General features: G+C 52.2%; 1 protein-coding gene and 1 pseudogene across 2 annotated transcripts; one reads left to right on the top strand and one right to left on the bottom strand.

The window, feature by feature from the left end:
• Positions 1 to 9537: 9537 nt before the first annotated feature.
• On the bottom strand, positions 9538 to 29857 carry CBX7 (chromobox 7). 2 transcript variants are annotated; one of them, XM_046011905.1, is made up of 6 exons: positions 29555 to 29857; positions 27340 to 27383; positions 20365 to 20430; positions 15962 to 16028; positions 13041 to 13392; positions 9538 to 12691 (listed from the first exon to the last, which is right to left on the bottom strand). In XM_046011905.1, the coding sequence occupies exons 1-6, from the start codon at positions 29621 to 29623 to the stop codon at positions 12537 to 12539; spliced, it is 753 nt and encodes a 250-aa protein (XP_045867861.1). In that variant the 5' UTR covers positions 29624 to 29857; the 3' UTR covers positions 9538 to 12536. The 2 variants fall into 2 exon arrangements, with proteins under 2 accessions (XP_045867861.1, XP_045867862.1); XM_046011906.1 differs by having other exon boundaries at positions 13041 to 13113; positions 29555 to 29855.
• Positions 29858 to 49497: 19640 nt separating this feature from the next.
• LOC123946300 lies at positions 49498 to 64822 on the top strand (annotated as a pseudogene).
• The last annotated feature ends 5814 nt before the right edge of the window (positions 64823 to 70636 follow it).

Raw genomic sequence — 70636 nt, 5'->3', positions numbered from 1 at the left:
CTAAATTCCCCAAGTCAATATCACTTATGAATATAGATGCAAAATTATCAATCAGATATTTATAAATCTGGCATGGTTAGTGGAGCACACAACTCTTGATCTCGGGGTTGTGAGTTCAAGCCTCATGTTGGGTGGAGAGATTACTTAAAAAATAACAATATTTTTTAAAAGATTTTATTTAGGGGCCCCTGTGTGTCTCAGTCAGTTAAGCAGCTATCTCTTGATTTCAGCTCTGGTCATGATCTCAGGATCTGGATATCATGACCTGAGCCAAAAGCAGACACTTAACCGACTGAGCCACACAGGCATCCCCAAAATAATTTTTTTTAAAAAAACTACAAATAGAATCAACAACATATTAAGAGAATAATAATATATTACAACCAAATAAGGTGTACCCCAAAAATGCAAGTAGAGTTACACATCAGGAAAAAATCAACACAATCCATTACATAACCAATTAAAGAAGAAAAATTATGTGGTAGCTTAACAACAAACGCTGAACAGAACTTCATGGGATTTGGCCATCATTAAAATATTAATCAAAAATAAAAATAAAAAATAAAATAAATAAAAGATTTTTACAGAGAAGACAGCAAGAATATTATTATAAATGGTAAAACATTCAAACCATTTCAATTAAATTGGGACATGACAGCGAGGACGCCTATCACCATTTATTCCACATTGTCTTAGAGTTCTAATGAGTATGATAAGACAAAGAAATTCCATAATTAGTATGAATGTTGAAAAAAAACATAAATTTCCTCTTGTTGATGATTTACATCTTCCAAACCCAAAAGACTCCAGTTTGGAGGGTGGGAGAAGAGTAAATAAGACAGCTGAATACAACATAAATATATAAAACCTTTTCTCTAGATTAACGTCAATCATCTAAAAATGGAAAAGGGGAAAACATTACACTTAAAATAGCAATAAAAAGTATTAAGTCCAGGGGTGTCTGGGTGGCTCAGTGGGTTAAGCCTCTGCCTTTGGCTCAGGGGTCCTGGGATCGAGCCCCGCATCGGGCTCTCTGCTCATCAGGGAGCCTGCTTCCCCCTCTCTCTCTGCCTGCCTCTCTGCCTACTTGTGATTTCTCTGTCAAATAAATAAATAAAATCTTTTTTAAAAGTATTAACTCCAGTTCATACAAAAGTCAGTTGTACTACTATGCACTAACAATGAACAGTCTGAGAAGGAAATTAAGAAAGCAATCCCATCTGGGGCACGTGGGTAGCACCGTTGGTGAAGTGTCCAACTCTTGATTTCAGCTCAGGTCATGATTTCAGGGTCATGAGATCGAGCCCCGTGTCAGGCTCCACGTTCAGCAGGGAGTCTACTTCAAATTCTCCCTCTACCTCTGCTCCACTCTCCCCCTCGAATAAATAAATAACTAAATAAGAAACAATCTCATTTAATCAAAAAGAAGAAAATACTTAAGACTAAGCTTAACCAAGCAGGCATAGGCCTGTAAATGACCAATTACAAAACATTACTGAACGAAATCAAGGACACGAATACCAGGAAAGATGTCTCAGGTTCATAGCTTGGAAAATTTAATATTGTTAAAATGTCCACAGTACCCAAGGTGATCTACAAATTCAGGGCAATCCCCATCGAAATCTTAATAGCATTTTTTGCAGAAATGGGAAAAACCATCCTAAAATTCCTATGAAATATTAAGAGCCCCCCAATTGTCATGCAAACTTAGAAAATGCAGAAATTTGGAGAAAGATGCCAAGTTTCCAAAATTAAAATCTGTACGATAAAGGAAAACTTAACAGTTCCCAATGCCACAAATAAATACTGCCAAAAAAAAAAAGAGAGAGAGAGAGAGAGAGACCGAGCCTCATGATGGAAGGTTTCAGTTTAAATCTCCTTCAAGTGTGCCTCTCAGTAAGGAAATCAGTCTAGATGACTCAGAACCTGCCCTCTCGACGGGCCTAAAATTTTCTGTGTCTGTTTGGCCCGTTATTTAAGATGTCTGGAGGGGTCGAAAGAATCAATCACACTAGACTTGTAATTGCCATCTAGGTTTTGAGGAACTGTAATTAATCACATTAATAACAATGTTCAAATGTTCGAGGAAATTGATTTCCAGACTTCTATTACTTCCATACACTGTTCAATGCTACTAAGTACCAGTAAAATTGAGTGCTGCCCTCCAAGCACAGAAACCTCCTGGATATTAAAGAACTATCAAAACCGTATTAGTTAAATTGAGACTCCCTGAAAGTAACAGGAAGCCCCCAAACCAGGGGCTGAAACTAGCTAGGAGCAGGGGCCTCTGAGCATTGTCTGTTCACCACTAAGCTCCTAGGTCTCTGTTCACGTCCTCTGCCGTAGGAAGGCTCTCCCTGGGTTTGTGCAATGTGGAAGCCCCGGAGGGACGCTTATCCCAAACAGAAAAAGTCCAGATATGAGCTGCTGAATGAGGATGGCCCAGGCTGCTTCTAGCTTTCCATTCTCGTTCTCAGGATGTGTGCGGTCTTTGTCCTCGTGGCCCCAAAATGTAACACAGTCATAACATCTGCGTTCTGCCAGCTCGGACGGGGAAGTGGAGAAGAAAGGGGCAAAGGACCCAGCTGGCTGTCTCCTCAGAAGGGTCCCAGAAGCTGTCATTTGGCCTTTACTGTCACATCCCGTTGTCTAAGACTTAGTCATTCGGCCCTCAGTCATCCGGCAGCAAAGGGCTCTGGGAAATGTAGCCTTTCTTGGGGATGGTCATATACCTTGGGGAAAGTCAAGGGTTATACACTGACAAAAAAGAGAATAGAGCGGGACTATTAGTCTCTGTCACGTAAGTGAGAAAGTATCTAAAAATAAATGTGATATGTGTGTGTGCTGAGCGGGATCGCATCCCCTCCGAAACGCGTGTCCTTTTCCAGAACCTCAGAATGTGACCTTATTTGGAACTAAGGCCGTTGCAGATGTAATTATTTAAGATGAGGTCACACTGAAGTAGGGTGGGCTTTTAATCGACTACAACCCGCGTCCTTATGAGAGGAGGGGAGACCCAGACACAGGCTTGCAGGGAGAAGGGCCTGTGAAGACCTAAGGAGAGTTTGGACCCACAAGCCAGGGAACACCAAGGATCGCCTGCAACACCGGAAGAGGAAAGGCACCACCTGCAGAAGGCGCAAGAAAGATCCTCCCCCAGAACCTTCAGGGAAAGCATGTCCCGCGGACACGGTGATATCAAACTTCTAGCCTCCAGAACCAGAGAATACATTTTTGCTGCTTGGTACTTGGTCATGGCGCCCTGGAAATGAACACAGTATTCTTGTGAACTAATGATTCCCAATTTACGAGTATTTATGTGGAGTTAGTGGAGGGATACTATGCTCGACTCTCACGAAAATTATGAAATGCATAGGAAAAGCCCTAAGGAGAAAGATGTACACTTTATGAATATAATTTTATTTTATTTTTTAAAAGATTTTATTTATTTGACAGAGAGAGACACAGCGAGAGAGGGAACACAAGCAGGGGGAGTGGGAGAGAGAGAAGCAGCTTCCTGAGGAGCAAGGAGCCCAAGGCGAAGCTCGATCGGAGGACCCTGGGATCATGACCTGAGCTGAAGGCAGACACTTAACCCACTGAGCTACCCAGGCATCTCTATGAACATAATTTTATTATTTTTTAAAGATTTTATTTATTTATTTGACAGTCAGAAATCACAAGTAAGCAGAGAGGCAGGCGGGAGTGGGGGGAAGCAGGCTCCCTGCTGAACAGAGAGCCCAATGCGGGGCTCGATTCCAGGACCCCGGGATCATAACCTGAGCCAAAGGCAGAGCCTTTAACCCACTGAGCCACCCAGGCGCCCCTATGAACATAATTTTAAAATGTGAATAAAGGACATAAAAATCGAAGCTACATGAAGTGAGGAAAAATTTAATATCCTTACAGAAAGTATTTTTTTTCTTTTTCTTCTATAAATTCATAGCAATCCTAACCAAAATTTCCTTTGAATCTGTTTCCGTAATTTGGCCTGTCAGTTTTAGTCTCAATATGAAAATCTGTAGATTAGAGAAAATCTGTAAGAACAGCCAAGAGAATTCCGAAAAAGAGTAACAATGTTGGGAGGGAAGAGGGTTTGCCCTACGAAGTATTTTAAAACTTTAAGGATATTGAATATTAAACATACCCTAAAGCTAGACTAGCTTACAGGGGCTCCCACTAGCCAAATCTGAGAAATTCTGAGCGTTCAAGTAAGTAATGATATAATGAACGATAGCCCATTGAATGAAATAGGAGACCACGAATCCGTACTCATATAAATACATAATTACACTGAAAATGTGAAGAATGGGATAGTTACATAGTTTCAGAAGATCTTCGGAAAACAGTTCCTCATTTCAACAGAAAAAGGAGTAACTAATGGACACCCCGTTAATCAAACGATCCAGAGAACATGATGAACAATGGGGCAAACAGACACCGTGTGCTATGTCCCGAGGTGCCGTGAGAACACAGCATCACTGTGGTGATGTCCCCGCTGAAGATGCATGACCTGAATCTCATGGAGGAGAAACATTGCGTGAGCCCCAATTCAGGGGCGGGCTTGCCCCTTGCTCCCTCGCCTATCATTGGTCCTAGAGCACCCCTAGCGGTGGGGAGCGGCATTTCGCGGTCAGTTGTTGCTTCCTCTCCTCCCAAATGAATGAAGAGTTCTGTACGCAGGAAGTTGTACGCGGGAGTTGGGCATTGGTGGTTAAGTATTCTGGGCTCAACCGTGTCCCCTGAAAAATTCCTTTTTTTTTTTCTTTTTCTTTGGGGGGGGGGAGTAGGATCCACGCCCAATGTGGGGCTGGAACTCACGACCCTGAGAGCAAGTTCAAGAGCCACAGGCTCTATCCACTGAGCGAGCCAGGCCTTGAAAAGTTCCTATGCTAAGTCCCAATTGCCAGGACCTCAGAATGTGACTGCATTTGGAGACAAAGCCTTTACAGAGGGGTTGAAGTTAATGGTGTCAGAGGGGGAACCCTAATCCAATAGGATCTGTGTCCTTATAAGAAGAGGAGATTACCAGGGCACCAGGATGGCTCAGTGGGTTAAGCATCTACCTTCGGCTCCAGTCATGATCCCCGGGTCCTGGGATCGAGCCCTGCGTCAGTCTCCCTGCTCAGTGGGGAGCCTGCTTCTCCCTCACCCTCTGCCTGCTTGTGCTCTCTCTTTCACTCTCTCTCTCTCAAATAAATAAAATCTTGAAAAAAAAGAAGAAGAAGAAGAGGAGGAGGAGGAGATTAGGACACAGACACACATGGAAGGAAGACCAGGTGAGGATACAAGGAGAGTGGCCATCCGCAACCCCAGGAGCGAGGCCTCAGAAGAAACAACCCCGCCAGCACCTTGATCTCAGCCTTTCAGCCTCCAGGTCTGGGAGAGAATTTACGTGTTGTTGAAGCCCAGCACTCGGTTCTGGCGGCCCTGGCTCATGACTACCGTAAGCACCCGTGTCAGCTGCAGCAAGGTGCTGGCTGGGGGATGGCAGGACTTGGGAGAGTCCATGCACCCAGGCCCTTCAATGAGAAGTAGGTACAAAGCCGAAGACGGGGTGAAAGGGGTTTTCTCAGCTATCAGAACCACTGTCTTCCCTCCTCCCTGCTGTGTTCCCTGACCCTGATGTCCTCATCAGAAGCACACTGGGGATGCCCCCCCACCATAGGAGCTCCCCTGCCCAGTCATTTTTGGGGAGCTCCTGGCCCAGCTGACTTCTCTGTGTGTCATAAGGCCCTAGACAAACAGGTCACAACAGCCAGAGTGTGGAATGTTCTCGGGGTCTATTTGAGAAACTCGACTCAGTCGCTGGAAAGCCAGCCACCTCCTCCCTCTCTGTCCTTCTGGATGTGCCCTTTACCTTCTGCTGGTGTGCTCTGCTGTTCCCTCTGCTACTCTGCCCTCGGCCACCTTTACACCTTCTGGAAATTCTTCAGCCTTTGTCCTGTGTTGCACGGCCTTGCCTTTCCAGGTTTCTGGTTCTGCTAGCCATCATTTCTTGTTTTAGTTTTCATTTTGTTGACTGGTTGCTCGGTTGTCATCCTACTGGGATTTTAGGAGGAAGGAGAGGTAAAGGCTTGGCTCCGCTTTGCCATCTTGAGCCAGAAACGCGGGTGGTGTTGGCTGGACAGTTGGACCAATGGAAGAAGATGGGAAAGGGCATGAAGAACCGAGTGGATGAAGAACACTCACTCTTCCTCGTGGGCAAAGCAAAGCCCAGTAACTGAGGGCTGGCAGGTGGACGGCTCCAGGGTCAACCTGATCCCTGGCCTAGTCGTTCAACCAGACTTTTGCCTGCCCTTCTTGGCCGCCCTGAGACTCCCTGGGCCACGTGGCTTCCTCGGCAAGACGCCTTCCTGTATGGGGGTAGGCCGGGTCCACATCCCACTCACGCCCTCCCAAGGCCTGAATGCACCCAGTGCGGAGAGAGGCGGAAGAAACCACTGGAAGCCAATGGCTGAGGGCAGGAGAGATGAAACTTCCAGGAATGAGCACCAGAGCGCAGAGCCGGTAGGATCACACCAGGCTCAGACGGCATCTGATTCCATCCAAGAAGGGGGGACCAGGAGCCAGCCGAAGGCCCTGGTGTGAGGTACAGGACTGTGGCAGTCCTGGGACCCAGCTGTCTCTTCTCCTTTCCACTCAGATTTGCAAGGACCGTTGGGAGAACTTCGAAAGATGGGACAGCTGCGGGCTGCCCCAGCGGAGTCCCAGCAAGGGCGGCCTCCCTCTCTCTCCCCCACCGTCCGCGGACGTGGTCCTCCTCTCACTTCTCCCCCGTAGCTGGTTCCCCACGCAGCTTCTCCAGTGCTGGTCCCTCGGCGTCCAGCTTCCGCCCCCTCCAATGCCCCAGCTCCTCTGACCCGGGGTGGGACCTCTCTCGCCCTCTGCACAAAAGCTCGGAAGTACGAGCGACACGACGGCCCAAGCATCCTGGACGCTGAGGGACAGAAGCCCGTGGGTAAGCAGGTCTGCCTCGGTCCTTCTGGAGGAGGCTTTTGAATGCTTCTCAGAAAGTCCACGTGGAATCAAGCCCCCGTTGCCCACAGCATCGACCTCAACAGCCCACACCCCTCACTCCTGCTTCCTGGAAGGACCACCTCCCAAATAAAGCATCCGCACCCAACCTCGCCTCCGACTCTACTCCCCTGGACACGGTACCAGCTCACTGGGGCCGCCACAACGAGGAGGGGGAGGTTAGACGGCCCCGAACAACAGAAATCTATTTGCTCATGGCTCTGGAGGCTGGAAGCCCTCCATCAAGGTGTTGGCAAGGTTGGTTCCTTGAGGCTGTGAGGGAAGGACCTGTTCCAGGCTGGCTTGGAGACAGTCATCCCCTCCTCATGTCCTCATATCCTTCTCTGGGCCCCAACTTCCCCTTTTATTAGGACATCAGTCACTGGGATCGGGGCCCATCCTCTGGCCTTACTCTACCTTCATTATCTCTGTAAAGAACCTGCCTCCAAATAGAGCCGTCTTCTGAGGTACCGGAGGTTAGGGCTCTTGTATATGAATTTGGGGAGGCGGGGACGCCACAGAACCCCGGGGACGGTGTGGGCTCAGTGGGAAAGCCCGGAGGAAGAAAATCACAGCCCGCTCGGCCACTATGGTTTCGGGCTATGTTGCGAACGCCAGAGAGACTCTCGGAGGTTTTTTGTTTGGGAAAATAGAATTATTTCCATATTTTTTTCCCCACATGGGGCACATCTCGCAGACCACTGGGCCCAATACTTAGCCGTGAGAGGAGCAGAGGGCGCCGCATGTTGCCTGAAGGGGCCTCTTACGCCAAGTTGGGGACTCTGACAGGGAAGGAACAGGAGCCTAAGCCCTGGCATGAAAACATTTGGGATGAGGGGTTTGAGGAGTCTTTTGGCCGCTGGGGCTGGCAGGGGCAACCGGTCACCCTGACTGGGGAAGGCAGGCCTCTTGCCTGGTGACCATGGGAAGGCCCCGCCCGGGGCAGGAGTCCCTCCAGATTACACTTTTCCTTCTCAAGATCCACCTCCGCCTCCTTTCCTGACCCCAGCACGGACCCAGCAGGGAAGTCCTCCTGGCCCAGGAGGAAATCACTCACCTGCCCCCAGCGCTACGGAGCCGCTGACACCCCCGAGCAGGAACGAGGGGTACGCGCAAGGGGGGATTGAGGACTGAGTGGGGCGATAAACGGCCCAGGAGAGTACCCCCGCCCCTGACTTGGGGGTTACCCGCCTGACCAGGACCCCTGCCGCTGGCCCCTGCGCCCTGCCTCGACGGCCCTGTGAGGCCAGGGCCTGAGGACAGCCCACTCCGGGATGGAGACGCTGTGACGAGGGGTCTGAAGCCCCTTTTTGATGTTTAGCCACTGGTAGCTTTTAAGCCTCACTCCCCACTCCTCCCCTTGTACCGTCCCTGTGCCTTATCTGCCGTGGGTCCTGTTGTGACCCTGCCTCCCCCCACCTCCCACGGACTTCTTGCCTCCGCAACCATGGGCAGATCTATTTCTGGTTTTTGGGCCACCAAATGGACAACTCTGGGAGACGTGGCTGTACTTGTCGGGTCATCTCAAGTGGAATGACACAGCTGCCCATAATGGTGACCTCAGGAATGCACTTTCCCATGACTTTTCTTCCTTCCCCGACCCGTGCTACCCCCTCGCTCCTGCTCCTGGGATCACTCCCCAGAGAAAACCCCTGTCTTGGGCTCTGCTTCTGGGGGTGACCGAGGTACCTCCAAACCTGCTTCTCCTTTGGCCTCCGTCCACATGAACCACCACCATCCACTCAGAGGTCCAAACTGGAAACCCGGGCATAATCGTGACACCTCCCTCACCGTCCCGCCAAACCACTGCCCAGGTCTTGACAATTCTCCCACCTAAGTCGACCTTCAGCCTCTCTGTTCTCCCTCCTTCACGGACATGTCCCTGGCTGTGGCCACCACCATTCCCTGCCTGGGTGGCCGCAGGAAGGGCTGGGATGTGAGCTGATTCTTTACCTGCTGTCACCAACCCTGTGTGCGCCCCTGGTCCAGCCTCGGCCCTGAGCCCGGGGCAAACTTAAATGCAGAGAAGCTTAGAGGACTCTCCCAGCTGTCACTCATTCTGGCCCCGACCACCACCCTCTGGGCTCAGACAGCTGTGCTCAGCTTGGCTACACAGCAGAGGAGCTTTAGCTCGAGGCAAGCCTGGCTTCCAGAGCCCGCAATTACTGAGACCCGGGATACTGACCACCCCACTGGGTTCTAGAATAGAACACACTTGGCAGGAAGCAGAGAAAAGGTGAAGACATCAGAAGCACCGCTGGGCCTTGGAGGATACCCGGGGGGGACCCCCAAGGTGGGCACTGCCCATCTAAGTGCCAGCTTCCACTCCCCTACACCCCCCTGCCCCAATTCATCTCTCTGTACATCCGGAGGGCTCTGGAAATGGGCTGGCCTGTCTAAGATCATGGTGGGTAACTGGCGGACCTGGGACCTCCGTCCCAGGCTGCTACCCGGGGGGCTGGAGCTCCTCCCCAGGCCCAGCTGTGACCCTGCCAAAAGCGAAGGCGCGAATGCAAGAGCTTTTTTCAAAATCATCTTTAATGTATCTTTAATAATTTTTTTTGCCTCATTTACCAGATAAATCATCTAAATAAATAGATGCTATACAGTCTCTTACCAAGATCAGTACAAAAATAAACCGCGCTCTGCACCCGCTCTAGCCCTCCCAGCACACACACACTCGGAAAAGGCATGTGCTTGGAATCAGCCCGCACCCCCAACCCTCCCAAATACATTCACGTTGTCTGAACAAAGCTCGACGCTCATTCCGTGCAAAGGCAGCGTTCTTGTGCTGAGACGTGGAGGCCAGGCCGGCCGCTTCCGAAGCTAAGCTAAGCCACCCTCCACGGGCACAGCGCCTCCCCCTGCGGGTGGGGAGTCAGCAATGGGACCATCCCCCCTGGAGGGATGACAGGGCTCGGCTGGGCATGGCAAGTGGCCGTGCCGGGGGTGGGGGAATCCTCTCCTGGCCCCATCCCACAGCAAGAGGAAAGTACCGACCATGCTCTCTACATTCAAAATGGGCGGGGGCTGGGGAGGGAAGGACAGGCTGTCCAACTCATTCTAAGCGCCCCCACCGGGGCGAGTACTGGCCTTCTGGGGAGGGGTGGGGTGGGGCGGGAGCTCAGTGTCCCAGGCCCGGCTGGGATGCTCAGGGCTGGACAAAGGTCTGCAAGACCACACCCAGCCCCTCATAGAGGTCTCCGTCCTGGGGAGCCCAGGCTCACAGGGTTCTGTCCTCTGAGCCGAGGGATGCCCTGTGCGTCACAAAGGGCTGAGGAAGAGGCAAGAACTATCCTGCGGCAGCGGACAGAAAGTCAGCTGTCTCGCTCCACAAATGGCCCCCAGCCGCCCCCGCCCCCCGCCCAGCCCACAAATTGCACAAACAGCTCTTTCAAAGAGCCCGAGAGGCAGGAGGAGGCAGGACGAGGTCCCATGTCCCCTGGGGGATGGGCTGTAGGCCTTCTATTGCATGCTGCCAGCCCAGCCCCAAAGCCACAGCCAACAGCATTCCATCAGAGAGGACCCCCACCCCGCCCCTGGGCCACCTCCACTCCACCACCCTCATGTCTGTTGGGAGCCTGTGTCCTGGGAGAGACCCCCAACTCCAAGTTGCTCTTCCCGGACCCAGGGTCTCACAGCTGGACGGGGCGGGTGGGGGGGGAGGTAATTCTGCTGCCCTTCCTTCCCTGGTCTGCCCCCATATACTCCTCTAGCGTCAACTTCCTAGGCTGGGAGGAACCACCAGAGGGGACCACCCCCCAATGGAAGCACTGAATTGACCCTGGACAACGAAGGATTAAGGAGGAAGGGGAGATAGACTCAGGGATTTAGGAATCTTGCCAGCAGGGCACCCCAAACAAAAATGGGGTCCAGGCTGTCTTTGGTTTGGGAACTTGGGAAGAAGGGGTCTGGGGGAAGAATCGCCCTGTCCTCATCTCAGCAGGATTCTGCTGACTTCCTCAGGACAAAGCAGAGTGGGGACAGGGCCCTGGGAGAGGGCAGGCCCCACCTCCTAGTGCCCCAACTCAGGATGGGGGAAGTGGAGGGAGCCGGCCTTCTACTTTTGCTTCCCTGGTGCCCAGCCTCACCTGGCTTTTTCTCCCTTACAGGACTGGAGCAGGGGCAGGGGAGCAGCCCCTCCTCAAGGCCTGGGAAACTACTCTTGGCCACAGGGCACATCTGTGCAGATGAGAACCCCCTCCTCCGGCAGCCATAGCCCCTTGCCGGCTGGGCTTATACACAGCCTGACCGACCACCCAGGGCAGCCCCACTGCAGGAAGACATGGCAGAGGTCCCCTCCCCTGCAGGAACACTAGGTCACTCCGGGCTGTGGCATTTAGGTTGAAAGGGGAGGGGACGCGGAAGGGAAGGAGGAAGAGTTTCAGGAGTTGAAGGCTGCCCTGAGAAGGTGGTGGGACGCTCCCTCCCTCTCTGGGAGGACAGCAAAAGAGAAGAGTGGGTAGGGTTGAGAAGTCACCTGAGTCAGAGAAAACGAGAGCCCCTCAGGGGAGGAAGGACGGGGCCCAAGTGCCTCAGAGCCTGTGCTGACCCTCGGCACCCCTGCAGCTGGCGGGGTGAAGTCCCAGCCCCGCACCACATGCCCGGAGCCTCGGAGGCCACCTGGCCCTCTGTGGACAGCTGCGAGCAGACTGTGTCAGGAGAGACCCTGTCCGGTGACGTGCTGAGCAAGGCTAGTAAGTGTGGGCTGCCCGTGACAAGTTCTGAGGCGCTTGGAGTCACCCCATAATTCACCAGGTCGGGGTTCCTAAACAGGAGGTTTGCAAGACCCACTGTGTGTGTCTGCAGACACAGTGCCTGCGGTCCCGGGGTCCCAGGGCTGTGTGTGCACGCCCGTGTGGCTGGGTGTGCACGTGAGTGTTTCTCACAGGCCAGGTGATGTGGAGGGGGCTCCCGGGGAGAAGGGGCTCAGCTGGCAGCCACCCCCAGGGAAGGGCATGGGATGCACCCCACAACCTCAAAGGCCTCCTCCTGCCCCCTCTTCTTGACCGGGTCATGTTTGTTCAAAGCCAGCCTCCGTGTCCCACCACAAAGCTGGAGTGGAAAGTTAAAAATAAGGACCCCCTCACCCCCAAAAAGGAAAAGGGAAACCACCCAGAAAGGCAGGAGTAGGGGGGCTCCAGGGAGAGGGTTTGGGCCCTCCCATTCTCCTTTGGTTCCTGGGACCAGCTGCTGTGTCTCTAGAGAACGGTGAGGGACGCATCCAACAACAGGTGGCCGGGTCTCCAGCCTGGCCCGGAGAGGACCCCCTGACTGGCAGGGCAATGCCAGGCCGCCCCAGCCACGGCCTCCAAAGCAGACCACCGAGCCTTTCTGTAAACGTCAGGCGCAGAGAAAGGGGGCGTGAGGAGGCGGGAAAGTGTCGGGATCTTGCCCCCTGCTCCTGTTCCATATTTTTTTAAATAAAATAATTACCCCGCCCCCAACCCCTCCCCATCTCTGGAAGTCCCCACCCCAAGCCCAAAAGCAAACAGTTTAGGAAGAGTAAAAATGATGACTCAGAACTTCCCGCCGCGGTCCCGGAAGAAACCCTCAGCCGCCTGGGCCTCGCGGAAGGTGACCGTGACGGAGTTGGCGGTGATATCGGTCACTGTCACTTCACTTGGGGGGAGCACAGGAGTCCAAGGAGGGGGGCCCTCGGCCAGGTCTCCATCTGCGGCAGGCACGGGAGAAAGATGGAGAGATGAGGACGGCCTTGACCACTGCACTGGGAAGGCGGGAGCAGGAAGTAGGGGCAGCATGCAGACCCCTGCCCGCCCAGCTCTGGGCCTGGCTCAAGACTGGACACCCAGGAGGAGGTCACTGCATTTGTCTTCCCTGCCTGGACCACCCTGCCGCAGCAGGGTCACAGGAAGGGATGGGGCGGTGCCGGCGCCCCACGGGCTATGTGGCCTCGGGAGCGCCCTGGGCCCTCTCTGGGCATGGCAGCAGCTGGACCTGCCGACTCCAGGGACCACCCCAGCTCTCAGGGGCTCCGGGCCGGGGCCGAGGGGCCACCTTACCCTCCTCCTCGGGGGGCTGCTCAGCAGGCTCCCACTCGCTGGCCGCCTGCAGGACGTCCGGGGCTGCTGGCTCCTGCAGGAAGAGCTCCCGTGGATGGCTGTGACTCTCCAGGTCAGGCCCGCGGGGCGGGAACTTCTTGCGTGAGAGCCGCAGGTACTTGTGGGCCTTGCGCGGCTTGCGGAGCGGGAAGGGCAGGGCGGGCACCAAGGGGCCCTTGTCCACCAGCTCGGGCGCCCCTGCCTTGACCACCCCCTCAGGGCTCCCGCTGCCGAGTGGGCACGTCAGGGAGAAGCAGAGCTTCTCCTTGCCCTTGGCCTTGTGGGAGCTCCGCAGGTCCATGCTGTACAGCCGCTGCGGGGGCAAGCCAGGGCACGGCGGGTCAGCCCTGCCCTCCCCGCCGCTGCCGCGCCTTTGCTCATGCTGTTCCTCCCGCCTGGAGTGCCCTTCCCTGTGTTCCGTGGCCCGGAGCCAGCCATTACCCCAGCCCCTCCAACCCGGCCCAGAAAGCCACCCCTGACCAGCCCCAGCCTCAGGTCTGGCCTGGGGCCGCTGCATCTCCCTGGGGGGTAGCAGGGGGCTCAGGGACGGAAGCCGCACAGTAGGAGAGCATCCCAGAGAACAAACTGAAAACTGACCAAGAAAAAGCAAACCTGGATTTATGAAGCAGATAAACTACGGAGTTATTCATCACGGGAAAGGTATGTTTGCCTACTAAAGGACCCCCAGGGCTGAAACAGCCAGCTTGCCAAGGAGATGGTGTGACGTGGATGCCCTGAGATTCTTGGGCAAGTACCCAAGGGGGGCACATGGCACTGGGTGCCCTGTGTCACGCAGCCACGGGGACGGGGCTCTGGCCGCAGCCCACGAGCTACTCCTTGGCCCCAAGCCGCGGCGCAGCCCTCAGGCGATGCCACCTTGCACTCTTGTTAGGACGGGGCTGGAGGGCACGTGTTCCAGCACTGGGCGGCTGCAGTTCCAGGATTCGTCTCACTGACTCGGGCCGAGATGTGCACAAATCCAAGGAAGATCTTTGGTGCTAAGGCCCGGGTCCCTCCGGGACAATACCTTCTGCTGCCACCCGCCACCAGAGGCCAAGAGCCCCCAGGAAGAGAGTGAGACCGTGAGGTGGGGCCTGTAGGCCAAACGCTCCCCAGCTGGGAGCAGAGATCACACCCACAGGCTCCAGTCTCCCGTCCTGCCCTCTTAGGCCCGGCACTCGGCCCGGGGTGCAGGGTGTTACCGGCCAGGAGGAGGGCTGCGGGGCAGGGGTCAGGACCGTGCTGCAAGGCTGGGAGGGCCTGTCCCATGGCAGCGTTACCTAAACCTGCTTCTTCAGCCTGGCCCGTCTCGAGCCCAGTAAACTCCTGCAACCCTGCAAGACGATCCTTCTCTGCCCTTCTCCACCTCACCGAGAGAGGACTGCAGCTCCGAACAGGCAGCCTGGAAGCCGCACAGTAGGCGGAGCCCTACTGGAGCCCGTGGGTCAGACCAGGCTGTGACACCCCGGGGAAACTCCTGGCCCCCCGGAGCCTCAGTTTCTGCATCAGGGCGACGATGAAGAAACCGGAGTGGCCAGCCCCTGACGCGGCCCCAGCAAAGCCCGCCTCAAAGAAGTCAGACCCACGTCCCCTCGGGCCCCGGGTGCTGTGCCGTGAGGCTCCCGAGGCTGGCTCATTAAATACTCTATGCTTCTCCCTTGCTCTTGCTCTTGGATCGCCCTCTCTGGGGGAAGCCAGTGGCCACACTGTGAGGCCACCGGGGGGCCCTTGGAGAGGTCCACGTGGAAAGTACCAGGCCTCCTGTCAACAACCAGAGCTGACTTGTGGGGCATGTGACCAGCCGCCTCGGCAGCATAGCGCCCTGCTCTGGCCAAACCTCCAGCCGGTGTGCGCTGGTTGACATCACGACTGCGACCCGAACTGGAATCACTAAAGAAGCAGCTACAGGACTCCTGAACTCCGGACCACCCACACTGCGTGACACGCTGGGTGTTTACTGCTCTTAGTTGCTAAGTGCGGGGAAGACGCCGGACGCAGAGATGCTCCCTTCCGTCCTGGGACCCATTCACGCCAACCCCACGGAAAATGCCCACTGCATGAAGGGAAACCCATCTTTTCTGCCCAAAGCCTCAGGTGAGCCATACTCAAGAGTAGGCAGGAGACTGGCCGCGGCTCACACTGTGTGTAGACCAAGAAGCCTTATCATTCAGCTTCGAACCCCTGGGTGAACCTCATTCAATTAGGGAGAGCAGGTACGCTCGTCATCCCAATTCTACAGATGAGAAAGTTCAAGCTAGAGGGGCGGAGACTTGCCTCGAATCACATCACTTCAGACTCCATCCACTTTCCAGCAAAGCAGTGAAGTCAGCAAAGTGGTTCCAAGACCTAGGTAACTTGGGGTGCCCCAGAGACTAGATGCCCGCCTGTGGCAGAGGACTGGAAAAGGGGGCCCCGTAGGTTTCCCCGTCCTCAAAAATGCCCCATTTCTAGGGCATCCCATGACAACAGTTCCAGAATTCTGAGTCTCCCTTTCTCGGGTTCTAAAATACCAGGCTCCCATGTTTCCTCAATTCTAAAGTGTATGTTTCTGAGGTCCCCAAATATTACAATTTTGTCTTTTGGGGCTTTTGAGCCTCATAAAGGCTTATTTATAAGACTCTAAGCTTTCAAAACTTTAGGCTCCCATCAGCCATATATCCACTCTCCCCCAAACCCCACAGCACCTCCCACCCAGACTGTCTTCCTTCCCTCCCTCCCCCCACGGAGACTTACCCACTGAGCGCCCCCTCCCCACAGTGCCCTGAACAGAGCAAGGAGGGCAAGTGGTCCAGCTCAACTAGCTGGTGCAAATGCACGGGGCGGGGGAGAACGGCGGGGGGGCAGGGGGACCTGTGGGTGGGCACCAAGGCTGACGGGGTTACCTGCAGCAGAAGCCGCTTGGGTTTCGGGCCTCTCTTCCTGTACCCCGACGCTCGGTCTCGCTCCTCCCTGGCGTGCAAAGCAGGTGGCAGAAGAAAAGCAAACACATTTAAGGGAAAGTGAAGGGTGACATTTAAGGGAAAGTGAAGCGTCCGCTCCGCCTCGCGCTCTGCAGTCTACAGGGAAAGGGGCACCCGCCATACATCACCCCCTAATCCTAGGGCAGGCACTCCTCCCCACTGCTCTCTTTACACCGTAACAGTGGGGTCCCATGTTCAAATCCCAGGGCCTCAGTCCCCCCATCTGGCAAAAGGGCGGGGTCACAGCCACTGGTCCCAATTGCAGAGGGGGGCCTTGGGGGATGTCTCCAAAAGCACATGGGTGTTTACTGGGCTCCAGAGTCATGCCCGAGCTTGGCTCTCCAGGCCACTGGGTACAGCCCCCAAAACAACACAGATCCGGTTCCCGCTCTCGAGTGAGGGGTACAGAAACCTGTCAATCAAATTTGCCTCCAGCGTCCCGGGGGGAGCTGCTGGGACTTGGAATGGTCTTCGTGTAATGAATTCTGCCCAGGTCTTTCCCCCTTTGGGATGTGCGTGACCCACGTGGAGAGGACAGGCTCTCGCCTGTATCATCTGGCTCGGGAAAGGGAGAGAAACTCGCCTGTACTGAGTCCCTAGTGGATGCCAGGCTCTCTGCGGGGGGCCCTGCCCACATCCCAAATACACAGGCACAACCCGAGGATGCGTACAAAGCCACACACGACACACACGAGACAACACAACAGAGACTCCAACGACAGCAGTGCCGGAGGTGGTGAAAGCTTCAGAGCCATTCTGCTGATTTCACTTCATCCCACCCCACTTTCTGCGGCCCCCACTGCAGAGGCCATGTGGGCAGCAGAGAGAATGTGGAGGCCGGGAGCGCACCCCCACTTCCCCTCCTGGCTGCGTGACCCCAGGCGGTCTCTCTACCTGAGCTCGGGGAGTCCAGCCCGTCTGGGGCAGCTGTTTCCACCCCTTGCCCTCTCCCTCAGCCCTCCTCCCTCCTGGGGAGCTGCGCCTTGTGCACTGGGCCCTCCCGCCCTCCCCGTGGAGTCAGCCCGCCTTGGGGCCCAGGAGCCAGCCGTGATCACACTGTGACACCAGCCACTCAGCTTGCCAGGACGGACAGGCCGGCCTTTGAGGGTGAGACTCTTCTCTCAGAAGCCACTGCTGGGCCCCCCGGACCCCCTGTTCCAGGACCAGCTCTACCCTGACCCATGGGAGACCTTGGCCAGTCACCTCCCCTCTGGACCTCAGGGTCCTCGTCTGGAGCAAGAGGGTCCCTTCTCCCCTGGCCACCAGGGCTCTCGGGAGGAGCAAGAGAGGTCCCTGGGATCTATTAAAATGGAGGGCAAACAAGTGAAATAATCAAGTGAGTAACAGAGAGAGGGACGAGAAAGGAGAGAGGAAGAGGAGGAAGACGGGGGAGAGGGAAGGGCTGGAGGGGAAAGGAATAGTGATGGTGTCGCGTCTACAACTTCTCCGTGGGTGTTGTTTACGATCATCACACACGGGACACTCTGCACGAGGCATCGCTCTATCTCCCCCTCACGGCCGCCCTGTGAGGGAGCCGCAGTTACTCTCCTCAGCTTAGAGTCAGGGAAACTGAGGCACAGAGAGGTTAAGTCACTTGCCCAATGCCAAAATTCTGACAGCGTCTGCCACTGAGCTCCAGGCTCCAGGCCTAGTGAGGGTGAGGCCCAGGGTCCAGCCAGGGCCAGGAGGGCAGGCCCAGAGCCCAGGCCGCATGACCCTGGTTTCTAACCTGCAGCGTGCGTGCGTGCATGTGTGTGTGTGCGTGCGTGACGGGGAAGGGGTCCGTTCTATCCAGACTCCCACCCAGGGCCTGGTTTCTGACAGCCTTGGATCCTGCCCATCAATGTCCAGGGCTGCAGGGCAGTGGCACCCTACGAGGCGTGCCCTCTCAGCCTTTCCCTGCAGATGGGACCCCGCAGAGGAGCCCCCTGGCCAGACTCCTTCTGAGTCTCTAAAACCCTGCAAGGTGCAGACTGGGGTGCCTGGGTGGCTCAGTCGGTTAAGCGTCTGCCTTCGGCTAAGGTCATGATCCCAGGGTCCTGGGATCAAGCCCCGCATCAGGCTCCCTGCTCACCGGGGAGTCTGTTTCTCCCTCTCCCACTACCCCTACTAGTGTTCCCTCTCTCTCTCTCTATCTGACAAATAAACAAAAATCTTTTAAAAAAATTTAATTAAAAAATAAAACCCTGCAAGGCAAGGGTTAAAGGGACGTCATCCCTCGTTTACCCCTCTTCACCAAGACTGGGAGAGAAGTAAGCCAAAAGTCACACAGTGGATCCATAAGTCTCCAAGTTCTTCCTTTGTTCCTTAACTGTTACATTTTCTGACTCATTCAAAGTAAGATCCAAATCCTCCACCGGGACTTCTGAGGCACTCCTTGAGCTGTGCTCCCCCTTTCTTCATCTGCCCTACTCCTGCCTCAGCTCCCACACCTCGCTCAACTCACACCACTCCAGCCAGCCACACTCAGAGCCACACTTGCGTCCGTGCTGTTCCCTAAACACTGGCTCTCACCCCAGGGCCTTTGCACAGACTGTTCTCTTCACCTAGGATGCTCTTCTCTAAAATACTTGCGGGGCTCATTCCCTCAGGTCTCTGGTCAAACACCCCCACCTAACCATCCCACTGATCCCTGCACCCCTCCCCCACTCCCTCCCCCCAACCCTGTCTTTGCAGCAGTTATGACTATCTGATATCATATACACTTATTGGTTTTTGGTTTTTTTTTATTGTGTGTCTCTCCGTTGGAATTCGAGTCCCATGCAAATAGGGCTGTTTATTGGTTTTGATCCTTCGCTGTGTCCCCAGCACCAGGGACAGTGTCTGGCATATGGTAGAACCTCACTAAAGACTTGTTGAACAAGCCAAAGAATGATCCGTGGTTACCGTCAGGGAGATAATTCGCACACCTGTGCCCACACTCACTGATCTACAGAGTGCTTTCATACACCTTGCTCCCCACGAGAGCCCTGCAAGGTCAGCACAACTGTCCCCACTTCACAGATCGGGAGGATGAGTCCCCGAGAGGGAGGAGACCTTGCCCACCACCACACAGCTGGCGAGCGGCAGAGCGAGGACTCTAATTCAGGACTTGGACACCGGCCTGAAGCTCTCCTCCATGCAGTCCACGACATTCCACAGGATTCTCCCAAGCATCACAGTCCTTTTGGATCAAGGCCCCACCAAGCACTCAGGAGCCAGAAAACAGCTGTGGGATGGGGACACCCTGATTTTTAAAGTGAAGAACAGGGGTGACTTTCCTTGGAATGGGCAGCGAAACACTTCCGCAGAGAAGCAATGGGAAGAGGGGCAAGGAGGGGCAGGGGAAGGGCACCGGACTGGGATTCGGGAGGCCCGGGTGAAGCCCTGGGTAGGCGGCTTCCCAGCTATGAGGTGCCCCCCCAATAAGCTGGTTAGCTCCCAGAGCCTCAGTTTCCTCATCTGTCAGATGAGACTCTCATCCCTGTCTCAGGAGGTTCCTATAAAGAGCCAAATGGAAACGATTTTGTGCAGAGATCCCGCCCTGTAAGGGTGGGCAGTTGGGAAGAGGCACAAGGATTTGGGCTGCCCGCTGGCAGGGAGGTCAGTAAAGCTGGGGCTCCTGCAGCAGATGGGGGTGGCTAGACTCAAAAGACTCCCCCATCAGGAGCAACAACACTTTGTCAAAAGCTCCCCCCTGAGATGCTTTGTCACTGCCCTTGGGTGGGGCCGCCAATCACGGACCTTCCTTCGGAATCAGAGCAGAGCACGAGCAGATAAGGGAGACTGAGGCCCAGAGGAGCCTTGCCCAGGGCCACTAAGCTAGGAGGTGGCCAAGTGGGACAGACTAGAACTTAAGCATCCTTGCTCCAGAGCCACAGTCCCTCCCCTTTCTCAAGCTTCCACTGGACTTTCCTTCTCTTGGTGAGAGAGTCTCTATGGAGAATTTCTCTCGGATCTGTCACCAAGGTCATGACTGCCCATTAAGGACATTTCTGCCCCTCATACAGGGCCAGCTCTGTAAAGCATTTTTATACCCATCGCAGCAAACGAAAGTCCTACCTTGGGGGAACCAGAGCCGGTGTATGAGGGATGGCCCACTTTATAGCAGAGAGTGAGGTGTGGGGAGGTTAGAAAGGTGGCCAGCATCACTCAGCACCAGGAACGGGAGCCAGGGCCCTCAGCTGCTCTGGGACCCGATGTCCACCCTGTTCTCCCAGCAGCAGACTAGACCCAGCTGTCCCTGCCAAACCCCCGCCCCATCCCACGCCCATGCAGTAGGCTCCTTGTGAAACCTCAAAGCCTGTCTCATGCCCAGCCCCAGTGGCAGGCTGAGGCCCCCTTACTTCTCCTCATAGGCCATGACCAGGCGGGGGTCCAGGATGTGCTCTTCCGGCTCCCACGTGCTGTATCTGGGGAGAGAAGCAGGAGGTCAGAAGCTGCCCTGCTCCCCACCAGCATTCCCTGCAGGCTCTCGCCCCCTGCCTGGGCCCCCATAATTGCCACCTACTGCCAGAACCTGTACCTGGCTGCCCAGGCTAGGTCAGGGGGCTCCGACGACACCAGAACTCCCCTCATTCTGAGCACCAATTACACCATCCTACAAAGAACTGTGTCCAACTCCCAATCAGACCTCATGCTCCGAAGTACAGGGCAGGGCTCCGGGAGCTCCCTTTTGGTGAGAAGCCCGAGCATGGGGTCAAGGGCAGACGCACTGGCGCCAGACAACCTGGCTTCAAATCCCAGCTCTTGAAGGGTTTACTCAACGCCCCCGTGCCTCCAGTTCCCCATCTGAAAAGAACTCTTGTGCTGCTGAACGTGTTCATCTAACTGCCTAGCACAATGCCTGGTGCACAGGAAGCGCTCCGTGCTTCCGGCTGCTGTCCCCGCCCACCCTTCCAGCCCGGGTCCCAGTGCAGCCTCCTCTGACTGGGCTGAGCTGCTTCCTCCCTCCTTGGCACACAGCTGTACCTTCCCAGGCCAGCCTGAAGTAGGAACCAGGTAGATGGCTAGCGACTGAATGGTGCCGCCATCCCACCGCAGGTCCCTTTGGTATTTCGAAGGGGGACCCTCCACCACCCCAGACCACAGAGCGCCCCCTGTTGGGCCAGACTTGGAAGTGACAGCTCAGCACTTCACAGCTCAAGCCATCTTCCTTCCACCTGCGCTATTTACTTAACGTCTGCCTCTAAAGCAGCTCACTTGTTTTGCTTAATAATTTTATTCTAAAAACAAACTTTAGGGGTGTGTGGGTGGCTCAGTGGGTTAAAGCCCCTGCCTTCGGCTCAGGTCATGATCCCGGGTCCTGGGATGGAGCCCCACATCGGGCTCTCTGCTCAGCAGGGAGCCTGCTTCCTCCTCTCTCTCTCTGCCTGCCTCTCTGCCTACTTGTGATCTCTATCTGTCAAATAAATAAAGAAAATCTTTAAAAAAAAAATAAAAACAAACTTTAGGGGCACCTGCCTGGCTCAGTCAGAGGAGCACGTACCTCTTGGTCTTGGGCCATGAGTTTGAGCCCCATGTTGGGTGTAGAGATTACTAAAAAAAATAAATAAATAAACTTTCCAAAAAAAAAAAAACTTTATGATTTCCATAAATGGAAAAACTAGGGTCACTCACCATAAACAGATGCTGATAAATAGAAAATGAAAAGTTTTAAAACACCTGAATGTGTCCGTATATACACATATTCGAACATACAACATACGTACAAACACACAAACACGAGTATGTTCATGTGCATACATGTACATGTACAAACAACACCAAAGCAACGACTATGATTCTGGCCCAGGCTGCACCCAGCTCTGCTGGGCAAGAAGGGAAGTGAGCAGGTATCAGGGAGGTGTTAGGAGGCAGGAAGAGGCTGGGTAGAGACCCTGCTCCTGCTGTCTCCTAACCCGCTGAGCTAAAACCTTCATCTTAAGCTGACAGCTACCAGTAGTCCAATCCGGATTTGAAGAACAAGCTACCCAAGGACAGAATCCTTTCCTCCTTCCTTCCACCAGCACTTCCTCACACCCACTTTGTGTTGGGCCCCATGTCAGGCTCTGTGCACTCAGCAACAAAGGTCTGAGCCCTGAGGACCTCACAGTCCCTACCCAAGCGCCCCATGCCCAGCCTGATCAGGCACCGTCACGCCTCCCTTGTACAGGCTGTGCCCTCCGCCCGAGGGCCAGACCCTCCATGATCTCCTCCTCATCCTTCAGGAGCTTCCCCTGACAGCCTCCTCAAGCTCCCTGCAGAATTCACCCTCCCCTCTGCTGCTCTCCACAGCCTGGTGCACTTGGCCCCTGCCAAAATTTCTGATGAATCCAGCTGGCATTCTGGAGGGCAGACTGTAAGCCCTCTCCAGGGTGCTCAGCCCCACACCCTGGGTGCTCTGGGAATGATATAGAAGCCACTGCGGAGTTCTGTTCACCGTAAAGAAAGGCTAAGAGTGAAACTGGGGTTTTCCTGATACTCTGCATAAAGCCCAAAGTATAAGCAACCAGAGACTGGCAGAGACTCCAGAACTTCCTCTTGCAAAACAAAGGTTAGATTTCTTCAGCAGTAACTAGTTACAAGGAAGGAGGAATTGTGTGTTCCTCCTATGTCTTCTGCCTCACCCTCTCTCCTCTAGCGGTTAAGATGTCTCTACAGTGTTCCAGTCTTCTCTGTCCTGCCCACTTCCCCACTGCCCTACCCATTTTTTGTTGATGTGGGTGCTGTGTGGTTCCCGGCAAGTCCCTAACCTTCGCTGGACCTCAATTTCCTCATCTTAAGAATCACCACCATCACCATCATGGTAAGAGCACCACCACTCACTGCCAGGGACTCATCTATTCCTCATAAAACCCCCATAGGGTAGGTTACCCTATTTAAAGATGAAGAAACAGGCACAGAGGTAAGCATCTTGCCAAGGTCACTGAGACAGTAAGTGGCCCGTCTGTGGTTGGAACTGTTGAATCTTGGCCACTCTCTATCTTTGGGTCTCTCACTTGTCACTGCATCTGCCTCCCCACCTGTGATGTCCTTGGGAGAGGGAGAGCGCCTGACTACGTGCTGAGTCTGACCGGGACCTTGCACACAGTGGGTGCACAGAAAGGCTCAGTGGATTCAGGGGGAATTGTTACAGGGCCGGGGCAGCTGGAGGTGTGTCGACAGGCTCAGACTACGTAAGCAGCAGGAGGCCTGGTCCTGCTCCATGCTGTGGGAGAGGAATGGTTGGAGGTCCGCACTACGGTCTCAATTCTCCGGACATCTCCACCCCCTAAAGTGGAGGCCATTAACACCGCTCCACAATGCGGGGAGGCAGGGGCCACAGCCAGGGCAAACGCGCTTTGGGTGCGGGCAGGACCAGAGCGCGCAGCAGGCTTGCGGTAGGGCGGGGTGGAGCGAGCGAAGGGACTGCGCAGGCAGGGCGGGAAAGGGGCGGGAAAGGAGCGCTCTGTGGGGGGCGGAGAGCCCTACTTTGCCCCGCCCCGCCCCCTGCAGGGCAGCCGCCGTGCGCGCGCACGCACGGAGGAGGGCGCGCCCCGGATTACCAGGCCAGCCAATGGGGAGCGGGGGCCGGGACGGAGCGCGCCGGCTCCGAGGTAAACACGGCCACGTGACCGACCGCCCCGCCCCCGAGACCTGGTAAACAGGCTCCCCGCCGCCCCGCCTGAGCCGCGCAGCGCAGGCTCCCGCGGTGCAGGGGGCGGGGTCCTCCAAAGCCAGGCCCGCCCCAGTCCCCCAGTACAATTTAAAGCGCCCCAAAATGAGAAGCAGCGCGACGCGCTCAAGTCCGAGATTGAGGGGCGCGGTGGGGCGCAGGTTAGTCCGCTGCTGGGGCCTCCGTTTACTCATCCGTGAAGTGGGACTACCGAAGGTCTCTGTATTTGGGGCTTTAGTGACCATTAGATGTGCTCAGCCACGTGAAGCACTTAGCTCAGTGTGATACATAATAAAAGCAAATACGCGTTAATTAAATCAGTAACAATGGAGTGCGAAAACCTGCCAGGCCAGAGCCCTGGACTCTGCTGCTGCTGCTGCTGCCCAAACCCAGCGTTGGAAGAGGAAGGCGCCCTCCTCCATCCCTGGCACTGGGTTATGAAACTTTTGTCTCAGGCAGCCTTCCACAGGGTCCTGTGAGGCTATGGCCTCATTTTACAGGTGGAGAAATGGAGGTGCAGAGGTAGAGGGCTTTGTAAAGCTACAGAACCAGGGTTCAGAGGCAGCCTGGTCTGGCTCCAAAGCCTAAGCACTTCCTTCTGAATGGTCAAGAGAGGAACAGGCAAAAGATGCTCAGTTGCAGAGCTGATGGTGTATAACAGGCGCTAGACCCCGAGCTCTGGGATCAGGCAAACCATAGTGCAAATCATCCCAGCTGTATTTGACCCTGGGCACAGACTCCTCTGTTGGAGATTTCTGTGTGCCCATCTGTAAAATGGGTTGCCATGAGGGAACTGAAAATGGGCCAATGCCTGACTCATAGAAGTTGCTTATGGATTAGCAGCCTGCTATGCCCACTGACAATATCATTACCAAATCTCCACGGAGGCAGTCCTCCCTAAAAGATGGGGTCGTATTCACAAGTGAGAAAAGAAGCAAGGAATGCATTTCCAAAGCGGGAACAGTAGTCCTGGGCAGGCTGAAATCAGCACGGTATCTGAGGGTCTCTATGGGTCAGAGAGCTTGGAACTGACGATTTGACATCCTTTGCCCTGTGCCCCCAACCCCTCCCTGGGCAATTTGCTGTACCTTCCAGAACAAACAAGACAGCTCCTCTGCCCCATCTGCTGGGGAGGAAGGGCAGTCATTTGTCTGTAGCTGGGGACAGAAAATGCGCAAAGCATGTAATGGTCTAACAGGGGCCTGGCACAGAATGAAGAGATATCTAAATTATGCTTTCTGTTATGAATATAAGCCTCCCTGATCAGGGTGAGGAGGGTGTTGCTGAGCAGGAGAATCTGACTCTCCTCCCCACCAAGGGCACTACCTTAGACAAGGCTCCCAGGCCTGCAGGGAACAGCCTGCCCAATTACCCACTCCCCCCACTCTTTCGCAGCCTCTTCTCCAAGCAAGGGCCCCGGGTGGGGGGAGGTGAAGACTAAAGCCCAAATGGATTACAAAGGATCCCGGGGTTCTGCTCCTTCTTCCCCTAACTGAACCTGTTTTCCCCCCAGGGATGTAGGGTGATGCAGTGGGTGGCAGAAGTAGGTACCACACCGCATGGGGTTGAAAGTTATAATCTTGCCATGGTTTCCCCTCTTTGGGCCTCAGTTTCCCCATCTAGGACTGACCTAAGCCATCTCTAAGCCTCCTCTGAGCTCCTATGAGAAATGGAATCTCCCAGATCCCTTTCCTGGCTGCAGGGAGACCTAGAGGCTGAGCTGTCTAACTTCGCATTAACAGCAAACATTTCCTAAGTGCCTGGCCATCTGACAATGCACCGGGGACCTGTCTCCATCACCCAGTCCTCACAACAGCGCTGTGCCAGAGGCTTCATTATTCTGACTTGTAAATCAGGAAGCAGAGGCCCCACCAAGTTGGGGACCTGGACAGCTGTGAGCCAGCCAGGAACCCAGGACCAAAGTGCAGGGAAGCTAGCGGTGCCCTAGGTCATCTTGTTCTAGCTCCCAGAACCCCTCCGGGGAGTCACCAGAGGCTGTCACTAGGGCCCACCTGGTGGTCTCAGCATGTGACGAAACAAGGAGTATCAGGGCCAGGGGCTCAGGCCAGCAGAAACATGAGGGAGTGCTCTTGGAGTGCTAGGCCCTTCTCTCCTGGCTGAAGCTCTGCTAGGCAGACATACCATGTGGGATTGAAAAAGCAGAAGAAGGAACTTTTCCTTGACAATACCTCTGTTTAGAGAAGGAAATCTTTTAAAAGCTAGAGTCTTTTGAGGAGGAAAAATCGCCAACAGTGCCTGAAAGGCCAACAGGCTGGACATTACGCTCCAATGTATTGCCTTCCAGTGCAGAAACTAAGGGAGAGCGCACACCCAGGGAGAGCGCACACCCAGGGAGTCTGTGCTCCTGCTGCCCACCCCAGGCATCTTCCTTTCCTAGCCCTGCCTCAACTCCTACTGCTCCTTCACCCAGCCTAGAACGCCACCTCTCATCTGCCCCGAGGAGGAGGGGATCCTTCCTCCTCCAGGTCCAGGGTGTTGGCAGGGGGAGGCAGCAGTAGACCAGTGCATTCTCAGGTTGGCCAGTCTCCAAGCCCGACCTCAGGATGCCTGCAGGTCGCCCTGAACACCTGCACCCCGGCCTTGCACCCCACAAGGGGAAGGAGCGTGAGAGAGGAGAACTGGGCCTGCCCTCTAGAGTCTGTTTTGCAGAGCAGGAAGCTGAGGCAACACAGGCTGTATTTCCCCCTGCTGTGTCTCCCTACCAGGCCCCCAAGATGCTCCCAGAACCCAGGACCAGGTCAGCCCTCAACACAAGCAGGGCAGAAAGCCCCTGGCACACACAGCAGACGCTCTGGGCAACGGGGGTTTCCAGGAGTCAGTTCCTAGCCGGGAGGGCAGGGAGGCAGGGCGCCCACAAACCAATGAAGAGGCCCCACGACTGGCTCATTCCCTCCCACTGCCACCCCCTTGTTGGGAGGTGATTGGTTAGTAAGAAGGTTCCTGACTGGACCTCAGCAGGAGAGGTGGAGCCACTGGGAGAGGTCCTAGACCCAGCAACCTACCCCCCAACTCTGAGATGGAGGAGGCATAGAGGAGATACCCGAAACTGGGGAGGCCCAGTTCAAGTCCCACCTCTGCCTCCACTTGCTGTGTGACCTAAGGCAAGGTGCTTACCTTCTCTGAGCATGTGTTCTCATCTTTCGGGATCACCATCATACCTACTTTACAAGGCTGTATGGAAACCTGTTTGGTAGACTGCAGAGAGCCGTCCAAAGGCACAGTGGGCTCTGGCCCTAGCTCTGTGGTACTGCGGACTCATGCCCCACCAGCTAGACTTGTCTTTTCCAGCCCCCCACACCCCCACTCAGCTCTGTATTTGCTCTACCTCCGCCTGGCCAGCAGCCATCTCTGAAGCCAAAATGCTGGGCCTTCACCTCCTAGGTGCCAGGAAAAGCCAGAAGAGGAGAGGGGAGGTTCCAGCCAGAAGAGGGAGCTCAACCCAGAGGGCAGCAGGAGAGAAGAGAAGCCTGGGGCCCACTCTGACCCTCATGTCCCTCTAGCCCCTCAGCTGGCAGAGGGGAAACAGAGGCCCAGAGAAGAGGAAGATTTAATCAAGCTTCGAATGCCACTAAAGCAGCTGGAGCTAAAAGCTAGGTGGCAGAGAGGCAAAAGGCGAATGAAGGATGAACAGGTAGGCAGACACAGACACACAGAGGAGCCTTACTTTGGAGGCCATCCTTTCCACTTCACGAGATATTCGACTTTACCCTGGGAAGAGAGAGAAGCAGACACAGTGAGATACACAGCTGCCCCAACAACCACTCACAGGACAGTAAGGCCCAATACCTTCCGCAGACTGATGCTCCCCCGAGATATACACACACAATCCAGGGACACTCCACCTCCCGCTCACTCTGCACCAGATCCCTACCAACCCAGAGACACCCAAACTTGGGCTGCTGCATGACTACCCCAGACTGTCCTTCCTGCAAAAGCACAGGAGGGCATCTGGCCCCAAACATTTCTGGGGCTTCTGTGGCAGAAGCTCAGAGCCCATGTCACACAGACATGGGGAAACTAAGGCCACATGGGGCATGTATCACCAAAGATCCAGTGCCCAGAGTCCCAGGGCTAAGACCATAACTCCTCTAACTTTTTCGAACAGAAGACTCTCCAAATTCTAGAAAATTCCTCACTGGCGTGTTTCCGATGGCTCTAACCCCACCAGCCACCTCCCTGGGAGAGGCTGCCTCTGGCCCGGGGGTTGACAGGCAGATGACTTTAGGGCTTTTAACTCAAAAGACCTTGGCAGAAAAGGCTGACAAAGTCTCCACCTTCAGGAGTGATGGTCACCCCTCCAGTAGTTAGAGAAAATAGAGTCTGACCCTTGCCTTCCTCACTGACAGGGGCCTGGCTTTCCAGTCCCACCCCATGGGCACCAGAACTCTAAGACCAAAATATGTCACCTCCTCAAAGAGGCCCGCCCTGACTAACCCTTCTAACGCCATCCCTCCCACCTTCCAGTTCTCTTTCTGCATAGCACACAGCCCCCCTGGAAGGCATCTGTGTTTATTTCCTTGTTCGTTGCTTGTCTCCTCTGCCAGAATGCTGGCTCCATGAGGGAAGGGATGTTTGCTTCCCTGGGGCTTAGAATGGTGCCTGGTACGTAACAGAACCTCAATATATTTTGAGTGAATGGCTGAAGGAATGATGTCCTTCGCTTTCTGGCACTACCATGAAGAAGGAGGATAACCACTGTATCTGCTTAGGCTACTGTGAGTGGAAAGCACTGGGCTTTGTGGAATAAATTAAAATCGAGGAAATCCTGGAGGAAGGGAGAAGGAGGGGCAGCCCTAAGAGTTCAACCCCATCAGAGAAGAAGGAAGAAAAGCCCATGGCACACCTCGACCTTCACCCTTGGCTCAAGATGCCAGGACCGGGTTTTCTCTCTCCAAAGATGAGCTAGCCATTAGCCAACTTGAGCTCCTGCTCTACCCCCATCTCTGCCTTGCTGTGTGACCTTGACCAGGTCATTTCCTCTGCCTGGGTCTCAGTCTCTGCCTCTGCCAAACAGGAGCCGGTGACCTCTAAGACCCCTCCCAGCCCTGCCACTGGAGCCTCCCAAGAGGCTGCAGAGGGGCGATAAGGGGAAAGGATGGTGGTGAGCGCCGGAAGGACTTTCCCCAAGGGCTTCCATCCCCCCACCTCTCATCTGAGGAGACCACTCTGCAAACAGGTGCACAGGAAGTGTGAACCCCCGAGGCGCGGGTACCCGAACCCAATGGAACAGATGCCTCTTTCAATTGCAGGGCATGTTTTGGAGGCGAATGGAAGGGGGAGGAGCTTAGAGGATGCCCCAGCGCTGGAGGCGGCTTCACTGAGCTTGGCCGGGCGGGGCTGAGAGTTGGGGTGGGGAAGACAGAGAGGTGTGCGCTGCAAGACCGGGAGAAAGCCGGAGGTGGGGGTAGAAGGGATCCGAAGAGGTCGAAGTCCAGAGTTAGACCTCAGAGGCAGGAGGCTGAAGCTCCGCCTCCAACTTCAAAGGTCTCGGTACCGAGCCCGGAGTCCTGAGTTCGAGACCCAGCTCCGACGCTAACACACCAGCGAGCCTTTTCCTTAACTTGGGCCTCCATCTCCCCTTATTTACAATAAGGGGAGGTTGAGGAAGGATGGCGTTCAGGATCCCTACAGTCTGACCCCAACCTCCAGCTCTGGCGGGCTCAGCTGCCTCCAGGATGCCGGGGCGACAACTTTTATTCTACTCGTCCTACAAGGCGGCAGGGGAAACTGAGGCACAGACGGGCGAGATGAGCCCAGCAGCGCGGAGCTGCCTGGGCCCCCGCCCCACTTTCCCCCTCGCCGCCACCGTGGAAGGGATGGTGCTGGGGACAACAGGGGACCCCACAGGGGTCCTGGGAGCCGCCCCCAGGCAGCCTCACCTTCCGCACGCGCTTCTTCCGGATGCTCTCCACCGCGAACACCTGCTCGCCGATGGCTGACAGCTCCATGCGGGGCGGCGGGCGAGCGGGCCCGGGGCCGGGCCGGGCCGGGCCGGGGGCGGAGCTGCGGGGCCGCGGCTGAGGCGCGCGATGCTCGGGCCGGCGGGGACCCCGTCACCCTCGCCCGGGCGCGCACGCGCACGCGCACGCGCGCACACCCCCTCGCGCTCCCTCACGCCGCCGACGTTCCATTTTTGAACCTGCGCAACGTTTTCCTCTGCGCGAGCGAGCGGGCGAGCGAGCGCGCGAGGAGGGGGCGGGGCAGGGGCTCGGCTCGCGCCCGGCAGGTCACGCCCCTCCCTCCTGGGCCTCCCCCTCCCCGAGGGCCACGCCCCGCCCCCGGTGGAGCCCCGCCCCGCTCCGCCGCTGAGCCGGGGGCCGCGTGTTGCTGATCCGCGGCGCCGGCCCGCGGGACTTATTTGGCGCGGGCGTCGCTTGGTGTCGGGGCGGAACGAAATCTCAAGACCGAGACGCGTTTCTTAAAACCCTCCCGGTGACTCTGGGAGGCCGGAAACGACACGCCCCGATTGGGCCGATGAGAAACGGGCCGAGCGCGGAGGCCATGTGTCCCCCTTTTCCACAGCGGAGCGGGCGGGGCCGGGGCGCGGACCCCCGAGCGGCGGGAGGGCGGGGCCGGCCGAGATTCGCGTCTGCGGACCGAGGCCTGTGAGTCCGGGCTCCAGAGCGGCGTGGTCGGGCCAGTCCTGAGCAGGCGCCTGCATGTTCGTCCGTCCGTCCGTCCGTCCGGGGGCGGCTGTGCGGAGGCCCCCGGTTAGGCAGTAACTCGCCGCAGGTGTGGCTGGGACGGGCTTTTCCGCCATGCACTTGGCGTTCGGCACATAATAGTTGTCCCACTGTTTGTGGAATGAATGGACCTTGAGGTCCCCGACGGACTCTGCCTCACCCACGCCATTCCCCTTCTGGTTTCGCTCCGGCGCCACCATTCCTGCCCGCCCGGCACCGCGCCCCTCGCGCTCCCACCGCCTACCTGCAGGGATCCCAAGTCCTGCCTCCCTGCCCTGCTTCCCTGCACCACCCTCGTCCTTTCCGCGGGACGGCAGCGACAGCCTCCTCACTGAGCTGCCGCCCCCTCGGAGCCGAGTCCGCAGGGTGCCCGAGAGCGCGTTCTCCAATGCAGATCTGACCGGGTCACCCTCGTGCTTAAACACCTCCCCTCACCTTATTCCCCTCAGAGTAAAGTCCAAACGCCTCTGTCTGGAGCACAGAAAAAAGAAATGATAGATTTACGCTCCACTTTTTATCAGAAGCAACGGAAGCGAGCCAGAGGCTCTGGAATGATTTATCTAATGTCCAGGGAGAAAATAACCATCATCTTAGAATTACGTGCCCAGTGCAAATTTCTTTCAAAAAGTGTGTGCCCAGTGAAAATATCTTTCCAGGAGGGGGAGAAATAATAACATATATGAATGCTAAGACTAAGCCTTTGCCACTATCAGATCCTCCCTAAAGGAAATTCCAGGGGAAGAACTTCAGACAGGAGGAAGATGATCACAGACAGACGTCTGATGCAATAGCGAATAAAGAACAATGAACATTGACGATATAAAACATTAACAATGTCTCCTGGGTAAAAACAGAATTAAGATGCACAAGAACAATAGCATATAACTTGGATGAGCAGAGTTAAAGTGTTCTAAGATCCTTATGTTTGTCAGGAGGAAAGGGGAGATACCAAATAGACTTGGCCGAGTTAATGTGAGTTGTGGTTACCAGGATAAACTAAAAGAATGGAAATGCAGCATATAACATTTATCCGAATTATTAGAGGAGGAAAATAGAATGAGGAGATCCACCCAATCAATCCCAAAATCAGCAAGAGCAGAGAGAAGAATAAATATAAGACAGGTGAGACAAAGAGATGACAGATACAGATTCAAAGGTGCTAGGAGTCATACATACAAGTGGGCTAACTGGATAAAATGCAGACTGGATAAAAATGCAGCTCCATGCAATTCAGAAGAGACATCCACAAGAGACATCCCCAAAACGTAAGGGTACTGAAAGGATGAAAGTAAATGCACAGGAAACTACATTATGCCAAGGCTAACGAAAAGAAGGCTCTTCTAGCTCCTTTAATACTGGGGCGAAGGGGGATTATTATTTCAGACTGGAATAAGAGCAGAATGCAATGAAAAGGATCAGCCAAAAAAAAAAAAAAATTACTTCTATGAAAACCCTCGCTAGAGATAAAGGAAATTGCTTCATAATGAAAAGGATCCAACTCACCAGAAAGAAAGAACATTTCAAATTTGTGTGCAAATTCCATAATCTTAAAATATAGGAAACATGAAGAGAGCTACACAGAAAATAGACAAATCCACGATTCTAGTGGGAGACCTAAAAACACACCCCTTTGTAATTGGTAGTAGAAACAGAAATATATTCACTAAGAGTCTAAGAAATTTGACTAATGGACTTTCATAGAACACGCCAGTGACAACTGCAGAATTACATATGGAGTATTTACAAAGACAGCAAATCTCAAGAAATTTGTGAAGTTTGAAATCAGAGAGTACATCCTCTGACCACAACACAAGCCAGAAGCTGATAACAAAAAGGTAACTTCAAAAGCCTCATGTGTTTGGAAATTCAGAAGTATATTTCTAAATAACCGATGGAAGAAGAAATCGTACGGAAAATTATAAAATACTTTTATACTGTAACTGAATGAGGATGAAAACTTCACATATGAAACACTGCAGGGGTGCCTTGCTGGCTGGGTTGGAAGAGAGCCTGTGACTCTTGATCTTGGAGTCGTGCGTTTGAGTCCCACACCGGGTGTGAAGATGACTTAAAACTAAAATCTCTGGGGCGCCTGGGTGGCTCAGTGGGTTAAGCCTCTGCTTTCAGCTCAGGTCATGATCTCAGGATCCTAGGATCGAGCCCCACTTCGGGCTCTCTGCTCAGCAGGGAGCCTGCTTCCCCTACCCTCTGCCTCTCTGCCTACTTGTGATCTCTCTCTGTGTGTCAAATAAATAAATAAAATCTTTTAAAATATATAAAATCTTTTTTTTTTAATTGCAGGACACAGCTAAAGCATGACTTAAAGGGAATTTATGGCTTTTAATGCTTATATTAGAAAAGCGAAAATGCTGAAAGTAGTAAGTGCCGATCTCAAGAACCTGGAAAAAGAACAGTAAAGTAAAACAAAGAAAGCAGAAGGGAAGACAGAGGGAAATAAGAGCAGAAGGCAATGAAAAGGATCAGCAAAACCAAAAATTATTTCTGTGAAAATGCTAATCATACTGACAACCTCTGGTGAAATTTATCAAGAAAAAAAGAGAGAAGGCACAATTAACCAGTGTCAGGAACGAAAAGCCAGAGAGTCTGCAAATATTGAGAGAAAGAAAAGATAAAAGGTAATTATGAGTAATTTTATGACAATAGCTTAAAAATCTGAATGAACTGGGAAAATTCCTAGAAAAAAACATAACTCACCAAAACCGACTGGAGAGAAAACCTGATTGAGCATCCGTGGTCGTAGTAGCAATGAATCCAACAATAGAACACTGAGTGTTCATAGCAGGGGTCGACCTTAGCACTGAGCAGAGTCCGAGAGACCTCTGGCCGTGTCAGGCATTAATGCTTTAATCTGTATGTCATCAGAAGGTCTGGGAAATCTGACGCAACCACTTGGAGGGTTGGGAGTGGTGGCTTTGTACAAGCTGGTATGAAACATCTTGATGTTCTAGCAACTCGATGTCCCCCTGATGTCCCGTGGTACCAACTGAGCATCAGACCTCCCCATAACCATTAGAAGAATTGAATCAATCACCAGTAATGTTCCCACAAAGAAAATTTCACCTATGAATTCTTTTTTTTTTTTTTAGATTTTATTTATTTATTTGACAGACAGAGATCACAAGTAGGCAGAGAGGCAGGCAGAGAGGGTTGGGGGAGCAGGTTCCCTGCTGAGCAGAGAGCCGGATGCAGGGCTCGATCCCAGGACCCCGAGACCATGACCCGAGCCAAAGGCTCGGCTTTAACCCACCGAGTTAAACCCAAAGGCTTTAACCCACCGAGCCACCCAGGCGCCCCCACCTATGAATTCTTTAAGGAAGAAATAATCCCAGTCTCACCCCAACTTTTCCGCATACCAGAAAAAGAGGGAATACTTCCCAATGCTTTGTAACAAGTACAGTGCAAAAAATTATAGACCAATGTCTCTTGTGAATATAGATACAAAAATCTTTTTTTTTTTTTTTTTTTTAAGATTTATTTGAAAGAGAGAGACATGGCAAAAGAGGGAACACAAGCAGGAAGCGCGGGAGAGGGAGAAGCAGGCTCCCGGCTGAGCAGGGAGCCCAATGTGGGGCTTGGTTTTAGGACCCCAGGATCATGACCTGAACCAAAGGCAGATGCTTAACGACTGAGCCACCCAGACGCCCTAGACGGAAAAATCTTAGACAAAACATTGGCAAACCAAATCTGGCAGTATCGCAAAATGATACTGCCTTGTGAGAAAATTGGGTCTTGTTCAGAAATGCAAGGTTGGCTTAACATTTGAAAATCAGTTGATGTAATTTACCACATTAAAAGTTAAAGGAGAAAGACATGGTCATCTCCATAGATGCAGGAGGAGTTCAACGTCTGTTTGTTTTAAAATGTGTCGCAAACTAGGAATACAAGGGAATGTCTTTATCCTGGTAAAGGTATCTGCAAAGAACCTACGGCAAATATCCTAGTTAATGGGGAAATATTGAAAGCATTCAATGGGGAAATATTGAAACTGATAACAAAGCAAGGATGGTCACAATCCCCATTTCCATTAAACACTGTACCAGATATCCTAGACGTGTGTTTTCCGAAGTAGAAGCCACCCGTGACTAATGAGAACTTGAGATGTGACTAGTCATAATTGAGATGTAAGAGCAAAATTCAGTACATACTAGATTTAAAGACTTAGTACAACCCCTGGGGCAAATAATACATTATATGTTAATAAAAATAAGTTTAAAAAAATAAAGAATACAAAAAAACTCTTACCATCATAAAATGTTTCATTAATAGTTTTATGTTGATTACATATTTTATACATTAAGGTTATATGAAATATATTATAAAAATTAATTTCACCTGCTTCTTTTGATTTTTTTTAACGCGGCTACTAGAAGATTTCACATTATGCGTGTGGCCGGCATATAGGACTCACATTAGTTTTGTCCTGGACAATGCCGTCCTAGACAGCAAGACAACAAAAAGAAAACAAAAGTAATAGGATTAGAAATAAACAAAACTGTCCTTATTTTCGGGTTCTTTGTAGAAAATCAAAGAAATTCTTCAGATTATTTTTTCAAATTAATAAATGAATTTAGCAAAATTGTTGGATTAAAAAAACAGCATATAGGGGCGCCTGGGTGGCTCAGTTGATCGTCTGCCTTCAGCTTTCGGGGTCTTGGGATGGAGCCCCATGTCAGACTCTCTGCTTCTCCCTCTCCCTCTGCCTGCTGCTTCACCTGCTTGGGCTCTCTCTATCGATCCGTGTCAAATAAATAAGTAAAATTTTTTTTTAGTAATTTCTAAAGGTTTTATTTATTTACTTGACAGACAGAGATCAGAAGTAGGCAAAGAGGCAGGCAGAGAGAGAGGAGGAAGCAGGCTCCCTGCCGAGCAGAGAGCCCGAGGCGGAGCTCCATCCCAGGATCCTGGGATCATGACCTGAGCGGAAGGCAGAGGCTTTAACCCACTGAGCCACCCAGGCGCCCCAGTAAAATCTTTTTTAAAAAAGTGAAGTACAGTAAGATATCATTTATAGCATAATAAAAATATGTTGGGGCTCCTGGGTGGCTCAGTTGGCTAAGCATCTGACTCTTAATCTCAGCTCAGGTCATGATCTAAGGGTCGTGAGATCGAGCCCCATGTCTGGCTCCATGCTCAGTGCAGTGTCTGCGTAAGACTCCCTTTCCTGGGACACCTGGGTGGCTCAGTCGGTTAAGCATCTGCCTTTGGCCCAGGTCATGATCCTTGGGTCCTGGGATCGAGTCGCATCAGACTCCTCCCTTAGCAGGGAGCCTGCTTCTCCCTCTGCCTGTCCTTCCTCCTGCTTGCTCAGTTTCTCTCTCTCTCTCTCTCTCTCTGACAAATATGACAAATAAATAAATAAAATCTTAAATATAAATAAATAAACTTCTAAAAAAAAAAGATTCTCTCTCTCTGCTCCTCTTCCCACCCACTCACTCTGTCTCTCAAATAAATAAAGTCTTTGAAAAAATATTTAAGTACCTGGGAATAAACCGAATGAAAATGCACAAGGTCCTTATGGAATAAAACTTTATACGGAGAGATGTTAAAGACTAGATAAAAATGGAGGGTTAACTTAGAAAACAAACAGGTAGGGGCCACTGGCTGGCTCAGTCGGTGGAGTACGGGACTCTTGAACTCAGGGTTGTGAGTTTGAGCCCCATGCTGGGTGTAGAGATTATAAAATCTTTAACAGACAAAGAAACAAAGAGGTGGTTACCTAGAGGAGGTGGGGGGGGTGGGGGAAATAGGTGAAGGGGATGAAAAGTACACTTATCACGACGAGCACTGAGTAAGGTATAGAATTGTGGAATCACTATAAGGTACACCCAACAATAACCTAACCTTGTATGTTAATTACACTAGAATTAAAACTTTTTTTAAATGGAGAGTTAAGCCATGTTCGTAGATTTAAAGACTCAGTACTGGAGCCATGTCAATTCTCTCTAAATTGATCTGTAGAGTCACGGAAATCGTAATCAAAGTTATCCAATTTCTTGGAACTGGATAGGCTGTAGGTAACATTTATATGGAAGTGCAGAGCGCTGAGACTAGCCAGGGTACCCCTGAAGGAGAAGAAGGGTAGAGAAGGGAGAAGACAGGGGAAGAAATTGTCCCCAGCAGATAGCAAGACATAACTCAACAAATAGATATGGAGGGAAGAAGGGAGAGAGACCGAGACGGCTAGTCAGTGGGAATGAGCTTTTCAGTAAATGGCGCTGAGATGATTAGTTACTCATATGAGAAAAAAAATGCACTTAGGTCTTCTATATCACAGAAATGTATCCTATATGACTTTCATGTTTAATGCGAAAAGCAGAACTCTGAAACTTTCAGAGATGACATTTTACAATATCTTTTTTTTTTTTTTTAAGATTTTATTTGACAGACAGAGATCACAAGTAGGCAGAAAGGCAGGTAGAGGGGGTGGGGGGAAGCAGGCTCTCCGCTGAGCAGAGAGCCCCACGCGGGGCTAGATCCCAGGATCCTGGGATCATGACCTGAGCCGAAAGCAGAGGCTTTAACCCACTGAGCCACCCAGGCGCCCCATTTTACAATATCTTTATTCATGTGAGGTAGGGAATAATTTTTTCCACGAGAAACAAAGAACACAAGTCACATCAAAAACAACTGATACTCTGACCACGTTAATGTTATAACCTCTACCAAAGACTATCTAGACAGTTAAAAGAGGAAGAAAGTATTTAAAATACTCATTAATTGACAAAGGAAAGTATGTGAGGACTTCCTATGAATCGAGAAGGAGGGTAGACCAATTGGAACAGAAATACGGGAGTGGAGAAGGAGGGCCAGAGACTTGAACCCTAACTTCACCAAGAGGAACTACGAATGACCTATACCATGACAAGTCGCCCAGTCTCATAGGCAGTGCAAACAGAAGCCCCCAGTGAGACGGACCACTTCACCCCCACCCAGTAAGCAGAAACCAAAAAGTCCTATAATGGTCAGTCCTGATGGGGGCGTAGAAACCACGTGGGCTCACACACCACGGGTGAGAATCACAGTGGAAATCAGGTTGGCACTCCTGGCTACATTTAAACCTGCCCGGAGTCTGTGAGCCAAGCAGTTTATCTCCTAGGGACACGCCTCAGAGGCATGCCTGTACACGTGCACCCCAAAATCTGTTTTTAGATGTTCATAGCAACGGTGTTGGTGGAAACCCGAAACTGGAACCCGTCCGCCCCCAAACCCAGGAGGCTGAGCAAGTGAAGCCTGGAATATTCACACGCTGGATTCGTATTCAGCTTTGGGGCTGAAGGAACAGCAGCGATATGCATCGGCTTGGATGGATCTTCCAAAAGAACTTTTAATCGAAGAAATAAGAACGCAAACCATATGGTACCATTTATATACACTCAAAACCAGGCAAAACTAATACTATTTTGTGTAGGGCTGCACGCATTGATGGTGAAACCAATGGGAAACAAGGAAATTCTTTTTTTTTTAAGATTTTATTTATTTATTTGACAGAGATCAAAAGTAGGCAGAGAGGCAGGCAGAGAGAGAAAGAGGAGGAAGCAGGCTCCCTGCTGAGCAGAGAGCCCAGATTCGGGGCTTGATCCAGGATCATGACCTGAGCAGAAGGCAAAGGCTTTAATCCACTGAACCACCCAGGCGCCCAGGAAATGAGGAAATTCTTATTGCAGAGATCAAAATAATGATTGGGGAGCAAGGGAAGTATGAACCCAGAGGAACACATCGTCCTGATGAAGGACCCTTTCTTGATTTGGAAGTTGTTTATGTGGATGTCTGCTTTATTATTATTCTTTGAATGTCCATATGTTTTATAGACCCTTGCATGTATGATGTGTCACAATCCAAAAATTCTATTAAATTTAAGAGAAATGTTTCTGGAACGGTAGTTAGGGGGCCATGCTCTACAGGGCATGGTAGGCTATGTTGAGGATTTTTGTCTTTATCCTAAAAGTACCAGATAGTTTAAGGGGAAATTACAGCTGAAAGGGAAGTACTAAGAGTAATAGAGGAGGCTCTGGGTGGCTCAGTTGGTTAAGCATTTGCCTTTGGCTCAGGTCATGATCTCCGGGTCCTGAGATGGAGTCCCCAAGCCCCACAGGGACTCCCTGCTCAGCAGGGTATCTGCTTCTCCCTCTGCCCCTCACCCCTGCTTTTGCTCTCTTTCTCTCTCTCAAATAAAATAAAATAAAATGCTCACTCAAAAGAAAATAAGAGTAACCCCGGATGTTTGGGTTGAAAGCTCCTCAGAGAGATTTTAGGAGACATCCCAGGAGCAAAACAAGAAAAAAAAAATACTTTGAGAAAGGAGCCATCAGAATATAAGAACAAATTCTTGGATGTTTAAAAACATTGTTGAAATTTTCAAAATTAACAAAGAGCTAGTGGATCCTAAGACATAGCACAAAGATGTAAAACATGAAAACAAAAAACAAGAGGTATAAAGGGTCTATCCAGGTCCAATATCTGCTACCGGGTGTTTCAGAAAGAGAAAGTAGGAGGCTAACGGGGAGGAAATGGCCAAATAGAAAAAAATTTTCCAGTGCCAAACAAAGATAGCATCACCGAATTAAAAATCTTGTCAACAGACGAGAAGGATGGATTTTTTTTTTTTAAATAAGTTTCATGACCAGCATAGAGCCCAAGGTGGGGCTTGAACTCACGACCCTGATTCGATCAAGACCTGAGCTGAGGTCAGGGGTCAGAATCTTAATTGACTAAGTCACGCAGGTGTCTCACGATTTTTAAAAGGTACCTATACACGCTGAGAAATGTCTGAACATTAGTAGTTTAAAAATTTAAAACTTTCTGTTTGAAACAAAATCATGGGGGCTCCTGGGTGGCTCGGCTGAGCATCCAACTCTTGGTTTTTGGGTCAGGTCATGGTCTCAGAGTTGTGAGATGGAGCCCCATATCAGGCTCTGAGCCAGGTTTGGGGCCTGCTTGGTATTCTCTCCCACTCCCCATTTCCCTTTCCCCTCCCCCCGCTGTCTGTTTCTCTAAAAAGTAAAACAAAATAAAACAAAATCACAAATAAAAGAATATCAATCAGTCTGACATCACCGGTAACAGAGGCCAGAAAACAGCAGAGAAAGAAATTCAAATTCTAAGGGAAAATTACTTTGAACCAAAAATTATATACCTCTGGGTCAGTTAAAAATGGTCTATGTAACAGAAAATATGACTGATGGCACTTGAAACGAACAGGAGGTCATTTTCTCATCTAAAAAGACATGTAGGAAGTAGTGCCTGCTTATTCCATAGATCAGAGACATCAGGGCAAGCATCTCTGTGATTCCACGGACCTCTCCTTGTGTTTATTGCCACATGGTCACAAGATAGCTGCTACAGCTCCAGACATCACATCTTCCTCTCAAGAAGGAAGAGAAAGGTAGGTACCACAAGCTTATGGTCCCTTTTACCCTAATTTTATCTGGGAAACAAAGATTACCCAGGAACCCCCCCCCAAAAAAAACTTCTGCTTATAGTTCAGTTGCCAGAAGTGTGTTGCATAGCTCATCCTGACTGCCAAAGAGCCCAAGGAAGCAGGTAGTTAGCCAAACTACATTGCTGTCCCATACTTGGGAATGGGGTTCTGTGAGCAAGAAATAAGTCAGGGAATAGATATCAGGTAGGCAACTAGCAGATTAGCCTCAATAGCCAAACTCAACTATGAGGGCTCAAAAAAGACATTTTTCTGACATGCAAGAGCTCTGAAAACCTGCCTCCTGAACATCCCTCATTAGGAAGATATTTCAGAATCTACCTCAGCAAGAATGGCAATGGATTAGGATAAATAAGGCTTGCTATCGGGCGCCTGGGTGGCTCAGTCGGTTAAGCGTCTGCCTTCGGCTCGGGTCAGGACCCCAGGGTTCTGGGATTGAGCCCCTCCTGCTGGGCTCCCTGCTCAGTGGGGAGCCTGCTTCTTCCTTTCCCTCTGCCTCTTCCCCCCTGCTTGTTCTCTCTCTCTCTGTCAAATAAGCAAATAAAATCTTTTAAAAAAAATAATCTAGCTCTTAAACCAAATACGCACACACACAAACACACACAGTCTCAGTAGAGAATGCACAAAGAGTTCATCTCTTGAATCCGGTGTAGGTTAGTGGGGCTGGGCGGGGAGAGGCTGCTCCACACAGTCATTTAGGACTCAGACTTCTCTCTGGCTATTCCACCAACCCCTGGAGCCCCAGAGTCCTCCATGGGAACATCCAGTTGTTACACAAAGGGAGAGAGAAAGTATGTCACTTCCATGGAAATAACACACCTTCCAGGCACATTGCATTGGCAAGAACTAGTCATGGTGCAAAGAATGGACGCAAGGGATTGAGTCATCTGTCATGGCACCAAGGGACCAGAGGAGCTTATGGACTTTGGTGAGCACCTGTCAGTACAAGAGGTCGAAATCAAATCAGAGAGAAGTGTAGGAAGTAAGAAACAAAGGGCTTTATCCAGGAGTCCAGTGGAAGCGTACCAGTGACGGCATGCCTAGGAAGCAATTTTCATGTCTCTGGGGCATCTGTCTAGGAGCAGAATCACTGCATTGTAAATGGCAACTTTCAGAGAAACTGTCAAACTGTTTTCTACACGGGCTGGACTATTTTATATTCCATTAACACTGCAGGAGAGTTCCCGGTTGCTCCACACCCTTGCCAACACTTGATACGGTAAGTTTTTTCCATTTTAACTGTTTATTGTATTGTGCTTATAGAGTGTAGAGAACTTGCCTTCTAATGATATTGGGCATCTTTTCACTTCTTTATTTGTCATTTTATATCCTCTTTGGTAAAGTGTGTTTTTAAATCTTTTGCCCATTTAAAAAGGCAGGTTGTCTTACTTCTGAGTTTCAAGAATTTCTTCATTTATTTATACATTTCAAGTCCGTTATCAGATAAATGTCTTGCAAATATTTTCTCCCAGTTGGGGCTTGTCTTTTAATTTCTGCGTCTTTCCAAGAATGAAAGCTCTTACTTTTAGGTATATGATCCATTATGAGTTAATTTTTGTATATGATGTGAGGTGAGGATCCAGGCTCATTTTTTTTTCCCCATATGGTTATCCATCTTGTCAATTCCCCTCCCCAAAAAAGACTGATTGAATTTTTATTGAGATTATGTTGAGTCCATAGCTCAATTTTGAAATGACTGACAGCTTAACAATATTGAATTTTCCAATTCATGAAAATATTATAACTCTTCATTTAACAACAGTTAATATTTAGTTCTTGTTTAATTTCTTTTAACAATGTTGACATTCTGAGCAATGTTCTGTAGTTCGGGGTGTATTATTGCTACACGGTCATGTCAGAATTATCCCTAAGTGTTTCTTTGCTGCATTATGTGGCATTTTTAAATGTCACTTTCCAATTGTTCATGACCAGTATACGGAACTAAATTTAACCTTGTAGCCTACAAAAATTGCCATACTCACTTATTAGTTTTATTATCTTTTTTATAAATTTCACTCAGTTTCCCACATCGATGATCATATCTGAGACTAAAGGCAATTTTCCTTCATTTCCAGTCTGAATGCCTTTGTTTTTCTTCCCTTATTGCACTGGCTAAGACCTCTAGTGTGATGTCGACTGGAGATATGAAGGGCAGACATCTTTGCCTTTTTCCTGATCTTAAGGAGAAAGCACTCAGAGTTTTACCAGTATTGATGATATCTGCTCTAGGGTTTTTTGGGGTTTTTTTGGTAGGCACACTTTATTAGATCAAGAGAGTTTCCTTCTATTCCTAGTTTGCTGAGAATTTTCATTATAACTGCGTTGAATTTTATCAGATGCTTTTTCTGCCTCTATTGAGATAATCATATGGTTTTTCTTATCAAGTTAACTACTATGATGAATTAACATATGATTTTTAAGATCATTAATAAAGTTAGACATATTGTCTACAGTTTGCATTTTAAATATAAAAATGCAGATTCTCAGAGGTGCCTGGGTGGCTTAGTGGGTTAAGGCCTTTGCCTTCAGCTCAGGTCATGATCTCAGGGTCCTGGGATCAAGCCCCGCATCGGGCTCTCTGCTCCGCAGGGAGCCTGCTTCCTCCTCTCTCTGCCTGCCTCTCTGCCTACTTGTGATCTCTGTCTGTCAAATAAATAAATAAAATCTTTTTTTTAAAAGTGCAGATTCTCAGCCCCCAAAAGGGTGTCTCAGACCCTCTGTCTGGCTCAGCTCCCGCCCACCTCTCAATTCCTTCCTTTTCTCCCAACCGCTATGGTCACGACCATGCCACCACCTTCCTTCCCAGATCAAGCCACCAGCACCCCTCGCCTTGGCCCCTGCTGCCTCTTCCATCCGGCACCTACAGCCAGAATGACTGCATCATTTCCTACGAACCCCTTATGAGACTGTGATTCCAAATAAGCAATATGGATTTGGTCTTCTTCCCATCTCTGGCACAGCACTTCTAAAACCCTTGGAATTTCCTAAATGTTAAGAGCGATAAAGTTGTCTTGATATTTCTAAGGAGCCCCTTTCAACCGCATCTGAGTTTATGTTCATGAAGGGACTTTGGGGAGGCAACTAAGGATGGGGGCTGGTTGCCAGTGGGACGAGCCAGGTGATTACAGGGTTCAAGCTTTCAGCCCCAACCCCTTGACTTCCAGGGAGGGGAGTGGGACTGGACGTTGAATCATTGAATCGGTAGCCAATGGCCAGTGACTTACTTAATCAGTTGTGCGTATGTAATAAAGCCTCCATAAAAACCCAAAAGGATGGGGTTCAGAGAGCTTCCAGACTGGTTTACACCTGGCGGTCTCAGGAGAGCGTGTGCTTGGAGAGCATAAAAGCTCCACACCCCAGGGTTAAGCGTCTGCCTTTAGCTCAGGTCATGGTCCCAGGGTCCCAGGATCGAGCCCTGAATCAGGATCCCTGTTCAGTGGGAGGCCTGCTTCTCCCTCTCCCACTGCCCCTGCTTGTGTTCCCTCTCTCATTATGTCTCTCTCTGTCAAACAAATAAATAAAATCTTTAAAAAACATTTTTTAAACTTTAAAAATCTCCACACCCCTTTCTCCAAATCTTGCTCTGTTCATCTCTTCCGTCTGGCTGTTGCTAGCTATATCCTTTTACAACAAACCAGTAATCTAGTGAGGAAACTACTTTCCATAGTTCTGAGAGCTCCTCTAGCAAATTAATCGAACCTGAGGAAGATGTCATGAGAACCTCCCGCTTACAGCAGGTCAGCTGGTCGGAAGCACAGGTGAGAAACTTGGACTCGTGATTGGTATCTGAAGTGGGGTATGGTGTGGGGGAGACTTGTAGGACTGAGGGACCCTTAACCTGTGGGATCCAACACTATCTCCAGGTAGACAGAAACAGAATTGAGTTAATTGCTTGGTGGTGTTGGGAAACACAATGGACCACGCTTCAGTGGCTCTCGGGTCAGAAACTCCATACTTTGCCAATGTAGGTTTCATCCTTGGCGTTCCCCACACCCCGTCCTGTGATTAGCATAGAACTCTACCTCTACCGGCTGCTGTTGTGTCCATCCTTGGAAATGAAGCTCAAACATCCCCTCCTCCATCCCAGGCTACACTTCTCCCTGACCCCTAGCAACACCCCTGGGCTTCCCCAATCCCAGCCCTGATCCTGCTGTTTGTCTGAGTGTGTCTCCCCATCAGGCTACTCCAGGACAGGGAACACATCAGATTCATCTCACCATCCTCGGCTCTGCCTAGAGCAAGGCATAAGATAGGGGGTTAGTTTGTTGAGTGAGCAAATGAATGCTCAGTGAGAAGCTGGCTTAAGCAATGCATGGGGAAGAGGGCAGAAGACGAGGGGCTACACAAGAGGGGCTGAGAGGGCTGTTAAAGGGCCAGCTTCCGCTGAAAAACTAATTGCCGAGAGATGGCTACAGGATGTCCAAGGTGCCTTTTCAGAGCTCTCATCCTGAGCTCAGGGAGACAGTGGGATGCACTGTGACCACCAGGTGGCGCCAGGCTCCCAGGCGTCCGGCTACCGAGGCTTTGCTCCCCAACTTCCCTCCAGGGATGGAACCCCAAAGAGGGCAGAGCCAGAACCTGCAGGACGACAGCAGCAACGGAAGAGGGTCCCCTACGCAGGTCCTGGGTGTCACTTCAGATCCTCAGGGTGTCTTACCCCATTTCCTTTCCTGCCCCAGAGATTCCACCACTGGAGATGGGATGCCTGCTCTTGGCTGCAAAACCCCTCAGGGAGGATGCGGGTGATGAGTGTGTCACAAGGGAAATGGAAGAGAAGAGAACGGAACTTGGGTCCAGGAGACTGGAGCTCCTGTCCCCATCCTGACACTTACTGGCTATGTGACGTGGGTATTCAGAGGCTCCGTTTCACCACGTACGGGAACATTCTGACCCTTTACACTTAATACTCAGTTAATCCCTCCACCACCCTAAGATGTAGAAACCGCCCTTAGCTCCATTTTACAGGTGAGGAAACTGAGGCCCAGAGAAAGTTAGTAGCTAACTAAAGGTGACATAGCTAGGCTGTGTGTCCAGCCACGCCTCCCACCACCGGCCCCTGCTAGGGAGGGGTTAGACATGGATGGGCTGGGAGGGGAGAAGACGGTGGGACCGAGGCCCCAAGTATGATCCAGAGGGTCCAGGCTGGCAGGGGAAGCCAAGCCGACCGAGGAGAAGCCAGTAGAGAGAGAGGCTCTTGGAGCCAAGCAGGAGGGAGATACGAGCGGCGCTGAAGACCCTTGGGAGATCTAGCCGTTTCCAGAGTGCTGGCTAGAGCAGGGGGTCAGGGGCAGACCAAGAGGCGGTATGGACAAGAGGGAGGGGGGAGAAGGATGGCGGAGCTCGGTCAAGGGGCTTGTCGGTCTGTTTTAGGACACACACTGAGGCTGGACTGCTGGGGGAGAACCAACAGAGAGGTGGGGACCGGTGGAAGGGCAGCTGATCATTCTGGAAGGAGAAGGCAGGAGAGAGGAAAACCAGGAGCTTCCACAGCGTAATGTCCTTGGGTCCCCTCAGGCGTCCCCCCTCGTTCTGCAGAGGCGCACACTGAAGTCTGGAGAGGGTAGGGGACTCGCTGAGAGCCCAGGCCATGCCCTCCACCCTGGGACCTCGGCTCCCTTCAGAACTCCTGCTGGGTGCCGAGCTCTGCCCAGTCCAGGGAAGGAGACAACACAGCAGGACCCAATATCTGAGCCCCAAGGCCAAGATCACCACCAGGAGACAGAAGCCAAGGGAGGTGGTTCCAACCTCTGGAACCACCTGTGAACTCACGCTGTGAGTTCCCTATACTTTCTCTCCCTCCTCCTCTGGCCGTTCCCACCTCTGTCCGGAGGGCCGGGGTGTGCCCAGGGGCCAGAAGCGGAGCTGTCCTGGGGACCGCCAGTTAGAAGGCATCTTAGGATGACTCTCTGGACACTGTTCTGCCCTTGTGAACTCTTGGGGTCCTCCGGCACCCCAGAAGATGGGTGCTCTCACAATCCTCTTCGTAGAAGCAGGGAAACAGGTGCACGGACCGAGCATCTTGCCCAAGGCACTTAGCTAGTGACTCTTGCGGCCAGAACCTCGACCCCTGCAAGCGTATTATGTCCTGTGTTACGGAAACCCCTCGGCATCAGGCTGTCAGAAGGGGCCTGAGGCCTGATGGTCCAGACTCAAGCACGAGGCCAGCTTGCTGCCTCCTCTGACAGAACCCTTCATGCCACAGACGAGGACACTGAGACTCAGAAGGGGATAACTCAACAGAGTCCCCCCACCCCTGGTGTGGAGCAGAACCCAAACTGGATTCTGGCCTGGTAGCTCCAAGCCCACCGCCCCTTCCTCAGCCACTTCTCATCCCCCTTTGTCCCTTTCTGTCCTAGAAGGCCAGCCTGGGTCCCATCTGGCCTCCTGGGGCCCCTCCCGGCGTGGCCCACCTGCTCCAGAAACGCCACACCGCCCACGGGACTCTGTCCCTTTCCTGCATCCCGTTTCAACAGCCCCCACGAGGATTTCCAGCAGGATTGGAAGACATCCTGGTCCTGCCCTACCCCCGCGGCAGGTGGGTGAGGGACGCTGATGAGGAAGCAGGAGGACGTGGTGTGGGCAGGCATGTCCTTTCCGGGGTGCACCTGAGGCCCTCGGGTATAGCCAGAACCCCAACTGCTGTGTTCGAAGCTCAGCTTCCGGCTGAGAAGGCCGAGGGCCCAAGCGAGGGCCGGGCCTGGCACCGATATTCATTTCCTCCTGGCCTCCGAGCACACCTGCTCCTGCCGCTGCTCCTTTTCCTGAGGGACGCCCCACGGTTACCTCATCTCTTCTCAGGTACCCCTCCGTCCCTATCCGTCTCAGCCTTCCATTCCCCCAGCTGGCCCGGGACAGCCTCCCTGCTCTCCACGCTGCCCGCCTCGCTCCCCAGTACCACAGCTCCTCACTGAGGCTGGGCGTGCGGGAGCTCGGAGCGACCCAGGGCCGCCTCCACCGCCGCTCAATCTATGACTGGGCAGACTGAGGCCGCTAACCCATGGGTTCCTCAGGGGCATGGCTGGAAGTTGACCCTCTTGTGTGTCCCCAAGACCTGGCATGGAGCCAGCACAGGACAAATTCTGCAGCATGGCCTGCCTGAGATGGCGGATGGAATCAGCTGGGCTGGAATCCAGCTCTGCTCTTACATGCTGTGCAGCCTAGGGCTAGTTCCTCAACCTCTCTGAGCTTTCTGTTTCTCCTTTGGGAAAACTGGGGAAAACAAGGCCTATTTCGTAGGGTTGTAGTAAGAATTCCTAAGACGATGTATGCAAACTTAAATATCTCAGTAGAAGCTGGTTATCTCTCATTTATTCAATAAATACTGATTGAACACTTAATAATGAGTCATTGATGCTGAGTTCAAAAAGGAAGAAACCAAGTCAGCAGACCCCAGGTTCCCCAAACTCCCATTCTGGGCTCTCGCCGGGTATGTCCCTGCCCCACGTTCCTACTCTGTCTAGAAGTGGCCCCCAGATTATCCAACTGTCCTGTCACCGCCCTGCTCAGAGGCAACCAGGGGGCATGGGTGCCTCGAGGACCAGGCGCTGGCTCCTGAGGGTGGCCCTCTGTGCCTGCCTCCTGTGATCTGCTCCCACATCTGTTTCCCACCAGGTCTCCTCTTCTTTTGTGACACCAAATTCCACTGCAGTCACGTGGGTCCAGTTCCCATGCCGGGAACACGGTGGGCTTTCCCATCAGGGTGCGAGCTGCGCCCTGACCAGAACGGCCACCCGCTTCATCACCTCCAGATAAACTCCTATCGGCTTTTTCCTCTTCCTTCGTGTGGCCTCCTTGATGGCGGGGGTCAGCCCTGAGCCTCCAACAGTCTCCACTAAGCGTCCTCCAAGAGCTCTCTTCGCACAGAATCCCACAGCAGCGAGCCTGGGGATGAGTTTCCCTCTGAGGGTCGGGGGGGGGGCCTGTGCTCTGTCTTGCACTGAGTTAGATGCTTCCCCTTACAGTGGGGAGTAACAACGGCATGGGGAGACATGGGGATGACGCCCATCGGGTCCCCCTAAGCCTTCAGTGGAGGTTACAGAGCTGGGTTTGGTCAAGGCTATTGAGGGGAAGCAGGGGGAACCAGGCTAACCTTGAGGGGGGCCCAGAAGTGGGGCGACTCAGCAGAGGCGCCATTGGGCAGGACTCTTCTTCCCCAGGAGCCTTCTGCTGAGAAGGAAGTATTATTTAACTGACATTGTGTTGGGAGGGGAAACACGGGGTCCCTGGAGCTCAGCCAGCCTCCTGCCTTCAGGCTGTTTGGCTTTGTTTGTTTTTTTGGCCTTTTTTTTTTTTTCCTTTTTCTTCGGGCTAATTGTTCTCATTAAATCTTTTTGTCCTGTTTTGTTTTTTACGAGGCTGACAATGCCGCATGGTGCTCGGCGGCTGCTTCCTGTGTTTCTGCCCCAGCACAGGCCTCCGTGGGGCCTTGCTTCCTGTTGTGAGCAGTCACCATGACGACTCAAGGCCCTGGTGGGCTCCATGGGGTTGTAGAGGGGGAGCCTTGTGGGGGGGGGGGGCGGCTAACATGGTTGACATCACCGGGTAAGGAGGCAAGGGTCCCGTCCGGAGGGGGTTGAATGGGGGCCGGGCAGGCAGTGGCGGGAGCCTGGTGCATTGCTGAGGGGTGACTCACAGCCTGGGAAGGGGAAGAATGCCCTCACATTCTTTTGGGAGGTAAACAAGGTCAGGGAGTGCGGCTGGGATCCTGTTTACCTGACCCTGGCCCCCCGGGGGACCAGGAACCAGTGCAGGACAACACACTGGAACAGAACCAGCCAGACCTCGGGGGCTAAGGGAACAGGAGGGAAGGCCAGGAGAAGACGAGGGGCCAGTGGCTCTAGCCCAGACACCCTTCAAGAGGGCTGGTGGGAGCCAAGACAAGACTGGGATTCAAATTACAGCTCTGCTAAGTGACAGTTCTATGCCTTTGACCAGGTCACCTGGACCACCCCACCCCCAGCCTCGGTTTACCCTCTTTCTCATGGGCTAATCCCCCTGTGTTGATGGCTATGTTCTCCAGTCCCATGGGGGCTGGCATGGAGTGGGCCGGGGGCTGGGTACAGCCTAATGTTCTGCAGGCCTCTCTGTCCCCCACCTGCCAACAGACCTCCGTCCAGGGCTAGGCACTCCAGACTCCTGGGCCAGCAGAGGAGGGCTGCACTGCACCCTCGGGGTCATGCCCCCCCCACGGTGCAGCCCCACCGAAGGGCCAGGGACAAGCTGGGCTCCGGAAGGAGGAGGTGGGTGCATGGCGGCAGAGGTCGAGGCACCTGCAAAGTCACAGGGCTGGAGTCAGGGCAGCTCAGGCTCTCCCCCAAGTCACTGCATCTCCCTCCAGTCTTCCCAGAGCCCCACTTCCTATTCCTGAACCCCCCGAGTGACAGCTTCTCCCGCTCATCACAACAGGTCTGGAGGAGCCCCTCCTGAGCCATGGGGATGTATCCCTGTCAAACTCTGGGATTCGCTGGTGCTGGGATCCTTCAAGAACAGCCAGGGAGAGGCTTAGAGCGGACCTTCCAGCCCTCGTGTCTCAGAGACAAGCCTCCACTGCAAAACAGACCAGGTGCCAAGAGGAAGGGACTGCCTTTCTGCAACACGCCCCCCAACCCCTACAGTTGCCGGGGGGGGCGGCACCAGGAGATGGTCCTTAGCAGCCACAGTGGCATCGAGGCCACCTAGCCTCATGGCTGAGAGTAAGGACGTCAGCATCAGGCTGGCCTGGATCAAGTCCGGCTTTGCCACTTGCCAGCTGGGGCGCTCAGGCAAGTTCCTCAGCCCCTCTGATCCTCAACATCCTGATCTGGAAAACAGCCTCTCCCAGGGTTTGCTGTGAGATTTAGTGAGCAAATACACATGAGAGACTTTGCACATAGTAAGTCCTCAGCACCATGCCGAACCCACACAGACCCGCTGCGTCCTGCCAGAGCCCTGGGTTCCCTTGGCCCCGGTGCCCACCCCAGGGCAGGAGCCCTGCTCAGCACATGCCCTGAGGTTTTCCCATAAGGGGGTTGGACTTGGGCTTCCCTTGACGGGGAATATCCTGTTCTGGGAGTGGGGGGAGGAAGAGGAGCGGGAAGGACGCAGCCGCTCCACATTCCTGGCATTCTTGGCGACAGCCCCGTCCAGCTGCCTTGAGCTGCCACTGCAGGGCACTGGCCCAGGTCCAGGCTGTCTCGGCATGACAGGAGAGCCTCCCACTGGGGGTGCCCCTTAGGCTAGGGTCACTAGGGGACCCCTCTGGTCCCAGTCCCACTCATCCCATGCCGTTCTGGAAGCAGACAAACCCCCACTCTGTAAAGAGAGGTTTGGGGGGTCTGGGGATGGTCATGTCAACAGGAGAGGGGTTCAGCTTTTGGCTCTACCTTCTGGGGTCCCCCCAGCCTGCTCCCCTCCCCCCAGGGAAGCCCTGGAGAGTAGCCAGAGGACAGAGGTGGATGGGTAAAGAGGGGAGAGGGAGAGGGCGCCTGGCTTCCAGCCTCTTGTGGCTGGGGAAGTCATTTTCCTTCTCTGAGACTCAGTTTCTCCATCTACAAAACGGGAGGGCTGGCTCCCACCTTTAAGCAACCTCGGCTCTGCTACACTGTGGTGTTGTGATCTAGTGATCACTGCGGAGAGCCTCTTCCCCTGACCAAGGGCAGAAACCCAGTCGGTCCCTGCCTGGAGCCCGGCCTAGTGCAGGTTACGTGGTTCTCCCCCTTGACCGGGGACCACCTGTGGCCCCATCCCCAGCAAACGGTCCGCAGGCTTCTGAGACCCAGAGAACCGGAAACAACACAGTCCCGGGGTGGTCTCTCTCCAGACCCTCCTCCTTGGGTATGTCTTGGGGGCCCTAGGAGGGAAATAACTCGTCCAAATCCCAGGCCCACTTAGCCGGGCTGAGCTGACTCGGGACCTCCCACATTTGCAGCTCCTCCCGGCAGATCCCCAGGGGTCCACGTCAGAAATCTCCTCTCCTGGGGAGACTAAGCCTGTAAGCACCCCCTCCGCTCCCTGCACTGCTCTCTGCAGCCGGGGGGCTCGGCAGAGTCACCCGGGCCCAGCAGGGAAGGCACAGCAGCCGCTCTGGGGTGGGCACCTCTGGGATCCTGCCTGGGTGCCAATCTCCCTCCCCTTCTCCCCTCCTGCGGCTCAGGGACCACCCCAAGCCCCTCGGCCCCATCCTAGAGGCTCTCCACTGCCCTCGATGCCCACTGCAGAGTTCAAGAGCTCACTCTGACTCTGGGGACAGAGACTGGGGAACCTGGTCCAGGCCACAATGGGAGGCAGAAGAAGCTCTTTGCCCAAGTTAGGAGTCGGAAGACATCCCTATGCTTGGACCTCAGCCCTTGCATGACTGCTGGAGAATTGGATAAGGTGGCCCCTTCGGGCCAGTCCCACTGAGACCCACAGCGGTCCCTGGATTCTGAGATTCAAATTTCCATGCCCCCCGCCCCCCGCCCCGCATACCCTTGACCGCATTAAACAGAGGAAGCCCCATTCTGTCACCTGCCCTTGTCGGGGACCTGCCCCTCACAGTGCAGCCAGGGTCCTGCTCCCAACAACCTCACCTTCCCCATCACTCGATCCCCCGAGACAGCCCAGACACCCCAGAAGCCATTGCCGCCACGTGGCCGGGGCCCCTGTCTGCTTCCTGCCTGCTTGTCCTGTGTGTGTCTGTCCCGACATCTGTCTGTCTGAGGGACCACAAAAGGAAAAGGCTGGAACACACCCTGCTCTGTCCACGTGACCAGTGCACTCCTCACCCCCGCTGGGAAATCACCGCCATTGTGGCGACTGGGAGCCACGCGAGTGTGCGCCGGCGTGTCTGCGGGCGTGGTGTGTGCGTGTGGCGGGGGAGGGTGACACGGGGTGTGTGTCAGGATTTTGTGTGTGTGGAATAATTGGTGAAATGAATTATGATAAACTGAGCGGAATGGGTGAAATACTAGGCAACCATTAAATATGATGCCTTTGAAGAATCATGATGACATAAAAAATTGTCACAATTTAAGAGTTAGTTAAAAAAAAAAAAGTATGACCAAAAGAAGAAGTGGAAGCGAATACAGCAACCGCTAATCATTGTTATCTCTAGATTGCTAGATTATGAGTAATCTTGTCTTTCCTTTATACTCTTGGCTCTTTTCAACATTTTCTGCAAGACGCACTTGTTTTTAACCAGAAAAAGGAAAGAGGGGTAATAAGAAAACAAATTAAAGAGGAAGCAGAAAACAAACATGATTTAAGATAAAAAGAAATGAAGGCCTAGTGGAAAATGTTAAGTATAAAATGAAGCCAAATATCCAACTCAAGACAGCGAAAGCTGAGTGAGCACCTCCTTGATACCAAGACTCTGCTGAGTGTGGAGTTATGGAAATGCTCAAGAGGTAGCCCTCCCTGGTGACAGCACTGTCCATCAGGAGGGTGGGACAATCACCAGTCACCGATAACATAGACACAGATACACGGCAGTTCCCCCCAGCCCCAGAGGGCACCAGAGAAAGAGAGAAAGTGACAGGTGAATCAGGAGGGCTTCAGGGAGGAGGTGATTTTTAAAAAATATTTATTTATTTGAGTCGGGAAGGAGTAAAGGGAGAGAGAGAGTCCTCAAGCAGACTCCCTACTAAGCACGGAGCCAAACTCAGGGCTTGATCCCACGACCCTGAGATCATGACTTGAGCAGAAATCAAGAGTCAGCCACTTGACCAGCTGAGCCCCCCAGGGCTTCAGGGAGGGCATGCAGTAATGGAGGGAAGCACAGTGGGTGGCCAGAAGACCACCCTTTGTCTGGAGCAGGCGTGACACACAGGCAGCAGTTCACCCCAAGTCTGCGGTGCAGGGTTGAGCTCTGGGTTCAGAGCTTCTGAAGCTAAGCGGGCACTCACAGGGAAAGAAGGCAAGGATTGATTAGCAATTCATTCAAGAAATAGTTGAAGATCTACTATGTGCCACGCACCGTCTGGGGAGTCCTGTAGTGCAGCTTCCATCCCAATGGAGGGAAACAGGCAATTAACAATTAAGGAGTAGAAGATCCCACACGCCGGATGGTAAGAGCCGCTACGAGGAAGGACGAGGCCAGGGCAGGCGGGGATTGATTCTATGTGATAGTGGGGCATCTGACGGGAGGAAAAGGAAGCGAGGTGTGGAATCCTACGGAGGAGGGCTTCAGAAAAGGGGAGGGGGACAGCGCATGCAGGGCCCCAGGGGAACACAGGGAACACGAGGTCAGAGGGGGACCCGTAGGTCCATGTGGGGCTGTGTTGGGGACCTGGGCTTTTCCTCCAAGCAATAGCAGGAGCCTTGGGGGGTGGGCTGAACAGAGAAGTGCACAGACTGACTTGAGCTATAGTAAACCTGCCCTGTGGCGGCCTGCGGTAGGGGGCAGGGAGGGGCAGAGAGAGGTGGGGGCTGGCTGTGTGGGGGTGGGGACAAGGAACGGGAATCTCAGTGTCTTCTGAAGCCCAGAGGGATGGTGCTTGCAGACTCCAAGACGTGGGTCCCAGCTCTTGGGAGGACGGGGCTGCGACAAGTGACGGAACAGAGGCCCCAGACGCTGAGGCTGGATGGACAAAGGCTGAGAAACCCAGGGACGAACCTGAGACATCCACCTGGTGTAGCAGAGCAAGCAGCCAGACCCGGGAGTCTGAAGTCCAGGTGCCAGCTGGGGACGCACGTTTGGGGGTCATTGCCTTGTGAATGGCAATTAACCCACAAAACAGGAGATCCCCCGGGGAAGGGATGGACACAAAGAGGAGGTCCAAGGCTTGAGCCCCAGGCTCCTCCAACCATTTATTCTTTGGGGAGAAGGGAGGGGACCAGCAGAGGAGCCAGGGAGGTGGTGCTCAAGAGAGGAGTGGGACAAACACGGTTCCTGCAGAGAAGTGGGTGCGGGCCTGGTGGGAGAGGCTTAGGCTAGCAACAGTGGAGAGAAACTCAGAAAGGCGAGTCAGGACAACTCTTCTCAGGAGCCTGGCTATACAGGGGAGCCTCAGTGGTGTCCCAAAACCCAAGCAAGAGGCTCAGAGGGCCCCACAGGTCATCCTCCCACGACCAAGGGGCCACTGTTTACTGGAGGGCAGGGGACGGTGGCCAGAGCTCTCCGTCTGGGCTGGTGTCCACACAAAGGTGCTCAGGGCCGGTCAATGTGCGGGTGGAGCCAAGGGTCAGAAAAGAGAGGGACCCGGACGGAGACCAGTACCAGGGCCACGTGCCAGGTCACGGCCAAGGCTGGCTCCCCACGGGCCGCCGCGTTCCAGGAGTGGGAGAATTCTGAATCCAAATGCTTCATTAAGAAGATCGACTTCTCCTTCTCTGTCTTCTCTGCGCTGGGGAGCGGTTCTCCTGCCACAGCCCCGCATCCGCTGAAAATGGACGCCTGGGCCAAACTGGCCCCCATCGCCTTCTTGGTCAGAAGAGCGCCTCTCAGTTGTCGCACCCATCACTGTCTGCGGCAGCGCTAAAACCACCAGAGACACCGACCGATGAAAGCCTAGCAGCTTGGCCCTCCCAAAGGCCATGGCGCTCCTGTGCCTGCTGGTGGACTTTCTCCTCCTCTTCGCCACAGGAAGGAGCCGCGTCCACGTCCCATAGGTCTCGTCTGCCCCGTATGTTCCTTTTCCTATGCCTCCCCAGGCAGCCCGGGAAAAGTGCTTGGCTCAGGGTTTGACAGAGGGAAGACAATACTGCATGAATAAGAAAAAAAAAAATAAGATCTGGGGCACCTGGGTGGCTCAGTGGGTTAAGCCGCTGCCTTCAGCTCAGGTCATGATCTCAGGGTCCTGGGATCGAGTCCCACATCGGGCTCTCTGCTCAGCGGGGAGCCTGCTTCCCTTCCTCTCTCTCTGCCTGCCTCTCTTGTGATTTCTCTCTGTCAAATAAATAAGTAAAATCTTTGAAAAAAAAAAATAAGATCTGCTTCTCCTGGAGGAAGAGCGTCTATTTGACTTCACACGTGTTTCACGCTTTTATGCCACTTGGATACTGACTTTCAGTACGCAGACTTCCATCTGGCCCCTGGCCCCAGAGCCTGCCAGTGTTAGGGTTGTCCTGGAGCGGACAGCATGAGTGGTGGGGTGAAGACAGGGTTGTCTTTTGGTTCGGTTCAGGTTTTGTTTGGTGTCTAAGATGGGAGAAGAACTAGCGGTCCCTCCCAAAGAGCGAACCCAGGGAGGAGAAACCCAGGGAGCAGGTTGAGTGCGGACTGCGGGAGGGCTGGGGGTCCGGTGCACGCGCGCGTGTGTAGGATCGCCCCGCTGGAGACTCACAGGTACCCCACCCACGAGACTAGCTGGGAAGGCAGCCTGAGCAGGTGCAGGGCCCAGCAGGAGGGTGGGTGGAGCACGTGGATGTTCTCCCATGATTCCTTCTGCTATTTCAGTGCAAAAGGAGTGTCACCGCGGGCTACAAATAAGGGCAGAGGGCCCCGGAGGTTTGCGGAGGGAGGAGAAGGTTTGAAAGAGCCTTCGTGTATGGAAGGGGAGCCAGGGGACCTGAAAAATGTAGCTGCTCTGCCCAACAGCATGCTGGCATGCTTGCATTCTCCCAAGAGGGCCACAGCAACATCTTGAATCCCACAAGCCCTTCTAGAACCTTCCACTCTCCCACTAAGGAGCAGAATCTAATTCCCCACCCCCTTGAACCTGGGCAGGTTGGTGACTCAGTTCTTGGCAGTGAATGCAGTGCAAGTGACGCTGCCACGCTTCTGAAGTGACATGGGAAACACTCGCATCATGTAGGACATTCCCACTGGAGCCCTGGGCCGCCATGTTGTGAGGAAGCCCAAACCAGCCCATCCAGAGACCACAAGGAAACGCTCTGAGGGCACGGAGGGAAGAGATGTCCTGTCAGTCCCCAGATGCTTTAGCCCTAGCCACCACGTGACTGCCACTCTCTGAAACCCTGAACAACCCCGCTGAGCCCCACCCAACTCCATGACCCCCAGAATCCACGAGAGATGATAAAATCATAGTTGTCTTAAGCCTTTACTTTAGGACCCAGAAATAGGTCATCAGAACAAACTCTAAGGGCCAACTTGAGACTGATGGTCATGAAATTCAGGTCACCCTCCCTCCCTTGGCCTGACGGCACTCAACACATTTCTGCAGGGACAGAAACACAGCGGCCCCAAGCTCCGTCCATGCCTCTAGGGAGGAGCAGAGGATGAAGAGGAAATGTCAAGGGCATTGTGTCCTGGATGTCAGGCTAAGGTGTTTGGACTTGACCCTGGAGGCTACTGAGAGTACACCCAGTTAGAGGTATTTACCTTCCGTGCACCTGCCGGGCCCTCTCTGGTTTTACCAACACAGAACACAGGCTCTATCCTCAGATGAACAGGATGGGGGAAGACAGGAGCCTTCCCAGAGGCCTGGGACGCGGCAAGCTGGGTCTTCAGCCTTTGGCCTCTGAGGTACACAGACAGTGGAGTGGGGAAGGGCTGAAGATCCGGGAACCTCGTTTCTCCCATCTGGAAAATCCACTCGAGGCCTCTAAGTAGTCTTCCGCTTCTGAGACTTAAGGTGCCACAGGCACACGTCTCCACGGAAACCTCATCTGCGTGGCCCTGGGCTCCAACCTGTGAGCCCGACAGGCAGGAGGAGGAGGCTTGGCCGTCATCGCGCTGTAGGCCTTGTACGGGATTTTTAGGTTCCAAGTCACAGAAAACCCCACTCAAGGTGACTTTGAAAACTAAAATCCCTGGGGCGCCTGCGTGGCTCAGTGGGTTAAAGCCTCTGCCTTCGGCTCAGGTCATGATCCCAGGGTCCTGGGATGGAGCCCCGCATCGGGCTCTCTGCTCAGCGGGGAGCCTGCTTCCTCCTCTCTCTCTGCCTGCCTCTCTGCCTACTTGTGATCTCTGCCTGTCAAATAAATAAATAAAAATCTTTAAAAAAAAGAAAAGAAAACTAAAATCTGTGGGCTGTGTAGTATAGTGAAAAGCCCACGTGTATTTGAGGTTTCAGGCAAAGCTGGACCCAGTCCTGCAAACAGGGTGACAGGACCTGGTTTCTCTCCCTCCATCTCTTGGCTCCATGTTCTGGCTCCTGTCCCACGCTGGCTCTCCCCTGGGGCTCTCAGTCTGGCCCCCAGCTGGGTCTGGGTCTACCTTGCCTTCACAGCCCGCAGAGAGAGAAGGTCCACCCCCCGGGGAGCTGAAGTAGAGATAACTGTTCTGATTGGACGGCTTGAGTCACGTGTCCATCCCTGAGCCAATCACAGTAGCCATGCGATGCCCTATCGTAATTGGTTTAAATCAATCAGAGCCCACCTGGGGTAGAGACCGCGTTTACCCGTGGAAACGTGGGGTCCTATCCCGAGGGAGGGGAGGGAATGGGTGCCAGAGAAGGAACCACTCAGCGTCTGCTACGGTAGGACAGAGTCACGAGACTCACGATCAAAAGACGAGGACCAAAGGCATGTCCCTCGGCCGCCTAGCCGGACCTCCTGGGGAGGGCGCGCTCTGTCAGAGAGGAAGTGGTTGAGCGCCGGAAAGGGGGGAATCTCCTATCAAGGCTCTTTCCATTACCATCTGCCCATCTGGCCAGCCTGGAGCCCCGGGATGGGGACAGCCACCGTTGGCCAGAACCCAGGGCCTGCCTGGGACACTTGGGCAGCTGGGGACTGAGTAAGCTGGGAAAAGTGCAGGCTGGGGAGGGTTGGGGCGGGGGAGCCATCTGACTCTTCCCTAACGCCAAAAAAGGGAACGGGAAAGGTCAGCTTAGGCTCCAGAAGGGATCCAAACAAGTAGCGTGACAAAAGCAGACAGCCCCGTCTGGGCTCAGCTCTGGGCTCAGCTCGGCTGGGTCTTTCCATACCTTCCTCACCCAAGAACCCAGGGAGGAAGACTGGGCAGGGATTACCCCATTGCTCAGATGGGGAGACAAAGGCTCTGAGAAATGTAGCTCACCCAAGGTCACCCAGAGAGGTGGGACAAAGGCAGAATATGAACCTGAGCTCTCTCAGGCCAGCCTCCCCCCCCCCCCCTCCCCTCCTTCCTGTAGCTCAGCTCTGAATCAGGCCCATCCCACACACAGTAATGTGAGGGTGAGGCCACCGGTTGTGGGGGGGATGTTCAATCCCCCCCATGGCCCCTACTGTCTTCCAGGCAGGAAGATAGAGAAAGGGAGGCTGCAGGGTCCAATTGGCCCAAGTTCAAGTCCACCCTCTAGCCAGGCTTGCTGTGTGAATGTGGGCAAGTCAGTATACTCATTACGAAATGAAGAAATGAACACTTCCCTTAGAAGTGGTGGGGAGGAATGACTGACATCACGTATGTATGGCAGCTAGCACAGTGCAGCCCGTGGTGAGTGTTATATTCCTCCTGCCATCACGGAAGGAGTTTGTAAGGTTTAATTACAATATCATAGCAGAAATGCTGTGATCGGCGGAGCCCAGTGCTGCAAGATGGAGCCCGCGGGACTCTTCCAAGTAAACACTGAGAAACAGAATGGGGGTGGGACTTTGGTGAGAAATTAACCTGCGGTACAGACGCAGGGTTCCTCGCTTTCTGGGAGAGAGTCGGGCCCAATTCCAGCGTTGTCCCCCGCTGCTGGGCAGAAGTCCAGACACAGCAGAATCTGTTTCCACCCTTCCCCTGGGGACTGAGGACCCGAGGAGGACTTTCATCCCCTGAGCCTGGACTCAGCAGGATGAGGAGGCTGCAGACACGGGGGGCATTGTCTGCCTGGCGGGGTTAGATCCCGCCGTTGCCAACCCCTCTGGGGCACAGGGTTTCTCTCCATGGACCAGCCCAGTCATGCGGGGTTGGGGGGAGGTGGTGTTTGTCCCCCAGTTGCCACTGGAGACCCAGATTCTACCACTGGACACTCTGTCCAGTGTCCCGACGGTGACCCCAGAGCATCCTGGACCAGCAGGCTTGGGTGGGGCCTCGGAGGACAAAGCCGCCTTTCGCCGCTGGCAGCTGGGTGGGCAGCGTGCGTCAGCTCGTCGGCCAGCCAGCAAGACCTGGAAGTCAGCCTCGCTGCCCCTCCCCCACACTCCATCGCCACTCACGTCTTATTTTTGTCATGACACGATATGACAGATGTTGCTTGTCAATTGTGCTGCTGAAGTCTCTCTAGACCCCGGCCCCTGCCATCCAACTGCACAGCCGCTGCCCTGGTCAGCAGCTCCACGGCACCCCCTCCCTCCTGGGGTCTCACAGTCTGTCCTTCCCTCTCAGCCAGGGGGAGCTTATAGCAATGCAGTTCAATCACATCAGTCCCTGGCGTCAAGTCCAGTGAATATCTGCAAAACATACAACGCATTTCCAACATATGTAAAGAACTCCTACAAATCAATAAGAAAAAGAGAGGCAGCAAGTGAAAAGGAACAGGAGACTTTGAGCAGGCCCTTCACAACAGAGGTTCTGCAAGTGACCTATGAGTCCACAAAAACGTCATTAATCATCAGGGCAATGCAAAATGAAACCACAACGAGTATCACTGTGCAGCCACCCAAACTGCTAAAAGGAAAAGTACAGAAACTATCAAGTGTTGGCAAGGATGTGGAACAACTGGGACTTCCCAGAACATTGGTGCAAGAGGGAGGGTATCTGGTACAAGCTCTTGGGAAAGTGGTTTGGCATTGTCTCCTCTCTACCCAGCAATCCCACCCCTGGGTTTATGTTTAACAGAAATGCATGCAGACGGCCATTGAAAGACATAGACAAGATCATTTGTTGCAGCTTTATTCACAGTGGCCAAAGGCCAGAAATAACCCGGATATCCATCAACAGTGGAAGGGAGGAAAAATCAATGAGGGACAAGTATGGCAGCCACATGGACACATCACAAAAAGTGTTGAGAGGCAGAAACTGGACACGACAGCATCCACACCGTGGGATTCCATTTATGTGAATTTCAGAAACTGACAGAATTGAACAAATCAAGATGGTGGTTATCTTTGTGGGGAAAGGAGGCACAGTGCCTGGGGTGGGGATTTCTTGGATGCTGATAATGTCCTGTTTCTTGATCTAGGCACTGGTTACGCTGGTGTGTTTAGGAAAACTTATCCAGCTGGACACTGAGTGATGCAGGCATTTTTTTTTTTACAGTTTACTTTTCAATAAAAAAGTTAAAAAAAAAGAAATTCTTCCACCTACACGGCCCAAAGTCCCCCATGGTGGTTCCCAGCAACTTACAGTCCATCCCCAGGACACGTCATGCAGTTCTCTGTGCCTGAAACTCCCTGATCCAGTTGGCAAACGTGCTCTGGGATCGCCACCACCACCAGGAAGCCCTCCCTCCCGGCCCCAGACAGAGGCGGTTTCTCTGTCCTCAAAGAGCCATGGGCACCTTCATTTCGGCGCTTATTCCTCTGATGGTCAAGCCACAGCATTTACCAGACTCTTGTTATGTGTCAGGCACATAACACTTTGGATAAACAGTCATAAATAATAGGTTACACTAATAAAAATTAAATGATTGCAGAAATAGACACTGACAAATCACATGTATGCTGGGGAGGGAAGTCCAGGAAGTCAGTGGAGAATAATACCTGGGGGGCTGCAGGGGGGGTTGGGGGAGTTGCAGGGGGGAGTCTCTAGGCTGAGGGCACCCTGCAGACTGAGAGCTCTAACCCGTGGCTGTCTGAGGGGGACATATCTACGTCCGTGATTTCTCATCTCAGTCCCCAGGAGTGTGGCACAGGGTCGGGCCCATTAGGTGTCTGGGAGGATTTTAGGGATGAATGAGGGACTGACTGAATGTTGAGAGGCAAGGGTTTGGGGGCCTCCAGGACACCGGATTCCCCTTTACAAATGCGCACCTCCAGCTGAGAGTCAATACCGGAAATAAAGTTTGGGGTTCCCAGAAGCACAGACCCCACCAACGCCAGCAGTGAGCATGCGGAGGCCTGGGCCGATCATACCTTCCTTGGTTGGTTCTCACAATTGGTAAATATTAATTGAGTATGAATTGCATGCCAGGCTCTATAGGAGGGGCTGTTCCCTTCACCGCTCATTCATTTCCATTTCCCAGGGACTATTTCAACTTCTGGGATTTCTGGGGGTTTAAGTCTCTCCCTGCTTCTGGATGCTTCCCCATCCCGTACCCCAGTCCCTATGCACTGGACTAGGCAGGACTCTCCCGCAATCACCAGGGGAAATCCCAGGGAACCTTGGGTTATACTGCCTGCCTGGCTGTTTACAAGCCCGAACATGATTTAGAGGGCGGTGGTTCACCTCACCAAAATTATGTCTGATTTACCAGAGAATTCCCAATGCTATATTCATCTTCCCCACGGGATGTCCCAGACACTGGTGGCGGGAGCACGAGCAGGTACTGTCCTCGCAGAAGCAAGTTAGGACAGCGTGTGCCCCCCCCAAGAGACAGCCAGCCCTCCCCTCGGGGTAACGCTCAGAGCGCGTTACAGCCCAGCCCTCCAGGGACCATGCGGGAGACGTTTCCTGCGACCCTGCTTGCTGCAATTGGGAAGTGAAGGCAACCGGGCATCCCTCACCAGGGAAATGGGTGAGGAATGTGGGGGATACAGGTGGAAGGGAAAAGACTTAGCCCATCTGTAAAACAACATGGGTCAAACCCGAAGACCTGGTTTTGAGGGGGGAAAAAGGAAATAAATAAAATGGGGCGTCAGAGTGATCCCACTGGTGTAAACTTAAAATGGATATACACACTCCCCCAAAGCTGCCTGTTTGCGGAGAGTATGTATTTATTTAAGAACATATCATGGGGCGCCTGGGTGGCTCAGTGGGTTAAGCCTCTGTCTTCGGCTCAGGTCATGATCCCAGGGTCCTGGGATCGAGCCCCACATCGGGCTCTCTGCTCAGCGAGGAACCTGCTTCCTCCTCTCTCTGCCTGCCTCTCTGCCAACTTGTGATCTCTGTCTGTCCAATAAATACATAAAATCTTAAAAACAAAACAAAACAAAAAGAGGAGTCTTTGGAGGGAGGGGAATAGGATTTGGTTCAGGGATGAGAGGAGATACACACACACACACACATTTTATATAAAATTTTTAAAGGTCCTGCATGGACAGGGAAAGCATAAGAAGAACAAAAGATTTTAGTTAACGGAACAATCTCCACTTGACATAAAAAGTAAAATTATATTTAAACTGGACTGCTTCTGAGAGGAAGTAGAAGATGTACTTTTTCTTATTCCTCCCACTAAGTGCAACTAAAACCCTAATCACAGTATATAAAACAAGCCCAAGGAGGCTCTGAAGGGAGGGGAGAAGAAGGCAGATTAACTAGGGATCACAGGACCCGAGAAACAACACAGCGATGAGTTTCTGTTGTTGGAATTCTTTTTTTTTTTTTAAATTTGCCTCATATAGCTCAGACTTGAAGCTGAAGAAGCCAGCAATCTGGAAATGCCAAGGGGATTGGATATTCACACCCCCCCCCAAAAAAAACAACAAAGCCTACTCTATCTAGCCAAAGAACCAGAAAAGAGGCAGCTAGCAAGACAGAAAAATTTTACACAATAATTGGTGTACTCCAGCCAAACCCTTCAGAAAAATCTGTGGCCCCATCCGTGCCAGCAAGACCACGTGGGAAACCTGGACTTCTCCATTCAGCAGTGTATAAGGTGCTCCAATCTCCCTGCCGGGATGCTATCAGGGAAAGGCCAAGAAGGGGGCTGGGACTTGCCTCTCCACCCATGCAGCAAGAGGGAAACTCAGCAACTCTAGCACGAACAGAGGTCAAGTGGGGAACTCGGACTTCTAACCCTATTTGGCAGCAATGAGGCAGTTCCCCCACTTCCCTATTCCAGAAGCATCCCGGGCAACTAGCAGAAGGCTGCACAAGATACAGAGTCTCATCACATAATGCCCAAAATATCCAGGTCTCACTAGAAAACGACTCATCAAGCCAAAAGCCAGGAAGATCTCAAGCCGAATGAGCAAAGATGCCCACACCAAGATAAGCGAAGTGTTACGAACACATCTGAAACCAATGAAAACAAAAGTCTCAGCCAAGAAACAAAAGATATAAACATTTAAAATACCATTTACAATTGCTCAAATAAAATAAAATGCTGAGGTGTAAATCTAACAAAACACATCCACAGGGCTTGGCGTGCTGAAAATTCATGGAAAGCTGATAAAAGAAATCGACAAAGACAAAGACATGGAAAGACATACTATGTTCGTGAAGATGACTCAGCAGAGTAAAATGTCAGTTTTCCCCAAATTGGCATATGGACTTAATACGATTCCTGTTAAAACTCCAGCAAAATGTTTTGTGGATAGAGATAGACAACGTTATTCTAAAACTGGTATGGAGGGGAGGTATTTTCCATTCCGGTGAGATTTGTAGGGGGAGGGGAAAAGGTGAAGGGGGGAAGGTGGCTGGGGAAGGAGGTGGGGAAGCATCTGGCAAAGTTGGGGTCCCGGAGCCCCCGGCTTAGTCCAGAGGAAGCGAGACTGTGCTTGACTGGTCAGTTGAAAGGGACAGACGGGACCCTCTTCCTGGCCTCAGGTGCCCCCAGGTGAGGCCCTCCCACATGCCCAAACCGATCTTATAATCAACAGATAAAGTGGGGAAGATGCAGAGTCACTTTAAACACAGGTGTCAGAATCTCTTTGGTCACGAGGGAGGGGGAAGAGGTGGACATGAAGTCCAACAGATGTCTGTCTGTACTCAGCTCCCTAACAACAAAGCAGCCCCTTAGGAGAAAGCCTGACCTTGCAACTGAGATTAAGCCCTTCCAAGAATTCTTCAAGGAGAACCCAAGACTGTGCCACCAAAATTGCTAGATTGTTGAAGTAAGCACTGAAAAGGGTAACGATTCGTGTGTCACTCCAGGAAAGAGACTTGCAAGAAGAGATCCGTACTCTGGACGTGCTCCGTGGGGTGGGAAGAGAAAACATTCCTGTTCTACAAAGACATAGAGTTCATTAGATGCTGATAAAAGTTGGGTAGAACTCTGCAGACTTCAAAGGAGAGAGCGGCAGTATGGCGTAAGCTCTGTCCTCGATGTGGACAGGTGTCCGCAGAGCCGTGGGAAGCCGCTCTCTGAGACAGAGGCTGCAGGACACTGTGAACCTGTTTTCCCCATGAGAACTTAGAGCCAGCAGCCCAGACCCTCTTCTCTTAAAAAAAAAGTTTCTGAATTAAGGCTTGAGAAATGCCCATTTCCTGCTGGCTCAGCTGTAGCTCCATGATGGCATTTGATTAAACAGCACAGAGCCCCTCGTGAGCCCACACTCAACTTTTTTGAGCCATTTGATCCATCGTTGGTTTGTACAGGAGATGAAGAAGATAGGCTTCAAGACGGAAGGTGGCTTAGTATTGAAGAGGGGGTTGACCCTCCTCCCAAGGCACAAAGACACACAATTGAAGGCACCGCACAGGTTAACCCGTTATGTAAATTGGGACCAAATGACTGAAGTAAATGGGGACATTACTGCGATTCTAGAAGGTAACCTTGACTCAGAAGAGGACAGTCACTCTGTGCCTGCAGTCACGTAGGCAGAAGTCACATCAGGTGTCTGGAGACAGCCGTGTCCACGTTAGCAGACAGGGGGTTGGAAAGTCCATCTGCAAATTGATTACAGGCACTGCCACGTGCCGACTTGCTTTGGATTTGAGGGAATCCCTGTTCCTGGGGAGAGAAGGACCGTTACGAAGCAGAAGCCTTCCTTGAAGGGAAACCCGAAGGCAGGTTCTTGCACATTCTACGCAAGAGGACGACCTCTTGCGATCACAGAACCTCCGTGAGCTTCCGTGAATCGGACACTAGAGTCCCAAGTGCGGTCTGGGTGCCGGAGACCCGTGTATATTTCAGGCCTCCACTGTAACAGGACTCTGGGAACGTTATGAAAATCCCAGTTCTTGCATGTTTTTTGAACCATTGCTTACTCTATCCCTAAATAGGACTTTCCCTTTCAGCCTGCCATATATCTGCCGGGCAGTGGCCTGTAGGTGCCCTACCTGTGATGGAGCCCATGGCTCCCTTTACCATTCATGCTGCAGGACTTTTTGAAAGAGTATCATTATGCCCAAAAAGTGAAGAGTTCACTGGTTAGAACGAGAACCAGTCAAGGCAAAGAATGCCCCCGAAGGGCATTAACTTGATCTGCTTTTATGTGCATCAGACCGTGTGCTATTACATAGCAAGGACGTGTATCCGTGTTAGGGTTTTTCCAGTAAAGTGTATAGGCTTAGTGTTAGTATCTGTCAGGTCCGAGCTGCTGTTACTTCCTCAGATAAATGTGGGGCCCATTGAGACAACAGAAGACAGAGTGTTCAGTAAGGCCACAAAAACATTTTTTTGTCTATTGAGCGAACAGTTTGGTTTTTAATGACTGTTGTAATTGAGAGAAACCACTCTGGGGCATTTGCTGTGAAGAATTCTATTTCTTTTTTTTTTAAGATTTTATTTATTTCTTAAGAGAGAGCGTAAGCAGGGGAGAGGGGTAGAGGGAGTGGGAGAAGCAGACTCCCCACTGAGCAGGGAGCCCAGGGCGAGGGGCTGCTGGATCCTAGGACTCCGAGATTATGACCTGAGCCAAGGGCAGGTGCTTCACCAACTGAGCCACCCACGTGCCCCAAAGAACTCTATTTCTTACTAAAGAACAAATTATTACTATTGGATGAGTATTTCAACCATGTGACTAATCTTTGAAATTGTTATTTTTTCGAAGAATTTTTCTACAGCCTTCCAACAGTAGCGCTGTTTGTAGTTACTATAAATCAAGCTTTGGAAGTCCAAAAGATAAAGACTGCCTTCCTTTGAGAAAAAAAAGAAAAATGTCATTTCCTGGCCACAAGGGCACCGAGAAGTTCACTGAAGTGTTGAATTTGGAGTCAGTCTCATGTCTCTTCTGCAAAAGGTCCTGTTCAGTAAACCAGGTTTCCTAGACAGTTGCTCCTAAAAATTCAGGCTTATAAAGCTGATAGTAGAATTTCATCCCAAGGCCTTAGGTATTAATTTTTTTTTTGAATGAGTGCTTTAACTTAAAACACATTGGAAAGAGCTGCAATGTGGTCCTGTGTGTGATTTTTTTTAGGTTAGTACGTGCCGTCTATTCATTGATGAAAGTTGGATCTTTTCCTGTGCCCGTGATGCATTTGTCAACCATGCAGAAAGTGAGACTAGAAGATGCCCAGACAAGTCCGATGGTTAGTGGCAGTGGTTGCCGATGTTGAGGTGATTGTTAAACCGCAATGAACAGTTTGGATGGCAGGATATAGCTCTTAGCTGTAAACTCTCATAGCTGAATTGCTTAAGTACAGTTTGTAGAATTTCAGGGTGGTTAATTTCTAATGGAAAATCTGAAACTCTAATTGCAGGCTTCAAAGATACTGTACAACCATTGTATCTATAAATAACTTCACTTAGCACCTTTTGGTCACTTAGAATAGTATGAAATACTACTTCAGTGAGCTATTTTGGAAGTGATGCCGTGTACTAGTGTTTGCTTCTGAGTATCGAACTGAATTTACAGTTCTGTCCCAGACATTTTGCACTCGTCGAATCCATTCTTGTGTCTTTTTGTTAATGTGCTCTGGACCACCGGTCAGTACTCCTTGGTTTCCTTACCCTGCTGTGACAGAAAGTTCTTTTACAAGCTGTTGGCTACTGCCAAGGTTATAAAAAGGAAAAGCTGTGTTTGTAGGCAACATTAACTGTTTGACTGCTAATGTATGTTTCTTCTTGCTGTGGCTTGTTATGGCTTCCTTTTTTTTTTTTTTTAAGATTTTTTATTTATTTCTTTGACAGACAGAGATCACAAGTAGGCAGAGAGAGAGGAGGAAGCAGGCTCCCCGCGGATCAGAGAGCCCGATGCGGGGCTCCATCCCAGGACCCTGAGATCATGACCTGAGCCGAAGGCAGAGGCTTTAACCCACTGAGCCACCCAGGTGCCCCTATGGCTTCTTTTTTGTGCCAATAAAGTATGTTTGACATAAAAAATAAAATAAAATAAATAAAACTGATATGGAAAAGCAAAGGAACCAGAATCACCGGAACAATTTTGAGAAGGAATGAGAGGATCCAGTCCACGGGCTTTATCAAAAACCTGATATATAAAGCCGGTAAGACTTCTTACATCCTTACACCAAGCAAGACTGTGTGATATTGGTAGAGCAAGTGACACAGAGATCAGCGGGAGGAATTGGAGCACCCGGAAACAGACCGCACAAATATTTGCGTTCCAGTATGCAAAAGCAATTTGAGGGAGGAAAGGCAGACCTTTAAGCAAATGGTATGGGAGCCATTAAACATCCATAGGTAAAACAAAACAAAACAAAACAAACAAAAAACCACAAAGGCCCTCAACCTAAGTCATACTTTACACAAAAATCAATCCACATAGACCAGAGGCTTAAATGTGGAAGGTAAAACTAGAAAACTTCAAGAAAAAAACTTGGGGAAAAAAATTAATTTAAAAAAAAAGAAAGAAGGAAAAAAAACTTGGAGATCTAGTGCTAAGCAACCAGGGCTCACCCTGAGCACCAAAAGCATGAGCCATAAAGGGAAAGATTGATGAATCGGACTTCACCAAAATTTAAAACTCTTCCTTTGTGAAAGAGTCTCTTTTTTAAAAAAGATTTATTTGTTTATTGGGGGGAAAGCAGAGAGGGAGAGAGAATCTCAAATGGACCAAGCAGACCCCCTTCCGCCAAGCACAGAGCCCAACCCCGGGCTCAGCCTCACCACCCTGAGATCGTAATCTGGAGTTGAAATCAAGAGTGGGATGCTTACCTGCCTGAGTCACCCAGGCGCTCCCATGGACGAGTCTCTTAAAAAGCTGAAGAGCCAAGGGGCACCTGGGTGGCTCAGCTGGTAGGGTGACTGCCTTCAGCTCAAGTCATGATCCTGGAGCCCCAGGATCGAGTCCCTGCTCAGCAAGGAGTCTGCTTCTCCCTCTGACCCTCTCCCTTCTCATGCTTTCTCTTTCACTCTCTCTCTCAAGTAAATAAATAAACTCTTAAAAAAAAAAAAAAAAAAGCAGGAGAGCGGAAAGCTCTTGATTTTGGCTTGGGTCCTGATCTCAGGGTCATGAGATTGAGTCCTGCGACGGCCCACACTCAGAGGGCAGTCTGCTCAGGATTCTCTTCCTCTGCCCCTCCCCCTGCGCTTGCTCACTGTCTCTGTCTCCAAAACACATAAATAAATCATGAAGAAAAAAAAAAAAGCTGAAGAGAGACTACAGACTGGGAGGAAATATTTGCATACCACTTCTCTGACCAAGGGCCAGTGTCTAGAACCCATGAGAATGCTCAAAATTCAACAGCAAAAAGAAAAAAGAAAAAAATCCAGTTAGAAAATAGGCAAAACACGTGAAGAGACATTTCGCTCAAGAGGATAATGCAGATGGCAGATAAGCGCATGCAAATATGTTCAACATCATTAACCAGGAGTGAAATGCAAATTAGACCCCAATGAGCTATCACTCCACAGCGATCAGAATGGCTTACATTAAAAAATGGTGACAAGACCAAATGTTGGCGAGCATGCAGAGAAACCCATCACTCACACACTGCTGGTGAGAACATGAAAAGGTACAGCCACTCTGGAAAATAGTTCGGCAGTTTCTTTAAAAATTAAACATGCAACTGCCATTCAACCCAGCAATTGCTCTCCTGGGCATTTGTCCCAGAGAAATGAAGGCTTATGCTCACACCAAAACCTGTACAGGGATGCTTATAGCAACTGTATTCATAATAGCCAAAATCTGGAAACAAACCAGATGTCTTTCGACAAATGAATGGCTAAACAAATTGCATATATCCATTTCATGGGAAACGAACGACTCAGTGACAAAAATGAACGTGACCCACACAGCAACCTGGATGGCTCTCCAGAGGTTATGCTGAGTCAGAAATACCAATCCCAAGAAGCTACATAGTGTATGATTCCATTTATATAACATTCTTGGAATGACAAATTGCAAAAATGGGAAACAGATCAGTATGGGGGGGTGGTTAGGGAGGGGGCGGGGATTGAAGGGAAGTGGGCGTGGCCATTAAAAAGGCAACGGGAGGATCCTCGTGGCCATGGAAGCGTTTGGTGCCTTGGCTGCATCCGTGTGAACGTCCTGCTTGCAAGATGTTCCTAGTGGGGGAAAACAGAGAAAGGGTACAGGGGAACTCTCTGCATTATTTCTTTAAATTGCATGTGAATCAACAGTTATCTCAAAATAAAAGAAAACTTTCAGGGTTGCCTGGGTGACTCAGTAGGCGAAGCATCCGTGGGACCGAGCCCCGCGCCCATGGTCGGGCTACCTGCTCAGCGGGGAGCCTGCTTCTCCCCCTCCCTCTGCCCCTTACTCCCCTGTGCTTGTGTTTTGTCAAATAAATCAATAAAATCTTTTTTAAATTTTTTGTTTTAACGTTAAATTTGCAAAATCACCTCCCTCTTCACCTCCTGAGCCCACACTGCATGAGACCTGGGGCTGACGCCTCGTTTCCGGGGACTGAGATGCCATCAAATGTCCAGCTGTGGCCAGGGAACCAGGGCACCAGCCCCACAGCCATCACCGCCGAGGGAATCTAGAGAGGGGAGCGGGGACCAGATGCCCGCAGCAGGCAACAGTCGTTTCCCATGTTGACAAGAAGGGAAACGTGGATACCAGAAGAGATGAACTGGTCAGCGAGACATACACCGTGGCAGACCTCCAGCGTGGACAAAGGCCGGGATGGTGTGCGAGGACGAAGGAGGAATAACTAAAGCGCCGGAGACAGCGCGGGTTCTCCGAGGAGGAGTCATGGGGGCTGGCCAGATGCTTGGGTTTGTCCAGGCCAACTGGCTGGGGACTCCGAGGAAAAGCCAAGGACCCTACATGTGGAAAGTGACACAGTGACCTTGCTTCTCAGACAGCCTCGTGCTAAGACAGGGAAGTGGGGCGGGGCTGGGGGCGTGGCTACTGGTGGAGTAAGTGGGCGGGTTTGCGGATGGTTGCGCAGCGCATACCGGTCCACGTGGGACCACACGCGTGCTTCTGCTACTGATCATCCCCAGAAAACGCCTGGGTCTGCCAGTTGCTTTGGGTTTTTTAGCAGTCTCTCTCTGTCCTTTCTGTTGCTGTGCTCCTGCCGGCCCGCTGCTCCACCTGCCATCCCAACTACTTTCAGAATTCTCCTTTCCCAGACCTTTCCTAGAGCTAGACAGGACCTCAAAGGATTGTCTGGTGCTGCCTTGAGACCCCAAAGGTGACATGGCCTACCCCTGTTCTACAGTCCGGGGAGCTGTCGCTTCGAGACAGGACCTGGTTACCCTATTCCACAGGAGGCCAGGATCAGAACTCAGGCATCTGGCTCTCTGCCCAGCTTCACTTGGTCAGGATTGGAGAAAAAGAAAGCTCCCACTCCACCTGGAGAAAGGATGGCTAGAGTCCCCTGTCCCAGGGCCTCTCTCCATCCTCCACAGTGACACCATGGCTCAGTCGCGTTCAGCCAGCAATGCAGTGAGAGCCTGCTGTATGCCAGGCACGGCTACAGACTCTGAGAAAATAGCAATGAGCAAAGCAGACACAGACACCCTTGCCAGCTGGGGCTCAGATTCCCACCTGCACCTCTGGCCTCTCCACCCATCCTCTACCCGTCATCCGCGGCCATCTGAGACTCCCGGAGACACACAGGGGGCACTGTTGCCTGCAGGCCTGTGGGCTTGGCTTCTGCTTTGTGAAACACCTATATTGAATTTTGAGGTTATTTCCAAATAGAGCCACATACAGTCACTGAATGGTATGTTGTGTTATGTTCATTTGATCGATGTAAGATACCACAAGTAGCACAACCTACCCTAAGTAGCTAACCCTACTTAGGTATTTCTTCATGCTTTCGATATAACCAAAAGCCTCAACAAAATGGAAGTTTCCAGGCCTCTCTGGACTTGCATGAGGTTCAGGGACACCAGCCCGCTCCTGAGCAGTCCCAC

This window comes from Meles meles, chromosome 7 (assembly GCF_922984935.1).
Source record: "Meles meles chromosome 7, mMelMel3.1 paternal haplotype, whole genome shotgun sequence".
Lineage (NCBI taxonomy): Eukaryota > Metazoa > Chordata > Mammalia > Carnivora > Mustelidae > Meles > Meles meles.
Note: the sequence above shows the minus strand (reverse complement) of the source record. Positions and strands in the feature narration are given on the sequence as shown.

Excerpts from the sequence above, each read along its gene's own strand:
- CBX7 (XM_046011905.1), bottom strand. The coding sequence starts at position 29,623 with ATGGAGCTGTCAGCCATCGGCGAGCAGGTGTTCGCGGTGGAGAGCATC. Across the intron at positions 20,431-27,339 it reads TGGAAAGGATGGCCTCCAAA|ATACAGCACGTGGGAGCCGG; the intron begins GTAAGGCTCCTC and ends TTCTCTCCCCAG. Across the intron at positions 13,393-15,961 it reads CCAAGCGGCTTCTGCTGCAG|CGGCTGTACAGCATGGACCT; the intron begins GTAACCCCGTCA and ends TTGCCCCCGCAG.